Below are 72,089 nucleotides of genomic sequence, written 5' to 3' on the forward strand. Positions count from 1 at the left end.
GTTCAAAGGTGATAAAACAAATGCAGATGGTTTCCCAAAACCTCAGTGGAGCATTTTTTACTGTTACTAAATGGACTGTAAGAAATCTTGGAAAAAATCGGAGAAAATATAGTTTGACACAGACAGGCAATTTCAGAACAGCATCCAGTTGTTTAGGAGAAAAGCTACATAAAATGTGTGTTTATAATGATCTATTGGCAAAACATTATTGACAGAACATCTGAGCTGCCTAAGCGGAATGAGTTTTAAAATACTCAGATTAAATTAGTATTGTGAGCTGAATATTTTGCTTAATTATACTCAACACATGTACAAAGAGGTTAGAGAGGGAACTCTGAATTCATTGTGCCATCACAAAAGTTGACAATAAAACCGTCCCCGGCTACACTGAAAACAGAATTAGACCTTAGCAAATTTATTACAAGCTTTGTTTACAAACTTGTTACAAAATTATACAGCATCTTATGTGTATACAAGATTTACAAGAATGCGTAACTGATGTGTGCAATTGCTCAGCTCTCTGGTAGAGAACTGCAAGTTTTTCTTCGCTCAGGGCCTGATCCAGTTTCCACTGAAGTCGGTGAGAATTTTTCCATTGACTTTAGAGGGAGTCAGATCAGATCCTAAGGGTAACGCTTCTATTCATTCTTATGCTGAGATGGAAAAGAGGCAGACGATCTAATAACCTTATGAACCATTTTTCTTTCTCATGTAATATGTTTCAGATGATCAGCATTATATTTACTCCACCACATTTTCAGTGGCTGCTTGTAAAATACTTGATGCATTGGTAAAGTTAAGAGTCAAAGTCCAGTTCTGGTTACTGCATTTACAGTGGAAAATGACAAAGTGTTTACTTTGAACGTATACAGAACGGATTTCCCTTCATTTTCAGTGAGCAGAAATAAAGGCATTCAGAAAGACTATAATGTTATTTACATTGCTATAAACCCACATTTTCTCCCTAACTTCCATAGAATTTATCTGGATTTACAGTGATGTAAGCAAGTGTGGCATCCACACTTCCAGGAACACTGAAGTCACTAGTTAATGGGATTTGCGGTCAGTAAACAACAGTGTCTAAATAAGCTCAGTTAGCATTCTTACTTCCTCTTCTTGTACGGACACGGACCTATTTGGCATGCTGCAGCATGGAGATCTCTAAAGTTAATGATCCATGACAATAGCTGCTCTCAATTACTTACAGCATCTGAAATTGATCTTTATTTGGGAATGTGGGGTGCAAAATTGTCTTTTTAACTTAAAAAAAATCACTGGAAATGCCCCCTGAAAAATATGCTTCTCCTCCAAATCAGAAAAATGAATGGATAGGAGTTATTTTTTCATTGTTGAAACTTGAGCTTTCCTGCTAGTAAAACTAGCAAAAAATGTGTTGAGAATTTTTTTTTGTTTGCCAGTAAAGGAGAAGGCAGAAAAATTCTCATCAGCTCCGCTGGATACTGAGTTGCTTGTTATATGACATCATCTCTTTCCTTTTAACAATGTCCTTGGTATTGAACCTCTAAAGTTATTAGTGCTTGAGGCAAAGTTAGGATTTAGTTTTCCAAGGTGATGACATTTCCTGTGAAGTAAATACCCTGGCCTCATGTAAAAAATTGAGAGGGTTCTCAAAACCTTTGTATATGGCCTCCCCTGCAGACTCATACCTATACAGTCCAGTTTTGGCTTTCAGAGTTTCTGCTATTCCAGTGCTTGGCCTCCTGAGCAACCTGGTCCAGTTCTCCAGTGGTTTTATGAGGTATAATGCTCTCCATAAGGGATTGGATGAGACCACACAATTTGCTGCCTCTGATGACCTGCTGCAGATTTGAAGTTGCTTCTCCAGTAATAAAAACTATACGAACAATGGTGTCCTCCCACCCTGTTTTTTGATGCTCTGCTCTCATTTTCACTTGCAACGCTGAACACACTGCAACAGTGGAAGCCATAACTTAGAAACTTAAGACCACTATAGCTGCAATGATTTTCAAGCAGGTGGCATTTTCCAGCCCTAGTTGTGGCTTAAGATCTAGCTAAACATAGATGACATATGCGGTCTAATCTAATTCTGTTGATATCCATGACAAAACACTCATTAACTTTAATGGGAGTCAGATCTCATTCAGGGCATGATACAGCTAATATATAGTAGACCATCTCTTTGGGTAGTATAATTATACTGTTCCCAGTACAGCTACTCAACAATACAAGGATTTGTTTGAAGTATACACTAGTACGTTTGTCTGTTCCAAGTAACAACTCACCTGTATGATTGAAGAACTTCATTATAACTATGGACAAAATGGATTGTAATTTCAATATTGCTCAGAAAGCTATATTTTTTTATCCTCCTGTGATAGGTACCAGCATTGTCGAGCAGTTCTACACAGGTTTCTTTCCATGAAAAAATGGGTAAGGGGTTGCTGAGCAAAAGAGCAGCTTTGTGAGGGTGTATGGCTTTGATATCCATTCCAGGATATCATCTCTTTTTTTTTACTACAGTTCTGAAGCCAAGGGCTCTTTTAATGTTAAGACATCGTCAGCTTTGTTTCTAATTTAAAAACTTAGACAGAGAGGAATGATGTAACAGTGCAAGCAGAAGGTAATAGATTACCATGAGGAGGAAGAAGCTGACCACAATAAATAGTGTATTCTGAAGAAATCATCTCTTATGTATTATATTAATGATCCATTTACATTAGTTCTTGGCTTCAGTAAGGTTCTGTTACAAACATTTTAGATTTTTTTCAAATTATTTGTAAGAAGAACTGGCAGCATTAAAAACAGTTACAAAAGAAAAAAAGGTAAATGAAAGTTGCTGGATTATTAGCAGTCATTCTGGAACCCTAACAGAGGGAAAAAAAAGTCATTTCAATGGCAAAACTGGCATAATATACAGAAACTGTATTTTATGGCTACTTGATGCCTGCAACATTGGCAGGCTACAATGCACATTATGGTTCATGTTTGTTTTGATGGTGAGGAGTTGACACTGCATCCAATTAGATGTGAATGTATACAGTGGGGATTATAAATATGTACACAACTCTTGATGTTGATCTGATTTTTAACAAGTTTACTAAATGACTGGTTTGACAATACTGAATTAAGAATACTGATTTACACAGATTTTACAGTAAGGTTATGGTATGCTGCCGACAAGCAGTGTCACAAACATAGTCTAATAAAACTGGAGTTGCCCACAGCAAAGGCACACACCCTTTACTCTTATTTATTGAGAGAGAAAGCTTATATACTGTAGAATTGCTGAAGTTTAATAAATAAGGTCAACTTATAATATATAAAACAATATAAACATTTATATGCTACATGCATATCATAATTTAAAGTAATAATTTATATAGCAAAGAGATGCAGATTTATGTTCTTCCTATTTTTCTTGACAACGCACACACGCAGGAGGTATCTATTCTGATCCATCTCCAGCCTACAAGTTTATTGTTTTCTGAAGTCAGTGCTCTAACGTAAGTTTGGGATGTCTTGCATTGGGAGTTCCAGTGCTTATCATCGATGCCTCGGCAGCCATTTTTTACAGGCTTGGCTTCTTTACACCTTGTTTCATAAAAGTATTGTTTGACCGGAGAATTGCCTGTTTTAATTTCTCCCAGCACAGTTACCTGGTGTCCTCTGATGTCGATAGCAGAGGATTTGTCCGTGACCCATAAGCTCTCACTGTCACAAACGGAATATTCCCCTCGGTGGCTCTTGTGCTCCGCATACCTTTTCCTCCGGGAGGTTCTGTTCACCACTACCGAACTTCCAACATAATCCTCCATGAGATACAATGGCGGGGGCTCCAACGGCGTGTTGTCACTTAAGAGGACCCGGGGAGAATTGTAGCGTCTTTGCTGCCTTAAGAGGTCTGTATCCACTGGGATAACTGGCTGGAAGTCTGATTTCACATTTTCAACTCCATCCATGTCCCGATGAGCCTCTGCTTTCTGCATTGTGTTATGATGGTTTTCCTTAATATCTACCATCTGCTTTGAAAGCTTGTTTTTCAAAATGTCTGCCTGAATTAGTTTAATAATGAGAGAATTTATTGAATCTTCTGGCAAACTCCTTTGATCCATGTTGGTAGATTGGACGCCACGAAGATAAGCAAGAAATATCACATAAAACAAGATGGACATCACCTTGTTCACCTGTAAGATCTGAAAAGAAACAGAAAGTTAACATAAAGCCAATTAAATAAAGATGTTTACTGGATGCTATAAACATGAAAATTCTGTTCTCTGTTTTTAGAATGTTTTATATGTATCTTATGTGCTCTACAGACTCAGTTAGGCTGTGTATTTCTTTTAAGATAATATTTTATAATGAATGAAACTACTTATTGATTTTTTTTTCAGCCGGTTTCATCTAAATTTCATGCACTCTCCAGGATGACCTCACTTTTCTTCTTTCTGTGCATAATGGCAAATATCCCACTTAGGTCCTTGCCCCACAGAGGTAAGTTGCTACTTCTTCGGAAAGTATGACTAATTCATGGCACCAGATAGAGGCCAAGTCACTTTTACAAAGCCTATTTAGTAGAGCAGTTCCGTTTCAGATGCAACAAGATTATGCAGAGTAATGGAAAAGTTCTGTCAAGTTTGCTAGGTGTTGTTAATTTTTGTTTGTTAAGATATCATAGATCCACAAAATTCCCACCCTCTAAATAGCAAGGCCACTTTGAGCAAGCAACTTGAATAATAATATTTTTAATATAAAATGATAAAGACACCATTTAGGTAAGTTACAGCACCTTTTGTTTCCATAAGGACTGGCTTGTGTTTAACTTTTATCCTGAGAGCATCAATATACACTGAGAAATAATACAGTTTCAATAGCTCTATCTGGTGCCATAAGGGAAAGCATTCTTGGAGAAAAAAGATACAGTTTCAAGCAGCAAAGAGGGCTTTCTTATATTTTGAACTTTGGAAAGCAATGATTAGGCCTCTGAAATGCAAGAGTGAAGTTCAGGTGTATCCACAGAGCATTTTGTACTTCTTGTTGTTTGCAGGCACTAGGGTTTTTTTTTGCTTATTTATTTGTTTCTTTTGAATGACGTTCCTCAGTGCTTTACATATGAAGTGGAACAGAACTGACTGTAGTTAGAATACTCAAAGACAGATGGACGACTCACCCCCTCTGAAACTGAAGTCTTGTTCAAGCAGGTCAAAATGAAGTTAAGACCAAGACTCTGAAAAATGTCAACCTAAAAGTTGGCTTCTTCTCTACTGTTCTTTGCCCTGCTCTGCTCTTTATGGATTCTCATAGTGTCCTCCTAATTCTAGCTTCTGGACATCTTCAAGGAGCTCATTTGTCATTTCTGGTTCAACTTATCTGTCACCCTGTTTGTGCAGTTGAGAACTGTGGGGATACTCGAGCACTTGTTTAGGGAGGTGCATTTTCCCTGTTGTTACTTGCCTATTTTGTATGTGTGCTCATAACTAAATGAAACTAGTTTTCGCTGTAAAATATCATATCATGGAGACAAACCATTTATTTAGAAGCATACCAACTGTAATTAAATTGTTGCAGAAGTAGCGGGTTAGAGGGGCAAATATTGAACTCGTACAGTTACAGCACTCATGCAATATGGGAAACCCTGGCGGAAGTACTGCTTCAGTTGATTCAAAATAGCCTTGACCTTGGTTCTCCCACATTGCAGATGAGTCCCCCAGGAGATGCAGGTTTACAGAATCACAAGTACTGGATACTGGAAGAGACCTCTGGAGACTGTCTAGTCCAACCCCTCTGCTCAAAGCAGAATCAGCTAAAGCAGGTTGCTCAGAGCAAGGTCCAGTCTGATATGGAGTAACTCCAGGGATGGAGACTCCACAACCTCTCTGGGCAACCTTTCTCAGTGTTTGGCCAGCTTCTTAGTAAAAAAATAAAAAAATAAAAAAAAATTCTTATGTTTCAGTGACGTTTCCTGTATTTCAATTCATGGTGATTGCCTCAATTTGTGCTCCTCTCTCTGTTATGAGATACCCCTGAGAAGAGTCTGGCTCTCTCTTCTTTACTTTCCCCATCAAATATTTATACACATTGATAAGATTTCCCTCGAACCTTCTCTTATCCAGGTTCAACAATCCCAGCTCTCCATATGGGAGATGCTCCAGTCTCTTAATCAGCTTTGTGGCCCTTCGCTGGACTCACTCCAGTAGCTCCATCTCTCTCTGGTACTGGAGAGCCCAGAACTGGACACAGCCCTCCAGATCTGTCTCACCAGTGTTGAATAAAGGGAAAGGATCACCTCCCTCGATTTGCTGGTGATACTGTGTATTCTGTGGTTTTCCTAAAAGAAATTGCTGAGAAATTAGACCTCTTAAACAGAAAACTTTCCACTTCAAGAGATCATCATTTTCTGTATAAGAAGGAAAACAAAACAAACAAACAAAATAAAACAAAACAAAGGAAAAAAAGTGTTATTGGAGAATCCATTATCAGCTCTAAGCAAAGCTCCTTTGAGCAATAGTGAGTTCCCACTTCATAGTTTGGAACTGCTGCAAAATCAGAGCTACCCTCTGTGGATGTGTGATCTGTCCTTTTATGGACAAGAAATGTGTTTTCTCCATTCTCAGTTTGTCACAGTATGAGTTCACCTAAATCTACACTGTTGCTTGCAGCACAGTTATGCTTTGAAAAAAAATTTAAGGTTTTCGGTTGTCATACAGTTACTGTCATACCTAAATAAATCCTAACTTGTATCTCAGCGCCCAAACAGCACTGTATAAAAAGATCTCTTCCTGCATAATTTAGTCTTCCCTCAGTAAATTATTCACTTTTAAAAATAGCAAAAATATTTTATAACGGATGTCGTTTAGCAGATTTCCTACAGCACTCAGCAAAGCTAACCCACAGTGTGACACAAAAGTCAATAGGGTGGTGAGCAAAGCTCTGACAATGTTCAGTTCAAACGCTGAAAGTGTAATTCATGCCAACACGCAGCTGCATATAATCACTGGACTGCTTAGTTTCAAAGCTAAGTGGCACTAGCAAAATATACCAGCTAGAGCAGGTGATGAGGTGGGAAAATTAGGACTAGAGTTTCTGCAGACTCTCTCTAATGCCATGATGCACACAGAAAGGAGGGCTAGGGACCTTGGAATTGTAGCAGTGAGAATAAATGATTTTTCACATGTGGGGCTGAACCATCAAAAAATGTTAAAAATATTTTGCTGAACCTAAAGTAAAATGCCTTACAGATCTGGGAGAGGGAGGGAGAGGAGGATGTTAAACTACTCTGAAATGTGTCATATAAGTTATTTTAGCCTTGGCAAATTATTTGCTGCAAAAGTCAGAATGTTTTAGAACCAATATTTCAATTTTTCTGAAATATTTTGAGATACGAAATTTGGAATGAAAATGTAAACATTTGATGAAAGAGACTACAGTTTTCAGAGAGTTTGTGCAGGATAGTTCGCTTAGGTGCTTCATGAGCGGCACATTCAGAAACATCTGTCCATGACTTAAAATTGTTAGGCTGCCCATGAAGTCCAGCACCTCAGAAGATGCATAAGGCAGTATTCTAGCCAGAAGAAATGGAGGCTACCAGGAAACTGCAGCTGATTAGTGGTTTTAGCTCTATTCAGAATACAAGACACCTGAAAAATGTATTCCAAAATGGAATTTTGTGCCAACCTAAATTGATGATAATTTGTAAGAGGTGTACCATATTTTTTTTTATCAAAAAAAGTAAATCAATACAAAGAGAGAAAATTGGAAAACGTTAGAATGGTTTGTTTTGACATTTTCAAAGCAAATCATTCTGATGTTTCTGGACATGCTTAAAAAAGTATGTAGTGCTGTTCACAAAACAGAAACTGCTCATTTATTATAGCCCAGCGAATAAAGTATCCATAGAGGAGACTTGCATTCATCCCCTTGCTGCTTTCAGAGACAAGATTTGAAAAGAGGTATCTTATCTATCTGAAGAGGCTATTGGACCTGAGGCTACTGGAGCATGGATTTGTATGGACTTCAGCAGAAGCTGTTCCAGTACACTTAGTATTGCTGCTTCTCCAACTATTTGTTGAACGGCATAAAAATCCTCTGAAAATTTAATCCTTCACATCAAATTTTCCATTCTTTCAGTAAAAATTCTTGAAAATAAGATGATTCATTTCAGGTAGAAAGAAAGATTTTGTTCATACCAAATATTTTCTAATTAGCTGTACACCATGAGATATTTTTGTCATTCTTCAAGGTTCTTCTGTAAGTTTTCCATATGTACATCCCGGTGTCTCTGTGGAATGCTCATAATAAAAAGTTTTCCAATCAAGCAAGTATGACGAAAGGCCCTAGGATGGACACAATGCTATTTACAGTCCTACATGAAGTACAGAGTAGATTACTGTATTTGGGCCTGGGTACATTACATGGGCAAGCATTTCCATGGTGATCAGAGAATAAGAGGTCAGCCCAGCAGCATGCCTCATGGTACAATAACAGCTGAAGTAGAGTTATTACAGCTGAATATAGATGCCCCTAATCAGTAACCGGTTCCATCAGATTTCTGCCTGACATAGCTGATTGTGCTAGAGTACTAATGGTGGTACCTGAGCCCTGTTCCTGTTTTCATGAACTGTCATGTCAGCTGTGACACACAGGCTAGTTGCCATTATGGTAAGTCTTCAGAATGTATTGGTATAAATTAAATAAGGCATTATTTAATTAATAGCAATACAACCACACATTCACTTGACTCAGTATAATCTTCTTACTGTGCAGCATCTACTACATACCTGGCCCAGATATCACGTAGTAGCTGAACAGTTAAGATATCTCCGTGTGGATCCAGCAGTATTTATTCAGCACTTCCTCTAAATTCACACCCAAAGGGATCCCTTGTTGGTCTACCACAAAGAGTAGGCAGCTGCCTAGGGTGGGCATTAGCAGCCTGATTTAGTCTTACTATTGGCAATCCGGGCTGCTTTTTGCCTCTGTCCTCCTGCATCTCCTGACTCCTTTCCTATTCCATGTGATGGGAGTTCTGCAAGGGCTGTTAATACAGTCCAGGAAGTTGTTTTGCCGGGGCTGCTGAGAAGCTTTGGGTCAGTTCTGCTTTTGAGGTTCTTTTTCACTGTGCTGTGCTATGTGGCCTTCTAGATATTTTGGATGTACTGGTGATGCTTTGAGCTGCTGCTAAACTCTTGCTAGAAGTGATTGAAAAAGGGGACACATGGTTCTTAAATCAACCGTTAAATGTGGTTGGAAAACACTCTGCTATATGAAATTTGGAAAAGCACTGGACATCAATGTAGGAAGGCATACTAATCTAATCTTCTCAAGTTGATCCTTTTGCGTAGTGGATGCCACCCTGGCTTTCAAGGATGATTAAAAATATGCAAACAAGGGTAAAGAAGATCTTTAGAGGAAGAAAGAGTAGAACTATGAGTCAAAAAAGCATAATGAATGTTCTAAAGAACTTCTGGGAGGAGACAGCACAGTGGCTAGGAAAACCAACAGTTCCTGGTAGTCTAGAACAGGCTGTTAATTTGCAGTAAACAAGTTTAACTTAGAGATCGCTGATGCTTGTGGCACAGTACATAAAAACAAACACCAAAGAAAAGAAAAGCTGATGCACTGCAAAGTCATTTGTTCCACGGATCTTTCAAATGTAGCTTAGGTTCACTCTATTTAATGCTTTATATTCCTTCCTTTCACAGCAGTGTTGGCAGGGTATTGACATTGTCTAGCCAAGGTGTCTCATGTAAAGCCTAAATTTAGGAGAAGTAAATATTCTTACCTAGTGCTTCCATAAAGAAATGAAATCCTCAATAGACTCTGGCAAGTCACTTTTCACCCTTTTCAGACCCCACACTTCACACAGTATTGGAGAGTTTTGTTGTATTTTGTTTGTGGTGATTTTTTTTTTTTAGAACTGTATGGATTTATTTTGATCACTCTCTGAACACACTACACAGCTAAAGAGCAAAGCGTTATGGAACACTTTCTGTGAAAATAATGAAATCCTAGTACTGTGAGACACTGCTTAAAGTATTTACTTTTAAGTCATTGCTGAGAGGAACTGGAATAGAAGCAAAAGTGATTGGTAAATTTTGTATTCAGCATGGTAATACCCAACATGATTTATGTAAGTCAGCTTGAAGTATTTGACACTTTACGAATGTTTAAAACAGCTTTTGTTCTCCAGACCAAGCAGCGAATGATCATTTGTGATGGGTGACAGCTTATTCAGGTTTTTACCAAAGAAGACAGTGTAATTATTCTCCTTGTTTGCTAAGCAGTGTTTTCACTAATTTACCAAAAGCAACAAATAGCAGAATGTCCTCTTGATTCACTCTTCCCAAAAGCTTTGTTGAGAAGAAATGCAGTTTGTTTCTTCTGCGCTTTGGAATACAGTGAAAGGTACAGAACAAGGAAAATACCGCCATATTCTAAATATTCAGGTGAATATGGTGGAGTGTAGTATGAAATAACGGCACATGAAAATCCACACCGTATTTCAGAATAGTAATTGACTATTTGTACAGTATGTGCCTGTAGAAGGATTTTTTAAGGCAGTTGTTTGTTCCAGAGTGCTGTTTGCCCCCTGAGACATGATGACCCTCCTGAACATTTCCACTTCTCGAGATACAGCAATTTCAACACACATGGATTCAACTTAAAGCTTTCACAAGAGCCAGACCAGCAAAGAAGCCGAAGAATTCAGAGACAAAATCAAGTGGGACTGCGTTATGGCAGCTTTAAGCATTAACCCTCCCATCCTCAGGGTCAACCCAGTTGCAAGTTAAAGTGAAAGAATTTGAAACTCATGCATTCCTCTTGCAGATGGACTGGGGAGTGCAGATACACACCATACCTGAGGAGACCACAGGAGTTTCAAGTCCCTGTAACAGGTCAGAAGCTTTTAATCATGTGTTGTTACTCAAGGCCATTTTCAAAGGAGATTACACATTTGATCACTAGGCCCAATTAGCCTCCAGTGAAAGGTACATACCTAATCTCTTATGGAAACGGAGCTCAGGCTACTGACTCACTGATATTTCCTTTTCCTCTTTCAATGACTGGCTGAGCATCGCACAGTAAGTGCGTCCAAGCATAAGAATCTCATCCGCTGTGAACAAATCGACATCACTGTTTGTGATTACAGTCGTTACCATGACCCTTCTAGTTGTTAAGGAAAACTTTTCTGACCAGTAACATCTTTCTGGGGAACAGTTTTGCGAGAATGCATTGGCTGCTAGGAGTAAACTGTTTTCTGCGCAGTTAAACACACTGTACGGAACTGCAGCAATGTCAGTTCATTTCAGACCCAGCTGATTGTAATGGCATGTGTGTCTACCTTTGATCTTCCCACCAATATATTTTTTCCGACATCAAAATGTGATCGCCTTACACATACCTGCCTGTTTCCAGCAGAAAGGTCAGGAGCAGTTCCTCTGAGCTTACCTCACTAGTTGGAACAGCGGCTGTTTCTCACACCTTGTGCAAAGCTAATTCTGTTAGGTTTTGGCCCTGCACCTTCGTCCCCTGCCACTGACATCGTTGGGAGCTCATGGCACTGGAGAACCCCCAGAGGCATCCGACACTCCCCAGCATCCTCTAGCAATCCCTCTGAGAGACTCGGCTATTAATAATGTCTGGTACAATATCAACCGCACTAGCCACAGCCCCAGTTCTGTAATCAACTGCAGAAGTAGGAAGGCTTTTCTCAGCCACAACTAACTCTTTTTCTATTTTAATTTCTTTCCTCACTGATATTTCTGCAATAGGATATTTGCACCTGTCTGCCTCCTCTGCCCAGAATATTGCCATGGTATAACTGTGCATTAACTAGCTGGCTAATTCATCTGTGGTAAGGGTTTCGAAGGCTGGGATCCTGATTTCTCTGATTTGTGGGAAGAATGGGAAGGATTTAGTCAAGTCATCATCTCTGTTCATTAGTTTCTACATCTGCAAAATTAGGAACTCCATGGAATGGTGTTGGGGTTTTGCTACACCAGATATTTACTCTGGCATCCTTCTTTTTCCCCCCTCAAATCATTGGTTTTGGTTGCAAAACTGGACTTCCTCTCTCCACACAAGTCATGATAGCCATCCAGTACAATGCCTTGCATGCTGCATGGGAGATGTCTGTCTCTCTTGAAAGCAAGGAGGCATCTTAACTAATATATTTCCATAAATATCACCAGTATAAATAATCCTATGTTTTCTTGCAACGTTCTCATGTCACTGCTTTTTGGGTCCTGGGAAAGTACTAATCTTGGTTTATACAAAGCAGAAAGGGTGCTATTCCTCCCATTTTAAAGGGCAGAAACTGAAGTACAAAAAAGTTAGATGACCTTTGCAAGGTCGTATAGGTGTTCTGCCGTAAGTCTGGGAACTGACACAGGGTTTCCATGTTCCACAGTCTGCATCACAAAAGACCAAATGGAATGCTCTGTAGAAGTTTGATCCATCAGTGACAAGCATGAAATGAAAGGAAATGAAGCCAATGCCATCTGAGATGAGTGATCAGCTGCATCTTAGTTGCAGCAAAGAGCTATAACCATAGTTGGGGTAAACAATTTCCACAGAAGCCAGAATATTGCTACATATTATTCACTGTATAGCTCTGAAAGCAGTTAAAAATTAATGAGAAATCTAAAGGTCATATCCAAAGCTAAGTCAATAAACTCCAGTGACTTGACTAGATCCATGCTAATTTTACAAAAACAAGATTTGCCCATAGCTTTGCCTTTTTTTTTCTTCTTTTCTTTTTTCTGGAAGTTGCTTGCAAATAGAAGAACAGAAAGCACCAGAACTAAGCTGCCGGTTGTGGATAATTTAAGCTGATCTGGTGTTTGTCTGTTAGTTAATCTTTTCATTACTGATTGTCAATAGCAGCAGGGCTAAGCAGCAAAGAAACTGAATTTGCAGCTGAATTGGGAGGGGATGCAAACAGCAGTGAGCAAAGAGAAATACAATCTCTGCTGGGGAGATGGCAACATTATAAAATATTGGCAGAAAATTACAAAATGAGAGTTAAACTAGAAGTTACAAGCTGGTGTGCTGGGGGAATAATAATCTTAAGCAATGATATGCGGAGGGAAAGAGAAATTTAAAAAGGAGCAATGCCTGATCAGACCTAGGAATGATCTAAAACTTTGGAAAGATCTAGTATTTAATAAATGTACATACTAAAGTATTTCATTGCAGAGCTGGGAAGGGATTGACCCTCTTTGTAGCATAGCAGAAAGATCAGAAAAGCTGCTTGAAAATTGGAAGATATTGTCATATTAAAGGAAAATTGGGGAAGAGCAGCAAAAATGACTAGAAAGCTTGTATAATTGACCTTTGAGAAAATTGCCTGGAAAGTGCAAGCCTTTGCTGTGAGCTGACAAAAAGGGCATGCTGGCAAACCCAGTGGAAGGATCTGGAAAGTGGGAGCACTGGTGAAAAAGAGCATTCACTTTAGGGTGGGGCAAAGGAGAACAATCAGGAAAAATAGGATTACACTGAGGAAAAGGAAGTTAGGCTGATCATCAAAAACAGTTTACAAGCTCTGCAAGATGTTTGTAACCAGCCCAAAGACACACCAAAGAGGCCTGGTTTCATTTTCGTTACAGCCCTGACTCCATCTAAGTCTTTTTTTTTTTTTTTTTTAAGTGTGAAGATCCATTAACCTTTCAAGTCAACCTGGACCTACTTTGTCTCAACCAGGGCTAATTAATGGTTTTGTATTAAAGTCAGGCAATAGTTAAAGTTCCTCTTACTTTCATCTGAGAGATGCTTTGAGGACTTAAACGCTCTGTAATTAAAGTTTTGAGAAGTCTTCCAGATGAAACACACTGCTTTTACCTCCCCACAACTCTGAGGGGCACAAACCTGTCTTCTGCATATATTAGAGGCATGACCTGTATTTTAGGGGATTCTTCTGGAGAGAAGGGAAATCATTGAAAGTCTTGAAGTGAAGTGCTCCCAATTTATAATGGATTTCTCTTATTGTTCCATATTTAAATGCCAAAATAAAAATTAGTCTTATTCTAGAGACATTATATTTGTTTTAGTTTACAGCTGGCAGCAGTGAATTTTGTGTAATTTGGTGGCTGGAGTTTCTCTCCAGCAACAGTTAACACTCAGATTATCAGGTTTCTGCCTCTCTCCTATTATGCTATGAATTAGCAGTCTCCTAGACATTCTTTGAAGTAGGATTTTTTTTTTTTAAATATATTTACATTCCCACTGGATATTCCATTTTAATTGAATATGAAATTTTGTAGGATAAACTAGAGATTTTTTAAAAGTATTTTTAGATTTTCTAATGTTAAGAAACACAAAAGGATAATTGTTTCAAAGTGTCAATTTCAAAATGAATCTTCTGCTGGACCTTACATTAAAAGCAAAGGGTTTATTTTTGCTTTTAGAAATTGAAACTTTTCTGCCTTTCTTCGTATTTCTCAATTTTTTTTTCTTTTACAAAGTGAAAGAAAACACTGAAATCAAGCAAGCAAACAGAGCAAAACGAGGGTTTCAACTTCAAAAATATTAGAGCCTCTCCACGAAAAAACCTAAATCCCTCAACCTAGTTTATGCGTACAGACAGAACTCGGATTCACAATGAAACAGAAAGACAATAAAAGGAAATGCTAGTTAGAAATGAAATGAACTTTATTTGGTTTGAATAAAAATTTCTGAAGAGTATTTGAGATGCTTCTGTTGATAACAGAGCATTTTCTTTGGTGTTCTGACAGCTCTACTGTGACCCTTGGATACAGATGTTTGCGTGTAGATGAGGAATGCTGTTAGTGCAACACTGCCCAGTCAAAAGCCCAGTAAAATCTTTAAGACACCATTTCTTCAGAATCCCTCCCAAATGCTTGGTATGAGCCTAGCTGCACCTCCACAAGCAATGCATTGCCACCCCTGGTGTGCTTTGTGGGACTGGGACTTTGACAAGCTATTGCACAAGAAGCTTTGCAGGGAAGCTCCATTTCATTTCATCCAAAACTGCACCTGTGTTTGCTTTGCAAACTCCCATGACTCCTGGTTTCTTTAAAGTCATACAGAAATACATCCTTGGCCACTTCGTGAATCAAAGTTCACTCTCTGAATTGCCTCTCCCCGCTCCTCAAGGGTTCACGAACCTCCAAATAGAAAAGTCTTGTTAGATGTGCAGGTGCAAAATTTTAGATGCAAAAGCTGTGAAGCAGGAGTTCTCAGGAAGAGGACTCTAGGCCTGATCTAAATACTTTAAAACCATGACTAAAATCTCATCGAATACAGCCTGAACTAGAAAAAGCTTTTGCATAGTAAGCAGGGAGGAACAACAGTGTTACTAGGAACAGTTACCTTTTGATCTTTATTCTGTCATGCATGTAGCATGCAGCTGAGTTGTTTGCATCAGGACCATAACAAAAAATAAGCATTGCAGTATATAATTAATACCTCCTCCACGGTCATTGCATGGATGCAGGAGCTCGCTCTTAACCAGCTTAAAATAGCACTTTTAAAGTCCTCAAGGAAAACCAGTCTCACATTTCTGATAAACTAGACTGAGGTAAGTGTTTTGTAGGAGTTGTAAGGTTAGAAATTTGTTTGTTTCTTTGCATGAAATGTAAGATTCTAGACTACAAAGAGCTTGTGTGCCTAGAATTTTCCAGTATGTATTCTCCTCAAGACATGGAAGTTTTCAAATTTTAACTCTCAGTTAACACTTTGCTGTGAACTTGGCTATATTTAGTAGTTAAGGCTAAAGAGTGATGCGAGTATTCTGGTCCCAATCTAGCAGAATGTGTATCTTTTAAGTTCGTGAGCTGCTGAGCTGCCCCACTGAAATGTAATGGTTGCTCATGCACTTAGCTCATGGTTGAATGCTCTCCTAAACTGCATTCAAAATGTCTGCTAATTTGCAGAATTGAGCTCTCCCTTCTGAACTCAAAGCACGATCTCTGTGTCCTCCTGTTGTGCTAAGGTAAGTGCTGCACCTTTAGCAGGCCCAAGTCTCATTTGAAAAATGACTTCCTTTATGGAAACCACCCTGCTTTTTCTTATCTTTCAATCCAGATGCCATTTTGTTGTTGATACAAAATGTCTCCTTCCTCCTTCTTGCCATAACTCTTTGAAAGAAGAATTTTAGAACTGGGAGTACTTTAGCACATGCTGCTCCCTGCCAGGCATATGATATCCAGAAATTTGATGGAAAAGTAAAATTTTAAACTGGGCATGGGAAGGAGCCAAATATGATGTACAGCAGCTGGCTTAAACTTTGGCCTTGCCTCTCCTTTTATAGTCAGATATATAGGACTAGGACGAGAAAATTTCTTCTTACTGAAGAAATTCTGGTTATGAAACATATTTTAACGATAGAAAGGCAGGAATGAAGCAACACTCAGGGAATGGGAACTAGGAAGCAGAAAAAGCAATGTTTGAATAGACCTTTGTTGACCTCCTGTCATAGACACACTTTATACATTTCCTGAAGGAATCCTGTTGCCATCTGATCATCGCAAGGTTTAGCTGCATCCTTGCATAACTGACTTGCAGGTTAGATGTAAGCTATGGAGGTACTGGTGGAAGAGATTACTCTTTTGTGAGGGATCAGGTTCACTGCTCTTAGACACAAGAAATCAAATTTGGGCACACAAACCCTAACGCAACATGGATGTTGTGAGTGCATGAGAGCAAAGAGAGGGTAAGGGAAGAAGGATGTTGGCACTCTCATTGCAGGCATGGCAACACCACAGCATAAAACTGTATCATAATTAGGAATGGCTTCGGTAGGCAAGTGCTATTGCCACTGTTTTACAGTGTCGGAAACTAAAGCACAGCCAGGCTAAGTGACTTGTCCAAGATCATGCAAGTGCAAGGTCATGAAAGAAGGCAATGGTAGAATGGACATTCAGACATTTCCTTCATGAAGTCTAGGCTGTGGTTGGTCCTACCAACTGGCCTAGGTTCTTCCTTTTGGCTCTTTTCAACACTCCCCTGCCCATAAGCCCCTTTCTTCCTCCATCGAGGAAGAAAAGCAAAGTCCATCGAGCCAACTGGTCAAAATTAGAAGTGGCATATTTCTTCCTATTGACACGCGGTAGCAAAGGAAGCATCCCTTTCTCTAGTAAAGTCACACGTAATAAGGAAGCAAGCTCAGGGAGAGAAAAGGATCTGGAAAACATTGCTAAAGGTGTCTATGACTGGATCATGTAGAAGATCTCAGATGCCTCAAGGAATTAAGAATGACTTGGGATCAGCCTTGATGTAGGAACATGCCAGTGCAAATCAGTTGTTCAGTAGTTTTCCCCAGGCACCAATAAAACAATCAAGGGAGAGATTTTTAATTCTGTATATAGGAGGACACTGGTCCTAGACTTCAACTTGCACAGTAGAAATCCCTGATTAAAAAGGAGCCAAATGCAGTTGTGCTTCAGGAAGTGGGAGAATTAGGGATGCTTACTTTGGACGACAATGTAACCTTACAGCGTAGCCTGTACAAGGGGAGATGCACAGCTGCATCTCCCCAGGAACAGAGCACAGAATATATTGTGAGTCAGAGTCACAATTCCTCCCTATCGTCCCTCCACCACCACACACACTCCCTTTGCTCTGCTACAAGTCAATTACTTCATCCTTTTTTTTTTTTTTTTTTCCATGGAGCAGTTTACTCTCCCATGCTCCCAGCCAGCTACTTTGGCTAGCAAGAAATGGGAGAGGGGTGAAGCTAGGGCTCTCTGCACTTTTCTTCTCTTAACATCCCCTCTCCACCCACTCCCTCCCAGCAGGGAGTATTGGGTGAGCAGAACTGCAATGAGCACGCTGAACTTGAATAGCTATGGGGGTGAAATTGTTGGGAGGGAAGGAGGAAGACCTCTCCTTCTCTGTTACACTGCTGGCTGTCTAGATACTGGCCCTGGAAATGTGTGGCAGAATTTAACCCAAGAAATGCATTCTGTACAGATTTAGAGTCAAAAGACCAGTGTTAAAATGGTACAGGATATTACCAGTGGTAAAAAACTGGAAGAGCCTGTTCATTGAAACCTGTGAAAGACCAGCATCTTACTAATCTGATCTCAATCCATTCCTGGAAAATATGGAAGGGAGCCCACTGCAAAAGCAAAACAAAGCAATCACATCCTTAGGAACTTTTGGGAGGCAAATGTGGGGAAACTCTTTACTAAAGGTGAGAGGTCAGTCAACATCTTGGGATAACTGGATGCAAAGGGGATAACAGGTTCTCAGGCCTTTTTGACAGCAGGAACACAAAGAGCTTTGCTGAGCTACAAGCAGGAATAGGGCTTTCTCTCAAGTAAGAAAACTTTTTGCTGCAGCTGGCACTGCACATACTCAGCAAATATCTCCTGTGCCCTCCAGGAAAACTGCTAAAGCATACACATACCCCTTTTCTTTCCCATCCTCCCATCTTCACCCATAAACGTCCACCTCTGGACTGAAAGCACACCAAGCCTCAGAAATTTCTTCCTCCACCATCTGATGAAGAACTTTTCCACCATCCTTCTTAAGATCCCTCTATGCAGGTAGAGTTTGTGATTTCAATCTTTCAGTATGGCTTGGATTAAGATATAGGTGAGTGGAAAGCAGAGAAGAATATGGCAGGCTAAGACTGACAGATTAAGATCATGTGTACTACAGGACTCAAGTGCCTGTCTAGAGGTTGGATTTACAAGGAAAATCCTGTGCTACAGTTATTTAGAAAAGATACGAGACATACTTGGGGACTGCCAGAAATTAAGGAAAGATTGTAAAGCACATTTATTCCTATTTTAAATTATTAAATGGTATTATACTTGGAGACAACTGTGTATAAACATCTCTTAAAAATTAAAGCTCACAGACCAAATTCTGCTTTCAGACACACAGAAAGCAAGCAACTGTAGACTGAGTTTTATATAACTGAGGTCATAATCTGGCATAGTGTCTGATCTGGCTCAATTTTCTGTTAGGTTAATGTCAGTGCTGGTAAGCTGTTATGAGTAAACTCAGTAGGGAATGGGTCAGGTGTTAATGCTCACAATCAACATGATTCCAAATAAACTGGAGGAATTTAAGAAACAATGCAGTATATTCTGATTTAAGTTACTTGTTTAGACATAAAATAACTCTGTTGACTTGAGTGGTGCTACCTTGGTGTAAGAGAGAAGAAAATGGGATTCTACGTTTAGGAGACCTTTCCATCTCAGATCTCTTAAAAAAAGTGAAGGAATGAAGCATATGGAAATTTCTGAACAGTGAGCTGGTAAAACTAAACAATTGTCTTGTCCTCTCTCTGTGTTCAATGAACAAGCCTAAACTAACACCTGCAATTGTCCGAATTGTTTCCTTTCCCTTAAATTTGGGGAAAATGTTAAGTGTACACTGTTTTGCTGGTTCGTATGGTTTACAGCTATTTGAAAGGAAGAAAATAACTTTATTGCAAGAAATGAAGCTAGTTTGTATACACTCTAATGAAATAAATACTTTAAAATGCAGGCATCATTCCTCAAGAATATATCGTAATTTCACTGCCTTCTTCCTACCAAGCAATTCTTGGTGGCATAAAAGACAGTTTCATTGCATAAGTACACATGCAGAATTTTTGAAGGCTCGAAACAGACAGGTTACCTGTCTGTTAGAAAATACAGAATTATAATATGTGAGAAGACAACTCTCTCTCCATTTTCTTTTCTTAGGTCTTAACAAAAGAAAAGTTTTCATACTACAATAAGGTCTTAAGTTCAAATTTTGAAATTGAAGTTTTGGATTCAATTTCAAAATATTTCCTACAGTTTCAGTTCCAAAAGCCCTCAGTTGTATTAAGGGATTTAAACCCTTCACATCACTGAGTGCCAAATTTAGATTCTTTCCAGTGCACAGACTGACTTGTGTTAGGCAAATCTGCCCCACTATGAATTCAGCCATTCTGGAGCTGTGATTGAAATCTGATTGTTTCTAGAAACTGAAGAGCTTCAGATGAGAAGTTTTGCTTTGGGCCCATTTTTGCTAGTCTCTTTTTCTACTCACTTTATTTCTTGCGCCTGTCTTTGAATGTTACATTTGAGAGTAGAACTTGATATACAATACATAAATAACTGCCGCACCCTCTTAGCCAATGTGTAATGCAGGAGTCAATATCTGAGATACCTGTCAGACAAACGTCCATGTTTTTTGAGTAAGAACTTGTACAAGGAGCTCTTGTTCAGCAGGATAGGAACAGCAGTGCTATCACAAAGGTCTCATGGCCTCCCTGACAATTAGCCTGCTAGTGCTTTATTCTACACGGATCAAGTCATGAAAACATTTTCAGAATAGGATGTTTTCCCAGATATGCAAAAAGAAGTGAGGTGCCCATTTCATACTAAAAAATTCTAACTCTCATAAAACCTCCAATGAAACTAGAAGAGAGAATAAAAAGAACACAGATTTTAAGATTTGATTCTTAACTATTACATATTGAAAGAAAACACATAGTCATTAACATTTTATTAGCTCTTGTCTTTGGGCTCTAGGAAAGCAAAATTGCAGCCCTAATGAAAACAGAACAAACTAAATCCCACAAACTCCATAGTTAGAAAAGGGGTAAGATGAAGAAGAAGATATAATGCTCATCATAATTTTCCTTCAGACATGAGATAATGGTTGGCTACTTTAAAAAAAAAAAAAGTAATTGTATTCCTTTTGAAGCTCCTCAGGTTGGAAATTTCCTTTTGTAGTTCCCTGTCTTTCTCTCTCTTGAAAACATCCATGCTCCTTGCTTTAGTTACTCTTCAGGGTAACATGTTCCATATGTCAAATAGCCTTTGTATGAAATAGTTTAGACTAAATTCTCCTTTTATCCCCATGTCCTAATTTTAAGGTCTTACTGCTGTGAAGGACCAGTCTGGATCAGTTTGATCAGACCCTCCTATTTTATAAATGACATTTAATTTACCACAACTTTTTCCCCTTTTCCATAATAATAAGCCCAACCAAGTATTTCTTTGTAAGTGTAGCTATTACAAGCTTCCTTAAGTTTTACCGCTAATTGAACAGTGCTCTCTGACTTAGTTCATTATTATACTACTTGCTTTCATTTGAGTGCATTTTTAAAGTAATGCAACACAGAAGCCTATTATCTTCTTTTTTCTCAATTACTTTTCCCTGGAATAGAGGCTAAAGAAGACTTTTTTTTGTTAACAGTGGCTCCCAAAGTATTTTTCTATGCTTTGCATACAACATAACTTTCTTCCTGGACATTCTTCCCTGTGATATTTTTTTTCCCTGGAATAAATTGCATTTAGCATCTTCACAAGCATCATTTTCTTTGTGCCTTCCCATCAGGCTTCTGTATAAGAAATAAAAGTATGTACTTGAAAATTGCCCAGGCTTTTCAGTGTAACCATTAGCTAATTCAACAGTCCTCACAGTGGACTCCTGATACTCTCTGTGCCTCTTCTGTCTCTCACTTACACTGGTTTAGGCTGGGGAAAAACTCCAGCTATGTTAATACGCTGAGTGAGAGAACAGACCTCTCTCCTTCTGATTCTTTTCTCCTAATATTCCTGTTCTTCAATTATTCACAGCTATATTCCTGCCACAATACTTTTCTGTATTTTCACTCTTTTAAACTGTTTACTGCCAATTTAGCCTGTGGTTGCTCTACAGGGGGAAACAAGGCCAAACAAACAGTTTTTAAATGGATCATCTAGAAAAGTTCCAGCAATTCACCTATGAAAATTGGGCTGAATCTATTTCAAAGGCATACTGTTTTACTGCAAAATCAGTCAGAGAGTGCGCTACTTCTTGCCATTAACACAGTCATGTGAGCAGAAGACTTTGTGAATATCTGTGACTCTGTCCTAGCAAAAAAAGCTTTTTTACTCTTTGAGATTACTTTGCCTGTGCAAGATAGCTATATCTGTACAAAGTGCGACCATGTCCCTAGTGGTGTTAGCCCACAAGGAGTACTGGGCTAATGGAGTCTCAACAGTAGGCCCAGGCTAGATCTGTGCCTGCACACCTTTTTTTCTTCTTCTATTTTTTAAAATAAAAATCTCTGTCAAACTAGCTATACCTGTATGGCACTGACACAGATATACTGCTAGTAATTTCTTGTGTTGCTATGCCTTATGCTTGGGAAAGGGCCATGGTAGAAAAATCCTTTTTCTTGCCATGTGCTGTCCTCGTATTAGAGAGCTTTGTGAGCAGAGCCAGTCAGCTGAATTGTGGGTATACATAAGGCTGTCTGTTCCCCTCCACCTTGTAATACATGTGAATCCTTATCTTTATAGTATTTACTTTCATGATGTTCCCATGAAGCAGAGCTGTGTTCCAATTCCTGTTTTGCAGGTGAAAAACTAACACAGAGACCAGCTCAAGTCCCACAGGAGGCTTGTGGTGGGACAGAGAGTTGGACGGTACAGATGTAAGTGGCAGCCGGAGCAGCTTCTGGGTTTAGATCAGCTAATGTATTGCGAATTTAGCTCTAGAACAGCTGAAACCAGCCTGCAGGGAAAACACGTCAATCCCTGAATAGCACAAATAATGAAGTCTGGTTTTCTGCAGCTTAGTATCTTGTGGTTGGATTCTTTGATCTCCTAAAAAGTCAAACTGCAGTTGAAACTTCTACTGCAGATTGGATGGCCTTAACTTTTTATGCTGTATGGATTCTCTGGTACCTAATGATACAAGTTTCTCTCTTTTTGGCTGGACTTCTGTTAGTGGGAGCGCTAATATAGTGTTTCCATCCTTTCTTTCTGGCCATCTGTTTTTATGACCTTTGTAAAAGCCAAACACCTTAAGAGCCTCTCTCAGCTATGGCCAAGTTCAAAACTTACTGGGTTGGACTGACAAACAGACACACAAGACAGCATCACTACATAGGCCTCAGATATTACAAAGCCAAAAATTAGGTGAGAGGGGTTATGTGTTGCTAACACATGCCAGTGCAGGAGAGTAGAAAAAGTCCCTCTGTGCCATCTCTGCAAAACGGCTTCCAGAGAGAGGGCTAGGAGCTGCAAAATATGGGGCCCTTTGCCCATGTTGTTAAGCAAGTATTTTTTGACTTCAGAGAAGTTCCTGAAAAAGTTAGCCCAGATGGTCAAAGGAGGCCAGGATTTGACACAGAAAATGAAGCAAATTAACAGGCAACAACTGAGTTATATGCCTCTACTCTGTCTCTTCAAGTAGTGCATAGTTACATCTCTGCAATGCTGGGATGGTGTTATTTAGTGCCTACAGAAAAAAATGGTGTTCAGATCCTAGTTACCTATTGGACGACTTCTGGTAGTGAGAAAGAGGCAGTCTGACGTCCTCTCTAACGTGATCTCAGGTATTTTACTTCTAGAATGTTTGGGAATACTGTATACATTGCACTTGAATGCAAACTGGTGTTCTGGCACAGATAAAGATCAAGAAGAAAAAGTTTGCATGAGTATCTGAGTTTTGAATGCTGCGTGCCAGGATAGTGATATCCTGGACTTTGATTTAGCACTTTTGTTCCAGCTTGAACTGTTTAATAATCATACTACATAGGAAATCCTGCACAAATGACTATTTGGGTAATTCTGTACCATTAGCTTGCTTTGTTTCTACAAGTCATTTGAGTCAAAGCCTCTCATGAAGGACAGACTGAGAAATCCTCTCTTGAGTCACACTAGAAATGTCTATGGCAAAGCTAATTTCTCTGTTGGGACAGTGGGACACAGGACCCGGTCAGGCACTAGTTTAAGCCCAGAAGAAAACTTACATCTCTGATCTGGCTTCTTTAATGTAATAAAGAATATAATATGCATTTGAAAAACGTCTTAAAAAAACAACCTACCAACACAAAATGCAGACACATATTTTGCTGATGAGGACAGCGTAAGACCCTATATTGAATGGAATTGCAAATGGTGAGGGAAACAGGATTAAACCTATAAAACAGAACAAACAAACACGGCAGATAGTAGCTTCGTCTTAAAGCTATGTCTTGGTTTTGCAAAAGATCAAAAATACTTTAAATCACTGAAGCATGTGTCAGCCATAAAGAGGAAATGAAATGGCTTTTGAAATACTTTTTAAAGTTTAGAGGAGAGGCATCCCAAAAGCTGAGGGAGTGTCAAAGAGTTAGAAGTCAGGAATTTGGCCAGAAAGAGCATGAGTCAATGTCAAAAAGTTTACAAGCTGACCATCTGAAAATATTTTGGGTTCAGCAGATCAAAACAGCTTGCTTGACTTGAACTTTAAAAAAAAAAAATTAAAAAAAGTTCAGAAACACAAATTGTCAAATTGTTTGAAATTAAGAGTTGATAAAACTGAGGATTGAATTTAATTGACTGGACTTATATGATTCAAAATGTTCCTTCCAAAACTTTCCAACCAAATTTTCAGGAAATTGGAAGGAGTGGGATGCATGGTGTGATGGTTACTAGAAACTGAGAATCTCACCTGATTGGTAGATACTAGCAAGTAAAGGGGCATAAGAATAATATTATTGTGGTAGAATGATCAGAACTAGCAACATTTTCCAAAAGAAGTGAGGGATGAGTATTTAATAGCCTCAGAAGGCCTTTTTGTCTAACAATACAGCCACATTTTGCCTGGGTGGCCAGATCTTCTGTAGTATAGCTTCACTGACTTTAGTGGCATTGACGTGGTTGGCATCTTTATAGGAATCTGGCCCTTAATTATCAGGAAAATCAGAGAAATGCCAGCTGTCCTAATGTAAATATCACAATAGATAAGTAGGTAAAAACTGGTTCAGTGGACAAAACAACGTAGCTCCAGGAACTTCAATTGGGCCAACATGCTGTTAGGAAGAAATCTTATTATATTAACAGTAAGCCAATAAGAAAATGCTCCAGTGCTCTGTGAAACAAGTACTATCGTCCAGGTAAGGAATAACCTTGACCAACAGCACATATGATGCAGGAACTGGTCTATGGGTTGATATCAGCTTACTTGACTTTTTCACCAGATCTGATTGACAGCTTTACTTCTTCATGAGAAATGTAAAAAATTCCCTTCTTTCCTCATTCCTACCCATCTTTGCTCTTCTCCAAGCGGTCTTCACTCTTTATAGCTTGAATAGTACATATATAAATATATAAAATATAGCTTACTGTTGTGTTTGCTGCTATTGACTGCCTAAGGACACGTTTGTGAATTAAATACCCAACTTGCTAAAATATACCTTCTTCTCTCATCAGCCTTTCCCCTACCCTGCGTTATTTTCTTAAGTCAGGCGTTAAACCTTTTCCCTCAGATTCTGAGCTCTGTGGGATGATGACTGACATCTTACTTTACGCCTGTACATGAGCTCTGTCAAATCTTGTGCACTCAGCATGAGACTACTACCCTTCCCGGGCAGAGTCAGCCAAACCTCCTGTCTTTGCAGAAGACCCTTGTGGCCTCTCTCCTGTTCTGTGAACCTGCATGTTGGATTAACTGAGGTCACCGAGCAGGAGGAACATCCTTGTCTGCATCGCAGCTGAGTATTTCACCTCACAGGGTTTCATGTGAAAGCAGCCCCACCAGAAGATTTTATTTTCAGCTGCAGCCTATTGCTATGGCCCCTCTCCTGACTGGACGTGTGCCCATCAGACAATCCCAGAGCATCTTGGTTGCCTGCCAGCCCCAAATGCCAGAAGCATGTCCCCGCTTCCTCTCCTCTTACATGATGAAGTCTGTGGGGTCTCATTCACGAAGACTTAGAAAAGTTGAGTCTCACACGGCCTTAGGACAGCGAGGCCAGGTCCTGAGGAAGGCCTCCAGATGCAACTGCAATAATAATCAAAAATCTAACGTAACTGACTGAATAATGTACAATAAATTTATTTTTAAAATGCAACTTTTCATAAAGTCTGATAAAAAATGTTGCAAATAAGCATCTACAGTCTTATCAGAACTGGGCTCCACAATCATGCCGACTGTGTCTGTGGCTTTGCAAATGCTCAGGACTTGAAGCATTGCTGAACCCACCTGATGGATAACGGTTCACAGAAATTTTGTAGGATTTCTTCTCAGTGTTCAACTAGTCAGAAAGGAGTATCTGGTGATTAAGGTCACTAACCTGTGTTCATTTCCTACTTCCCCTGAGAATTGCCTTTATAAGTTTGGGAAAGTTATTAAGGGCTTGTTTATGCTGCTAAAAATATTATTATTATTGGATTTTTTTTTACGGTAGAGAAATTGATGTTCATTTAGCTGCTGCAAAGTAATACCACAGTGCAGACAAAGCAGGTTAGTTTTAGTCTGAGATATATTTGCTGAAGTCGACTTTTAGTGGTACAACTGAAGGGTTTTTTTTGTTCCGTTGTCTCTGTAGTTTTGACTTTGGGTAACTAGCACAGATTGATTCTGAGGTAAAATAAGAATATAGATTCCTAAAGCTCTTTTTTTAACCTGTGAAATGGGAATAGCAGTACTACTTAGCATTCTCTCAAGGAGACTGTGATTAAGTACATGTAAAGATTAACAGACTATATTTGCAGCTCTTATACCCAGGTTTCCCTAGATTTATTTGTATATGGGCAAAAGCATATTTAGATACTTGTTTCAATTACCCATTTCAATCATTTGTGTCAAAAAAAACTTAAAAATAAAAGCAAAGCAAGCTAGGTTATTGCTAGCCACTGTTTTCCTAGGCCCAACCTATCTTTAATTTTTACATTAATATTGCTATAAATTATATTGCTGTATGCAGAGCTGATAGACTCCTGATTGATGTAGACAGTGGTCAGGTGGTCTGTGGGTAGTCTGAACAGCGGCTGTGAGAGGTGTGAACCCACTCACCCACCCCAGTGAGCTGCTAACAGAAAAACCCCTAACAATCAGTGTTTTGCTCATCGCATAGTAGATCATATTTGGGCTTGTTTATGTAAACCATGATACTGATTTGCTAAAGAAGTTTATCCAGACATTTTACTTTCTGATCACAGTTCCTTATTTGATTTTGCATAAGGTAGAGCAGAACCAGTTTTAGCTACATCAAAATGTGACCTTATTTCTAAACAAGTATTTACAAGATCATTCAGAAAAACAATGTGTAGTAACTCCTTTTTGTTACTGAACAACATTTGCGGTGACCACAATAACGGTGAGATTTTCTTGTGAATATCCTCCTTAGGAAACCCCACAGTGATGACTTAATTAAAATCTGAGTTCAAGAAAGAATGCAAATGTGTTATAAACTTTTCAGTGAATCATTGTATGTGGAAACAGAAGGAACTGGCATCATAGGTAGAATTTTCAAGCTTATCTAAAGATATACCCTTCTTCAATTGCCAGAAATGTTTGGTGACTTTATAGATCTCAGAAACCAAAGAGCTCTCTAAGACTCTGGCAAGTGACAGCAATTTCAGAGTCCCTTTCCTATGGCAGCCTTTGCAAAAAGGTATAAAAAATGTATAGAAGCACTGGAATATGTTTCAGCAAATCCTTTTCTCTGGTTTTCACACTAATTTCATTAGATAAAACACAAAAGTGGCTTGTAGCCGCTAGAGTTAAAGTATGTTTATGGAGAAAAATGAAATAACCATAAAAAATGGACACATAGCAATGAATCACAAGTATGAATAGTGTTAAGTGGCCATAGTTTTACTGGTCCCACAGGTAGGCTGTCCTTGTTCTCCTGTTACATGGAATACATGATATTTTTATTGTAGATTGTGATGTTGCCTTTTTCTTAATCATCTTTATGTCTTTTCCAAGGATGATTGGTTTATAACGTGATGGCCAAAAGCATGAACCGTAACATGCATAAAATTTATGCAAAAAGAATTTCAACTCATATGCATCCATCTACTTTGTTAATACGTTTTTAGCTATTTTCAGGCTTCTCAATAAGAAGCCTGTACTGTATCTGTACATACAGTATCTAGCACATTTCAAGACCAGTTCAGCTCCAAAATAAGTCAGGGGGAGTCTTTCTGTCTGCTTTCAATGAGATAGAATTGGACTGATAAAGCTGTGAGAAACACTGTGGAAAGCTTTGGGAATAACTTAAAATTACTTAATGAGTCAGGATGAAAATACACGATCCCTCTGGTATTCCATAATCCTTCATATATTCAGTGATACTGTATGTCAAGATACTATAGACCAGAGTTTATCCTCTAAATCCACTATACCCACAGCTATGCCAAACAGTGGGAACTGTCATCTCTTTACATCATTCTTCTAAGTACCGTGTCAAAGAGATGTTAGTTCTGGGAATCAGAGTGAGGTCACCCATGGATCCTCCACCCTTCTGGGCCAGATGTTCCCACACATGACTACATCCAAGAGGGCAAGGATCACCCATTTGTGAATAAGTTAATTACCCATTTGTGAAGTTCTGCAAATGATCTTCTACATACCACATTCATCCAAATCCTTAGGCTCAACACTGATTGCTGGTACTTTCAAATATGCTACCTCACATCATTTCTACTTTGAAAGCATGGGAAGGCTGAGAATGTTTTTGAATCTAAAATCTTGATTGCCTATAGATATATGAATATACTCTTGACTTCTTTCTCCTTCCTTTTTAAAGCACCACATTTTTTTCCCAGAGTTAACATCCTCAGACTGTACCTTTTTTTTTTTTTCAGTATTCTCGCATTAAAATGGCAAACTCACTCCTTCTGGAGCTTGACTGTCTGCTGCTATGTCTGACTGGTGGCTGACCCACTTCACACCCTTCAAGCATGCAGCAGGGACTTCTGGAAAAACAAATCACAGTCTCATCTGCTTAACAACTGTCAGTTGTGATTAAAGCCTCATAGCAATGCAAGAGGGAGCGTGGTACAAAAAGAGAAGTGCTGCTATTTGAACTTCCTGGAAACTAGGGAGTTCAACAGGCACAACTGAAAGTTTTCCTTAAAAAAAATATATGTCACTCCAAACAGTTATCTTTCAAAGCAGTGCCAAGTCAGAAAAGTTAACCAACCATTCCTTGTAAAGCTCAAAGAAAATAAGAACTAAACAAAAATGAAGTTAATTAAAGATGCATACTGAAGGAACACAGTCCAAAAAAAAAAAAGGGGATTCTGCTATAAGTATGCTGATTACCTATGTATAATACTTCAGACTTAACAATAAACGACATTCATCTAAATGCAAGCAGTCATACCAACTAGTAACATTTTCATTAAAAACAGACTAAGCCTTGTCTTCATGTCAAGGTCATTATGTTGCAGAAGTATAATTAAATAAATTTCAGCAACTCTATACCTCTTCATTTTTTGGACTGGGACTATTTAGCAAACTAGCATCATTGCAACTGTTTATTGTTTTGAAAAATACAAAGTCAAACTACCAAAAAAGAAAATTTCTCTTAGAAACAATTCTTCAGTAACAATTTTTACTCGCAAATTCAGTTTTCCAGGATTTCTTGTGTGCGTATGGGTTGTAGGCTTTTTATGTTGTTTCATTGAGTATGAAAAAAGAGATCATTTTCTTCTTGTAAGAGAGGGAGTCTGACTGTTTCCAAATTTCACATACAGCTTAATCTTCATACTATGTATATATTAGAAGTTTAGAAAGGTTAGAATTGAGATGAAACAGATTTAGTTGCCTTAATTCCTACACTTTTACAGGGAGTATAAATGTTACCAGTGTTTTCTATAGATTTGTATTATCAACAATCATTATGAATCTTTTGTTTTATTTTTTTATGAAAAGTGATTGTGACAAGGATGGTGAATTGTTCCAGTGATCTTGTTCTCACATACCAGCTCTGGGATTGGAGAGAGTTTTCACCTTCTAAAATGATTTGCCATTGTGTCCATCTTACAGCTGAAGGCTGCATTGCCTGGGAAGACAAGAACCAAAGGGACTGTGGAACTTTCCCTCCATGTTGGCAAATCTTCAGTTTTCTTACCCTTTTTTTTTCCCCCTAATGCTGCCTTCCGTTGACTCCAGTTGGCACACTTGGAAATTACAGGCATCGAGTTTCGCCTCACAAATCATAATAGCCATAAGGACTTTATGTAATGAAGTGACTCCTACCTTAACAGAACGAGACTGCTTTTACTATATTATTATGACAGTCAACAATTAAGAAAGCATTTGCCAGCCATAACCACAGATGTCTTCTTTGAAGTGTGGGAGAAACAGTACTAATCTCAAATACCATAGCGTGGGAACACTTGGCATACAACACCCGCATAAGAAAATTGAGCATTTGGCCATGATCCTAGAAGATACTGTGATTGAAGTGACATAAATACATAATTAGGAGAATCCATACATTAACAGAGTCTGCACCTATTTTAATGCAAAAGTGATGGGGAAAGCACAGCATTTTTCCATGTTCTTTATCTCATCTGTGATGTAGGTATCTGTGAGAAAACACCTCTGACTCCGATTTTAAGAAGGCTTCTGGGAGGCCCTTCTTTATATTTGAACTCTACTTGTACAGTAAGCAGAGCCCCACAGCAATGCCTTTAAGCGACAAACCATCTTTAAATCATAGTCTGGTAGTAGTGTTCATATTTGGCTAGTGTACCTCTTGCTCAGTTCCAGTACAGTAAGTTCAATAGGCTTGGAGCTGAACTGCATCACAGTCATTAATCAAAAACCCTATAAAATTGAGTTCCAGGAATTTATAAATATATAATGCAAATATGAGCTGTGGGATTTTTTCTGTAAACACTCCATCCCAGCAATGTTTTGTATCTCCCCAAGCACTGTAACTTCACCAGCTAGTGTTGCTTGTTGTTCCTCCTGATTTCTATTACCCTTGCCTTAACACTGGTATCTTGCTTTGTAGCTCTGCTTCTCTTTTCACAATGATTGTGAAGGGGAGAAAGGAACGAGAACTCTCACCACTACAAAACCTGCCTAGGTTCTTCCATGGCACAGGCACATAATGACCCTACAGGTCTATGATTAACTACTGGGGTTATTCATGGAATAAAGTGAACAGCATTGGATGCCCTTCTAACCAAATGTCAGCAGCCTATCCACAAGCTTCTCTACTGGCACTAGAAGTTTAACATAACTCCCAAATCCACTGAAGACCTTAGGAACCTTGCCATCATCTTCCCTTTGAGTGTGGGTATGGGGTTTTCACTTTAAGACTGTGCAGAAAAGTTGATTTTTTTTTTCTTTATTTTGCTTTTGCTGAAGGAAACTTCTCTATGTTTATGCTCTCCTTTTACATGAAAACTCCCTTTCCTCCCCCTAGCCCCCATTCTGCATAAAATACCCCAGTTTTACCTGTCATAGAGTGAAGTCTGACACTGGAAGGTGTTCCTGTTGCTTTCATTTCCTGAGACCACTTGATCTGACCTTCTGAAAATGCTCCTAAGTGACTATTTTGGAGAGAGCTGAGAATGGAGATCATCTCCTTTGCCTTCCAGGACTGACCTGCAAGAGACCTTCTCAGTGAACTCATTTGCTTCTGTATACACTACAGTGCTTTGTTTTGTCTTGCCTTGGATCAGACTCCATTGAGATGACATAAGCACATGTTGGTCTCTGACTTGAAAATTCTTGTGAAGTGGACACACTTGATTTTTGTTATAGGTGTTTATTTTACTTTATTTTTGTCATGAAAACACATCTTAGTAATTCATAAGCCATTTAAGATACTCATTGTAACTTAAGCAAATGGAAGTAATGTTTAATTTTTCATTTTTTAGTGGTGATGCAGAACATATAACTGCATATCCAGTTTACAATGCTTCCCGCACTAGCATTTGGACTCCATTTTCAACTTATAAATCAAGTGCTAAGTATAGTGCTTGTTTGTGTCCTTTAAATATTACCTTCTCGTTTGTTCTTATCAACATCCAGTAACAATAAATATGCATGTCATGCAAGACAGTAAATATGCAGACGTTCCAAGGAAAAGTTCAGTGCAATATCTCTGCGGATTAATGGGTAAATGTTTGAAACTAGTGTAAAAGCTAGAATAGTGATAACTTTTAGCATCGTCTAGAGGAATGAACACAGCAGATAAATGTGCTGCTATGGAGAGGGCCAGAGTAAAATTTATATGCCACTCAACCTCCACTGAGAGGACTCCCACCACTTGTGTTCTCTCCTAGTCCTGTGAATTCCGAGGTGTATTTCAATTCATCTGGGAGGCAGGAAATTGTATTTTCATCTTTATTCTACTGCCAGCTGTAAACTAGACCCATACTTCTTGGAGGCTGCAGCAGCAAGCACATTGAGTTCAGGAATCTCCTGTTGCTGCGCTCTTCAGTAATTTTAACTCTATGTCTCTATTTTCCACAGTTGTACCCTATGGATAAGGATTCTTGACTACATAGTGCAACTGTGAGAATTAATGGGTGAGGCTTTGCACAGTTCTGCGAACACTAATGGTAAAGAAGCATTAAGAAATGGAGAAGAAGCTCAAATGTGCACCTGAAGATGATGCTGAACATCACAACTGAGAATAAAAGAGATCATAATATACAGGAGAGATATTAGTGATCTGCCCAGTAAACTTGTGTTATCTTTCTACCCAAATCCTACTACTAATGTAGGTTTGCTACAGGCTAGGGCTTGTATTTATGCATGTGTTTCTAAGTGGCTGCTTCATGAGGAAAAAGATAAGGCATGAGCCAAGAAAACCTGATAGCCTGTGTAGATGTTTCCAGAAACTCCATCAACACAGCAGTCAGTGCAGTAAAGATCATTTGCCTTGTAATTGTCACAGGAAGCTAAGGACTTGCTTCAGGTGCCCACACACTGGTGTCTGCTGCCATTTGAGATGCCCAAGGGGTTTCTGCATAGCCTCCAATAAGGCATGCTGCTCCCGAAGGGCACAGGTCCTTGATAGGCTGGGTCATATATACTAGCTTTGTGTGGCTATATCTCAGGCATCTCAAATAACTCTAGACATTCAGGCAACTGAATTTGTCCCTGACTGTCTATGAAAAGGAATCCCAGTGAGATTGCAACTAGCAGCCTGAATCCAATCTTCTTGCTTTATAGTTTAGTGACATTTGTATATGACACTTACATGCTATTTTACATGAGAGTTACAGTTCATGTGTTATAGATCTTGCCATCTAGGTTTCCCACAGTGACGATGAGCTCAGATTACTAAGAACAGATTTTTGACCCTCTTCCATGACACTGCAGTAGGGTTAGACTGGCTTGGTTCAAGGACCAGGATTACAGCAAGCACAGGATCTCTTTCTAACAGTTAGGGATGCTGCAGCACTGGAGCAGACTGCTTGGGAAATGTGTAAAGTTTTTATCACTGGAGGTCATTGAGAACAGAGTGGATAAACAGATGCTTATTTACAAGGAAGAGTTTGGGAGCAAGGGAATGGTGTTCTTTCCATGTCCATTTATGAGTCTGTATGATTTCCTTGATGGGATCTTTTTCCTTTTGGGACCACTAGGACTACTACAGAAGGAGAGAGAAGTGCATCTCATGTATGAGTATGTGTTTGCAAATTTATGTTAATAGATGACTTGCACAGAGATGCTGTAATATGTTATTTCACAGTATAAAAAAAATGTCTACTTCTGGATTCACTATCTGCGTAAACTCACTAGGAAGTAAAAAACAGGGAGAAGAAGAAAGTGAGAGAATATGCTCTGCACTTAATAAAAGTGAAATCTAGAATGCAAAGCTTAATTTTGAGGTTATAAACTGCATTTATATTAAAAAAATGGATAAAAATAACCAGTCAGTTTGAATGTGAAATAAAGAAATAGATCATTGAATAAATCCTAAAATTACTACCAAAAAAAAAAAAAAAACAGTTTTCATTTTCTGGATTTCCTAAACTATTGAAAATGAAAATGGCATCTTAGGCTGGCTTAGGTTACAAAGTTTGCACCGATCTGCCATATTAATGATGTAATAAATGTGTCTGTATGCATCTGCTTATCAAGAGAGAAGGCTATCAAGATTGTAAAGGGATGCCATCAAAGGTCCCTGTGCTGCCCTTGCAGGCTTCAGATTTAAGGTAAGTAGGAGCCTAGGAAGAATATACTCATGGGGTGCAGTACTAAGGGGACACTGGATTTCAATGTATTCTAACAAAACTAGTTGCAGATAGCTCAGCATTTGCACATTCAGTTGTCCCGGTGTAAGAAAAGCCCAAGATATTGTACTGTTTCTGAACCCACATTGTGTATGGGCAGAAATCCAGGTGTGCCAAACTGACACAGAATTTAGCCCTGAATTTGTCCTACTGAAATAAATATTGAGATTTAGTAAACAATATATAATGCTGGTTTCAGAGCTTCCATAAAAAATTGTGTGTACCACCACGTATAATTACAATTATCAAAAATATCCTCTGTTCACATAATTCCTCAGCAGAACTGCTGAATTCTCTGCAGCCTCTATACGTAGAGCATTGTGGAAATGCAACTGTTTGTGCATTGGAAAATAGCCATTAGTAAGTACATTGTGAAGGAGTGGGTGTAGAGGGAGATATTAGCCAAGAAAATCCTAACTTAGGCTTATAAAAAGCATGTAAAATCTTTTATGCCTGCATGAGATAGATGTGACCATGGCTGCATTGTAAGACCAGCAAAAATTGAGTAAGAATCCCAAACATATTTCAAAATTATCAACAAACTGAAGTCATCTTGCAAGAAAAGTAAAACTGGGATGAAAATTAACCACATTTTTAACAGTCGTGTGACAATTCAAGTAGTAACTATCACATCATTACGGAAAGCTAGTTAGCCCTAGTCTAGCACATAGCAGGTGTTGAAAATGGAAATGCAATTTCCCAGCTAGGCAAACATCCAATATTTATGAGCCAAGTCTGTGGGAACAACTGAAACTGCCGATAGGGAAAGAATAATTTAGTGGCATATTGAGTAAGTTTTCCACTTTAAGAAAAACTGCTATTCACCTTCTATCTCTTTATATTCCTACTAGTGTCTGAATGTATTGTGCACTGCTGAAGCAATCATACAAGATGCTAGCACAAAGACACAAGTATCCTCATGATTAGAATTGATCACAGCTACTTAGTTATCTGGCAAGCCAAGTGATGCACAGATGAGAAAAAGATGAAAACTGCACAGATACTTGAGGGGGAAAACAGCCTGCTACCTTTCAGCAGCATCTCTAATACTTCTTAGGCAGTATTTCGGGTGTAGATAAAGTATAGATGAGAGCTCAATTTATATTCTGATTTGACAATGTCTCAATCTTGCCAGATATTTTTTGAAATTTCTACCACCTTGGGTCAAAATCTTTCATGAGCAACAGCTGCTGCTCTGAGATTTCTGGAACAAGGAAATACACTCCTTGCACTTTTGGATCTAAATCAAGACCAGAAATGCAGGACTAGATTTGGCTCTAGGGAACCAAATCTTGAACATACCTCCTCCCTCAGCCAAAATTGAAGACATTTGGATCTACTCTGTGACCGTAAGGGGAAGAATTGATAGCTGCCAGACAGAGAGGATCTGTGCCTGTCAACGCTCCTAACTCAAAAGGCAACTCCAAATTTGCTTGAGAATTTCCTGTCTCCTTCTGATAAGGCTCCCGTCTCTTTCTGGCAGATGACCTACACAGAACTGCCAAACTATGGATACCAAGCCACATTTCATGGCTTTTTTGCACAAATGTGGATAGTGCTGGAACCGCTGCATATGGCCCAGATCTAACTTGATCAATGCAGAACATTAAAATGAGGAGAACTAAACAAGTCCTAAAAAGGAATGTATTCAATGAATTTTTCTTCTTCTTCTTCCTGGCTGAAACCCACCCTGTCAGAAGACTAGTAAGACAGCTGGGCTCCAGCTAAGTCCTCAGAATAATAGAGTTTAAGTGGGATTAATGTGGCGGAGCTCATCACCGGCTTTCTGTAAGGGATGAGTTTCAGCCTTCAAAAACTGGTTATAAATGGATTACGACACCCCTGCCCTCACTGCAGTGTATTTGTTGTTCAGACAGGCATGCCAAGCAGCCTCCAATAAGTGACTGTTTTTTGAGCTGGAACTCATTCCTGGACAATTTGTTGTAAGCACTGGGTCAGAGTCACAGTAAGACACTCTGGAGCTGGTTTTGGCACCCCTCCACCTTCCTTTCCCTCTCCTTTGGACTTCTTCCAGCTGCCGCCAGCAAAGACTCCTGCTTGCCACATACCAGAGACCTGCTGGTCCTTCTCTTGGAGAAGAGCAACAGCTCTAGCGTGCTTCCCATTTGGTGCCTCTGTGAAGAGAGAGCCCTGTTCACCCTACCCTTGCTTTGGCTATGTTCCCGCTGTTCAAATAGCAGGCTGCATTGATAGATGCATTGCTCATACATGGAGAGGGCTTGCCCCATCCCCTCCTAGCAAACACTCTACTCCAAAGAAGTCCCCATGCAGATATTCATTTTTACAAATTTGCAGTAACTATTCTGGGCTCAAAGTCCAAAATTCCTTTAAAATTTACTTTCCCATGAAAGCTTATTCCAGGATTGTTCTTGAAGGAAAGTTTATGGAAAGTAAAAATAAAATTAGAAAAAAAAATTAAACACTGCCAAAACAATTTTGATAAGCAAAGTATTTTCTGTATTTGGTCAAGGAAAAATGTTTCTACTCCCTCAGACTGTATTTGTAAAAATTATTTTTTTTTAAAGTAGATACATCATCTCAAACTACAGAAGGCAACATAAGTGGATTCTTTTCATATCTAAAAAGCAAAACTGGGAAGTATCAAATGATCAGCAAAAATTAATGCGTGGAGCTTTGGAGACAGAGGCCAGAGAGAGCTTTGCAATTGACAGATGAAATCAGTCCAACTGAAAACACTAGGAAATTTACCCCAAGATTTGAAAAAATTTAATGGAAAGAAATTAATCTGTCCCAAAGAGTAATAGAAATAAGAATGAATGAATGAATGAGTAATAGAAGTTTGAGCTACATAAAACTAATTGCTTATTTTCAGAAATAACTATAACATAAAAAAAAAAAATAAAGGACAAAGGAAGGGTATTAAAACATTGACCCTTGGTTTTAGCACTGCATTAGGAATAAGACCTCATGAAATCTTCCTTAAAGCATGCACTCAAACTGGTTCAGGCCTGAGCGCTTTTGTATGGATATGACCTTGGCTGACTGCAGCCAGATAAATTCCCACCCCAAATTCCACTCTAAAATATTTGTAATGTAAGAGTTTAGGATGAAAATATATACCTATGAGGTAATACTAATAGAACTTGGGGATTTAAAAGCACATGAAAAACTGATTCAATTCTTTTTAAAGAATTTGGAGTTTATTCTATGGCCAGCCCTATCTGCTCCAGCAGCTGGCATTTCCAACCCAAGGCTTGATGACACTCATCCAGTTCTATGGGATAACAAGCTGGGCCCTTGTTTGGCAAATAAATTCCTATGACATGATCTTACAGTATAACACAATATAATCTGCTCCTGTCTTTTCAGGTAATGTCTCCTTCTTTGGAATGCACGCACTTGGAAATAAAAATGTTTCTGCCTATCCAGAGGAAAAGGTTTCATTTTGCATATACACTTCCTTCTACAACTGTGTGATAAGAGCAACTTATCACTTAACAATTTATGGTTGTGTGTGAGAGCTAGTTCCTACATGCTGTGAGAAAAGAGCCTAAAAGTTTTGGTCCCACTTCTCTCCAGAAGCAGGATCATGATCCCTCAGGGACAGCTAGTCCCTCTGAAAGCACTGGAGTGATCAGTTAAGTCATCCACTGTAGCACAAGGAGATTTCTTCTCCAGCATTAGGACCAAGGAGGATGCCCAGCACCACTGTAAACCTTTGAATACACTGGGTCTACATAGGAATGTGACCCAGGGTGCCAGCACTGAAGCCTCTGGTCTAGGCTGTGATCAAGTGCTCCTGGTATAATGAAAATCTGAAACTGGAGAGCTGATTGGCCCTGTTTGTGAACTACAGGGTAAAGCCATTTTTTGAATTATTTAGAACAAGAAAACGTTACAAAACAAAAAAGAGTGGAAAGATCACTGCTTTTCTAAATATTCCCAGCTCAAAGATAGTCCTGACTGACTACCAGTTGCTTCTAAATATCTGTTAAAAATTTTGTGTGGTCACAAAATACACATAAAAATATTTTGTGGGAAAGGTAAAATGTTCCCCAAATGCTCCAGAAATAGTCATTGTTCTACCCAGCAATTCCCCTCATGCACACCAATTGTGCCTTTTTAGCCTGGTTAACTATGGAACCAAAATTGTATTATCATGTTACCTTCTGAGCCCTCTCAATAATCTCTGAATTGGCAGACCCATGTTAACCAAACCTGCTCGAAGTGCGAGATTCTCAAAAATACTAACTTCCTGAGGTTTAATGATAATTTGTGGAAGAAGACACTCAGGGGAGGTCCCATACCAAGCAAAACATTTCAAGCTCTGTAGCTTTTAGCCTCCCCGTTAGCATATTCAGAGTTTCAAAATAGCTAAAACACATGCTAATGCTTGCCTTGCTTATAGTCAGAGGGCATGGAAAAGATGTAGGATACTATGTGGGTGTTTAAGGGATAGGGAGGTGAGAGCAGGAGAATGAAGAGAGGGTGAAGCTCAAGGAAGGAGGAATACAGTTTAGGCCTGAGCTCGTGAGAAGTGTTTTTCCCTATAATTACTTAGGATTATTTTGCAAAGAGTGTTTCTTTGCCAGCCTTGTCTTTTAGCAGGGAGACACAGACTAAATTTTGCTGCTTAGTTTCTTAATGTGCAAACTCTACTTCTTGTTGATATGCTGTAGTTGAACACCGAATTTGAAACCTAGCAGGCCTCTTTCCCTGCTAGCTGAGGAGGTGTGTGCATACATAAACTCTTTCACCTCCTCCCATTTTTAGATGAAATACAAAATTAGGAACAGAAACAGAAACGTGGAAATGGCTGAGAAGCTAACAAAGATGAATGTACCCATAGGAACTGCATGCACTAGAAAGCATAATTGTAATTACCCTTACAGGAGCAGGAGGTTCTCTCTTTAAAATTCAATTTTGCCAGGAAATAAAGGAGGTTATAAATAGGTAAAAGAAATAATTAGGAACACACATTCAGTGAAAGAGGAGTTTCTTATGTTCACTCTTAGAACTGTATCTTTAGGATTTCTCATAGGAATTGTTGTGTCACTCCAGTGTGCTGTCAATATGAAACATTCATCTCATAACAAAGTTCATAGTCTTTCCCCTCAAAAAAACAAACAAAACCAACCAACAAACCACCTCTTACAGGTAACACTTTCAATTTTAATTGGAAGTATTTTTAAGTGTTGAAACCGGCAGACATTTGCTTTGGTTTTCTTCTTTCTCTTTATACTGAAATGGCCTTAGTGATTCCAGAGACAGTTAAATCTATCAGAAAGAAGCGAAATCCAGCACTAAAGAAGCCCGGGGGGGGGGGGGGGGGGAGGGAGGGAGGTGAGGAGGAAGGGAGGAAGGGAAGTGATTCCAGCAGTGCCAACAATGAGGGAAACACTAATGTAGACCAGCCATTGGTATTTTTACTACTACATTGTCCACATATGTTCTGAATATGGTAAGACAACACACTGGTGATACTGCTGAAGCCAATGGGATTTACAAAGCTCTTCCATGCATGAACAATGTTTGGGAGAGGGGAATTTTCCCTCCCCTCTGTTTTCTTCCTGCTATCACCAAAGAAAACAGCACAGGTGATTTTTAAAGGAGGTGAGTAAATGGTTCTGGGTTTGATAAGCCTTTGCCTCATCCACAAATACAGCCAAATACAACAGAGATTTTATTTGCACCGATACAGTTGTATTGCACGTCAGTGATGTGGTTTGGTTTTGCCTGTTCCTCTCAAATCAAAATGTGTATTAATACAGTTTGAGAAGGATGCACTAACTCTAAAAGAGTAAGGTTTGATAGCCAGGTGCAGTCAGCAAGACCAGAAATAGGTCTGGCTGGAAATTTCCCATTTTGCTCATGTAGAACATGCTTTCTGTACAATTGATGTTCTCCTTCAGATATTTATGATTTGTCAAGAGTAAACATTTCACTCCATGTGATTTATATCAAATGAAATATTTCCTTAATTTTATCCTAACAAACATAGCGTATGTCCGTTTCCTTAAACTCAGTAACAAATTACACAGTCATTTTCTGTGTACAACCTTCTGTTCTGGGAATTTGATTCACAGACATGATTCCTTCTTGTGGGCTGAGCCCCCTCAAGGATAACATCTCCAACAGAGAGTTTATTAATGCCCCTCAAACCAAATTGGTGGGGTAGCAGCATGACATGGTGTGCAATGGAGATGTAGTCTGGAAATCTGACGCAGCCATTCTTTTTCTGTGCATCCCACATTGGCCTCTAAATAGTTTAGGAAATTCTGATTTGAACCAACAAAAGCCAATGTCAATTTCTGTGAGCAATCTGGCAGGGATGCAGAGATCCCTTTTTCCTTAACTCTCTTTTCATTCTGAGATCTCTCTCACCACCAGTAAGGCACCAAGGCATTGTACCAGGAGAAAAAGGAGAAAAAGAAGAGTATACGTAGAATTTCAAGAACAGAAAAAGATGATGAATGAGAAGACAAAGGCACCAAAAGTCCTCAATTAGCCTAACTTTTCCTGAAATGAAACCTAACAGATTCAAGCAAGAATTTTATCTTTTCACAAAGATAATCAATGCTATTGAAAAAAAAAACTTTTTTTATAAAACATATTTGAGACTTTCGAGTCAAATAAGTAATTTTAGGGGAGCTTGTGGACCCTGTCAGGTCAAACAGCGATAGGGCATAGAGACGTCAAATTGAGAAAAAAGGCTATTACAACATCTTAATGTATACTTCGAAAAAAAATACAAAAAATTGCCATGCTGCACAGCAGGAACAAACCAAATTGCATGTTTTGGAGGAAAAGTAGGAAAAGGCCACAGCTGTCTGTGTTAACAAACCACAAACCCATAGGAACATTCAGAGACAAGAGAAAACTGAGGACTACAAGCAAAATTTGACAAAAGGCAATCAGAGCCAACTTGTAAAAGAAGCACAAAGGATTGCATAATAGATGGGAAAAAGTACTGGCTGATGCACTTCTAGCTTTTAGAAAGAATTGTTTTGCAACCAGGAAGCCAAATCACTCTGCAAAAGAAAGTGATAGAAGGACTGAGGATATTTACCAAGAAACTAAGGAACTGACTGGAACTGTTAAACAGCATTCTATATCTAGTAGCTGGATCATTTCCTTGAATCCAAACAAAATCTTTGTAACTTACAAGTTGTGCTTTTGTGCACAAGTTAAAGTGAAACTTGTAATGACGGGAAATCATTTGAAGAGATTTCCAGGAGTGTTACATGACTGATGGCATTTCATTCCAAGGTTGTCCCTAAAATTTAAGGAAAGAGATACTGGACTGAATTTTTTAAAGAGAAGTAGGTACGGACAAGTGAAAAATATGAGATAGAGCTGCAATATCTTTACCTCAAAGGAGCATAGAGGTAGGAAGATCAAATTACAAATAAAATAAGTTTAAAAAAATTGAATTCACAACACGAGAGTCTATGATGGTGACTTCCCAGAACTTAGAACTGTGGTCCAAGGTTGACACAGGCTGTTTATTTGTGTGTTCTGGGGGGATAAAATATGTTGGCTCAGTATTACCAGTCTCATTAATGTCCAGGGGAAATGATACTTGCTGAAATGTCGTTTAGTAGAAGGTTCACCTTCAGAACAAGGTATCTGCTTATGCAATCAGAAGATTAAAAACAAAAGTATTGTGAATTTTTATAATCGTCATGTAAAGAAGAAACAGAAAATCTACCTAGATAAAGGTCATGAGATCCATAGTGTTGTTCTGTGTACAGTCAGCGCGCGCACACACACACACACACACACACACACACACACACACACATTGTATGAAAAAACAGCTTATTTGTAAATGGAATGGCAAAATATGGGCACAGAAAATAGTAGTTTCTTTCTACGCATTTTCTTGCTTCTACCTAGTCATGTCTGAACAAAGATATACCTGTGGAGACATAAAAGTTACTTCAGCATTTGCCATAAAAGGGGAAGGAAAAAGAGAAAGAATCTCAGTTTTCAAAATATGAAATAGTAGAGCCAGTTGATCAGATACCATACAGGGACAGAGCAAAGCTATGAACAGATTTTTGGCTTCGGATTTCCCACTTAAAAGAAGACTTATAGGTGCCAGACTTTCATTAAAATTTGGTATGACAACAAGGTCCAAATTACCCATTAAAAATCTAATTAGCATTATATTAAAAAATTATGACGCAGTTAATGTACTCTAACTAGAAACCACAGTGCAGTGATAAATGTATTGTAGGAAAGACCAAGGCAGAGAGAGAACTTCCCATGATATAAGTGATTAAACTTCAAATTAATTATTTTGACTTTCTGTGTAGGACTGCTTAGTTTTCAAGGTAGTGAGCTGAATAATTAAATGATAACGACATGCTGAGAAAAGGTTTTTCCAGAATCATTTATTTTTAGCTTCATTCAGCCCTTGTTCAGACCAGGTTTTGATTTTGGTGTTTGGCAAAGATGGGCTAGTAGCTGAACACACTTGACATCTAGCTCTTTTCATACTAATCTTCCAGTCTTTCCAGATGGCAGAATTTGCTTCTATTCCCATCTGTTCCTTTTCAATAAGAAAAAAGGAGAAAAAAAATGAAATTGCTAAAACTTTTGATGACTTTTAGAAGGATCTTTGAGCTTCTTTTCAAGTGCTGTGTTCTGGACCACATCCCTGTGGAAAGCTAGTAATGGCACCTATGATTATTTGCCTTAGATCAAAGGTAAAATGCCTGGTTTCATTTTCCAGGTTTGCCTGAGATAATTCATCTGGACGAAATCCATGGATGAAAACTTTGAAAGAGTCAGAGTCATTACATCAGCACATGCTTGCAAAAGGAGTAAACAAAAAAGAAAAAAGAAAAAAAGAATGGTATCAGACTTGTGATTAGATAACACTTAATGCCACCTAGCAGTAGACAGATCAGAGCAGAATTTCAGGTGAAATTTCACTGGTCCAGATTTTCTTCCTGCATTTGGAAAAGATTTTACACAGGAATAACCCCACTCATCTGCCTGGATTATTTACAATTGTTTGTGCGTAGAGTTCTCAGGTCTTGATTCTGGCATAAACTTTCGGGGACCCAGGAGGAACTCCCTCGTGGTCCATTAGGCTTCTCCTACGTAAGTGAGTTCAGTATTAGACCTTTGTATGCTAGTTATCTCTGGAATTTGCAACTGACTATTAAAGTAAATTCAGCGGAGGGATGATGGAAAGTGATGGATGGGAAAAGGTAAAGAAAAACCCCAAATTCACCAATAGAAACCTTCCAGGTAACCAAAAAGTCATTTTAGATTCTGCTGGGAAGTCTAGAAGAGGGCCTGCGTAACCAAAAAAAAAAAAAAAAAAAAGTAACTAATCTGGAGAAAATGCACAGAGCAATTAGAATAACTATGTATGTCTTTAGGGATCCATTTACGAATAAAAAAATAAAATAATCAAACTTACAGAACTGTCTGAAGGAAGGCTCTGGTACAGAGGCATGGGGAGGAGCTTGAGGATCACAGAGAGTCTACACAGAGTTGTGTAGGCATGCCAGCTTGTATGAAGTTACTTCAGGGATATCTGTTCCAGGCTGCTGCCGGGCTATAGGCATACCCCAGCTGTCTTTGGGAAATGTTGCTAAGATTTTCTCTTGAAAAACAGCTGTTCTCCAAGAACAGTTTACCCATTAATATATTTCTGTTAATTCTAAGAATTAGATTTTCATCAGTGATGCTCCTCTTTACTTTCACTTCTCCCTCAAGGCATATCATCACAAAAAAATTCCTCTAGAAGTTAATTAATGAAAAAAATGAAATTGAAAACAAAGCTCTACTCTAGAGATATCTTTTGCCAGGCTTCCCTAAAGCCACCCAGGACTGCTGTTGCTAAGAAGTTTTATATGGAAAAACACTTAAGTACTATAGAAATGAGCGGCACTGCAGGTGGGTGTGAGATGTTGTAAAGATTTTTAGTGGAGAGATGGAAGCCCAGTTACTTGATGAATTGTAAATTATATATGATAGAGCTTTGAGTAATATGCTACCTGGCCAGCTGGAATCTTAGGAACACAGGCCGTCCTGGGAGATACTAGATTTCATTAGGAAATGGATTTTGTTGGCTTTAATTTCCCAATTATGAGTAATCCCCACTTGACCTCCCAACCCCAGCAATTTTCACAGCCCCCTGTGAGGGGACAGCCTCATGCTCTTGGTTGTTCCAGCTCAATAGGCTTTGTTGGTTTTGTCCCTGATGCTGCAAGTACCAATCTTCCAGATTGTGGATGACTCTTGTCTCTAGCAGTTCAATAGATAGGTCAACAAAGACCAAGATTTTGAGGAAGTGGGAAATCTGCCAGTTTTTTTAACTTGCTTTGGTGCCCAAGAGGACTTAGTTGAAATTGGACAGTATCAGGAGAATGGTTTTGGCCCATGCACTCTGGTGGTTCTGGCAAACAGTGTGGGGAGGAGCACAGGGCACAGACAGTTCCTAATAGGCAAATAGAATATTGCTGCCTGTTCTGGGAGGGACAAGAGTTTGAGATGGTCTCATTTGGCTAAGACACACTGCGCCTGACTACTTTATATGCAAGCACCATGCAGGTCATTCAAAGAACTGTGGGATGCGTTTGGCAGATGCTGCTACTCAGCACTCATGTCTGAGCAGAAAGAGTGACTGTTTTTTAGCACACAGACTTGTAAAGTATAAGTATTCACATTTTTATTCACAAAGCTGTAAATATTTATAAAAATCTAGTTTGTGAGACTTTCAGGTTCTCTTAGTATTAGATTAATTATGCTTCTACTACTATCCATACTAAAACTCCAGTTAACTTCAAATAAAGAAGTCAGCTCTGTTTTTGAAAATTCTGTTTGCTGGAGCTTGGGGCCATCAGGATGCAAAACATGATAGTCCTCATCTGTATTAACATCAAAGAGTTTTTAACTACAGCTGCTTTCAACTTTGCATCTTTCTCAAAGTGCTGCTAGGTAGTCCCTGTGCAAAAGAGATGTGTTAGTGACACTGAAGTTCTCACTTGCCCAAGAGCTTTATTTTGCATTCATCCCTCATCAGATGAAAATTCCCTTTCCTCATTTTTTTGAAAAAGAGGTTTCTTTTGTCCAAATTCTTGAGGGTTTAGAAGTCAACTGAAGTTAATTAAAGGAGTAACCTGAATAACAACTATTCAATTGATGTGAAATTGAACTCCTGTAATTTTCGAATAGTCTCTCATAGCACAATATTATTCCTTCAAGTGGGCTCTAACGGTTAAAAATTACTCTTTTCAGGAATACACCTAACTTCTTTTCAAGACAACCTCTCTAAGTGCAACAAAATGGTAATCAGATTCTCCAATCACATCCCTATCTGAATGGTCAAAATCTCAGTAAGATGTGGTTAAATGTAGATGTAGACGAGTCCTCACACAGACTAACTTGACGTTTGCCACTTAACAGGTTTTTGTGCTGCTTTCTGAAGGCACTGATGTTTCTTATTGGTTGTCTAAAGAACAAAAGGCTTTTAAACTTCCACACTCTGAATCACACCTTAGACACAACGCACACACACACACACACACAAGCCACTTAAATTCAATTAAATGAATTACCTATCTAAAAAATGGGCAAAATTAATGTATAAACTACTTGCAGTTACTAGCCACTTCTGTAAGTGTAGGTCAGCTTGTTTCCCTGTGTTACAGAAGAAATTGGAGCTTAAGAGAGGTGATGGTGCAGGGCAAGTGGATGGCGTGAATGGCAGGGGCTCTCAGTCATGTTCTGGAAGGCCTAAGTGGAACCACTTCTGAGGGAAACTGGCACGTGAGTGACTATGGTTTGCATAAGTGGCTGAGCTGAGATGGAGGAGGAGTTAGTCAGCACTGCAAAATATGACAAGATGCCCGAACCCCAGACAGGAAAGCAGGCAGAAGTTTGAAGAAAAATTCCAAGAGGGGTAATGAGTTGGCCAATGCAACAACGAGACATTATGGTGCCAGTGTCATAAGACCTAAAGGGAGGGCAAGCAGAATGCTGTGAAGGCCAGAAAGAGGAGGATGGAGTAATGGGATGGATACAGCATTCTCATGGCATGCTCACATGTGGACTGCTCCTCTCCCATTTGCACGCACGCATATGCATGCACTCCCACACAAGTCCCACACAAGTGCCTCCCCCACACATCTCCCATCTACTCTGCAAAACAACATGGCCTCAAAATTGGATGTAAGCTGAAAAAAACAGGGCATTGGAGACTATCAAGGCTGGGGTGGTGTCTGGTGAGCTACCACCTTTTTCAGCCGTGAGCAATCTAAAAGTGTTATGAGGTAAACCTGCCTGGAATTAGATCAGTAGAGAAGGAATGTGCTGCAAATGGATAAAAAGAATAGAAAAAAATGTTGCTATATAAAGGGACAGAGAGTGGTTAGAAAAAGAGACAGAAAATAAGAGACTCAGACTGGAAAAGAACAAGATAGTAAGTCTGGGAAAAATCAACTCAAAGCACCAATATTAAATGGCAGGGAGGAAGCTTGAAAGGAGTAATAATGGAAATCAGCTAAGCAGGATTTAAACAATAATTTATTGTGGTGGATTTATTAGATAATATGATATTGAGGTTCTTTTATTGTAAAGGATGAGAGAAAGAGAAGAGAGAAATAGATAATGCAAAAACCCCCAGTATAATTACAGATAGCAAGTACAAATGCAATATGTAATCAGACAAAGAGATGGAAGAGGTCCTCTGCTTTTCGATCACATTTAGTCTTGGGCACTGCAGTACCACAACAATATGGATGAAATTGAGGAAAATCAGAAAACTGAAACAGGCATGATTAAAAAAGTTGGCTTAAAGAAAAAAAAAGCAAACGTACTCTGTAAGACAAAGAGAGAAACGTAAGGCAAAGAGTTAAACGAAGAGAGATGGCTCGTGTCAAGTATTTGAGTGGCCCAGGTCCTGCATATATGAAGTAAATAACAATAAGGAAGAAGAGCTGCTCAGAGTCTAGGGGGATCTAAGTGGGAGAACATGCAAGTATCAATAAACAGCAGGGAAAAACTATCCTTATATGGAGACTTATTAAATTACAGAATCATCTGCATCATCCATTTGGAAAGTTAGTCACTTAAAATATATCTATGCAAACTATTTGAGAAATGAGTGAAAAAAATAGTTTTGCACTTACTACAGGAGCTCAAAACAAAGAACTGAAAAGATCTTTTCTAACTTTTGCGTGCACAAATCCATGAAAGACCCCAGCACATGAAATGACATGTACCTCGTCAGCTATGCTTTTGTTATCTGATCCAGAGCAGGGTAAAGTTTGTCTTTTCCTAAAATGGTGTCATTCAATGTTATTTTTGCTGCTACCTTAAAGTTTTATTTTATGCATGCCATTTACATGTTAGGATGGGATATGGAAGTGTGGGGGACAATAGAAAGAGGACACACATGTGGACAGTCATGAATGTTTCCAGGTTCTTCCAAAGCATTTCTTGGATATTTCTGCTGTAGCCTTCACATCCAAGCATTTTTTTTTTTTGACTCAGGTGACTACATAGTATCTATTTTATTCCCCTGAGGCATCAGTTCTATCAGTTTTATCACCATATTTCTGATACCAAGCTCATTGCAGATCTCAGCATCTAGTGGTACTACAAGTACACCTCAAAGGTAGTATACTAGCAAAATTGACTAAATGTCTCTGGTGGATTTATGAGGTCTATATTTCGTGGCTGAAAACCATAACATCTGATCTTGGTTTGGAGCAGAAACAAAAAACCTTCCAAATTCATCAAATCTCAACACTACAAAGGTTGCGTTTCTCTTCCGGATGTGCTTGTTCACCTCATGGCTGAGGCAGAAGCCACAGAAGCGGATGCTATCTTAGAGCTTGTCCAATCGCAGAGTAATTCAGAAGCAGCTGTTGGGTTTTAATTTCATACTCACAACCTGAATACACTCCTAAGTGCAGACAAGCCTTTAAGAATTCATGCACAGCACAGTGTACTTTCCTTCTGTAACCCTCTAGTTAAATGCCAGTTAACTGAAGATATTGATTTAGGCTTCCTGCACATCTGAGTGAGTTATTGTAAGGCATAGCCTAGAAATAAATATTTCTGAATTAACTAAATCAACTTTTTCTCACATGCAAACTCAGCTAATGTAAGATAAAACATGTAAAAGCTATAGTAGAGGCAAACCCAAAACAGAGGAATTTATTGCTGGAGGGTGCAAATATCCATCTGAGCAATAAATGATATTTATTGCTGTTTTCTACAGGCAACACACATAGCTGAAGCACAGAAAACGTTTGAGGAGTGTCACAAATCTTACCCAGTAGGGTGCAGTCTTTCAAGAACCTATTCATCCCACGGTACACATCAGTACAGGTTTGTAACAGATAACATAAATGGTACCTGTTCTATGGAAGCTGTATATTTACATGGCTAGGCACGCGGTAACTCCCTCTAAAATAAAGGTGCAAAGACAATCTGTCATGCACTCTGGTTGTCCAGCACTGCGTGATGGAAATGTGGAATTAACTGCCATCTCCTCTATGTGCATTGAAATGCAACCAACAGGTTATTTTCCTAAGCTCCAGACAGCTACCAATCAACTTAGTTTCAACAAGCAGAGACACCTACCCTGCCCAACACATTAATGTCCTCATTTACAAGCATCTTCGTCACACATTTCCACACTTTCAAAAACATATGAGAAGCCAGACTGCAAAAGGCCCCTTTTGTGCGTGTGTAGGGGAGGTGCGTGAGGAAGAGGAGAGGTAAGGAGAAAGATAACAGAGAGAACGCTCTTCCCCTCTTTTCAAATTCCTGCTGACCAAAAAGGGCAGGGGGCTCCTGGCCAGCACCAAACTACCTGTACTATGTGAAGGAGACTTCTAACTGGATGGTTGGTATGTTTTTTTAATTCCCAAGGAGGTACAATCTTGAAAGCCTCTTCCCCTAGAGACTCACTCTGTACATTCCCTCTAACACTTACTTCACAACCTTGAAGCTCCTCCGTATCCACCCTTGCCACTCCTCTCCTCACACGTAATTCCCATCTGTCCCCTCAGAAACCAGCTTATCCCCACATCCCCCACCAACAGATGTACACGTCTCCCACACAGAAACAGCTGCCATCCACCTTTTTCATCCCTACCCACACGCTTCTTGATTCCACTGTCCATCCCAAATTATCATAGGGAGGAATGCACATACCCCGGGACCAGCAAGCATCCCCAGAGACACCCAGATGCTCCAGCCTTTGCAGACAGATTTCACTAGCTGTGTCAGGACTACAAAGGACTTTGTGCTGACACAAATACTCCACGTTCTTGATATTTGAACATGGCTCAGTCACTCATTCTTTGATCCCCCTTCCTGCGACCATCCAGCACTAATTGTAACCATCAATTCATTTCTCTTTTTCTAGCCAGCTGGGAGGTTGATGTCACTGTTTGCTTTTTGTTTTCTACACAGTTAAATACCGAGGAAGCAGCACAGCAGTTGAAGGCGAAGGCATTGGCCTGGGCTGAGCTGGGGGCAGTGGGTTGAGTCCATGGCTGCAGCTGAATCCTAGAGGCTGGACCTGCTTGCTGCAGTCATGCATCTCCCCCTCATGGACAAGAGCTTCACTGTCCCAGTGGCCTGCAACCTGCCATGGAAGGAAGCCAATAGCAGAGGCAAAGGGGCTTTCTGCTAGCTACAACCAACTCCAAGCATCGCATGGAAAAATTAGCCAGCTCAGCATCTTGAATATGATCATCTGCAGTTGTAAATTGGCGCATGAAGCAGGACAACAGGTTCCTAACATAGCCCATGGCTGGGCAAGCACAGCCTGTCTATTAGCTAAGTAATTTACAGGCCACCACATTTTTTGGCAGAAATTGATCCTCTTGTGGATCAAGAAAGGGTCCCATTAACTTCTATGCGACTGATGCTACATAAGGTCTGGGCCCACAGGCTTGCAGTGTTCAAGCTGAGAGGTTCTGTGTGATCAGACTGTATCAGCCCAGTGCAAGTCGGACAGAATTAGTCACAATCTTTTGATCAGCTGTGGATGGAACTGAGCATTTCTCTACCCAGCGTAGGACAGTGCTTAAAAAGACACTAAGGCTCTAGGCCAATTGGATGATTTGAGAACAGATGTTGTCAATATATGAGAGTATTTTGAAGGGAAAGACATCCTTAGACTCTCACACCCAAGATGTATCCTGTTTTCCTGCCTTCAGCCAGCTGCATATTATTCCAGTATCACTTCAAGCCATGGAGAAAGCTGGTACTTTAGTGTTTCCTTTGCCTGACATCATTGCTTCCTATGTGTTCTTTAACCCACCTGTTGGTCAGTCAGTAGCCAATTAACTACCCAAAAGCCCTGCTAACTGTACGAATAAGGTGTACTCATGTGCCTGCAAATGAAGGTGGTGGGAGTATTTTAGCTAGATGTAATGGGATTTGCTTGGGAATATTTTGTAGTTCTTCAGAAAAAAATCTGCAAAATCTTTAAAATACACACTGTTGTACACGTCACACAGAAGACAAACACATCTAGCACATGTTCCATCCCTTCTCTGACCACACACCAAACCATTTTCCCAGTTAATTATCGTTAATCATCTTTCCCTACCTACTCCTTCTCAACACAAACATTGCTTCTTAATAGTCATGAAATTCACCTCTCTTTTTTCCAGCACAGAGAGTTGTGCCACAAATGCAGTGGCTGTATAATTATCCAGTTGGCCTCCAATAACCAGCTTATACATCAGTACAGCCTCCTGCATGCGTTTTTGTAACCTCTGCATAGACATATGTCCCTTACAACAACCACTGTACATGCACACCTCATTGACTTCAGCTTCTTCCAGCAGCCTGGCTATCATTCTCAGCACATGCCCCCCTCTACAACTCTGCCAATCATGTAAGCACAATGGCCACCAGACACATCTGTCCCTAACCCAGTCCACTCGTAGACAACAGCATCTCATACATCCATGTACCTATCTTCACTAACTGTATGCATTTATCTGTGCCTCCTATGTGCTCCTCCTGTGCGCTTAACTCACAACCTACCCTCATGCTTCCATGCACACTTGCACATGCATGGCCTCCTGCAGTTGTAGCCAGCCTCCCTTAAACCAACAGGCAGATCACCACAGATGAGATCACCACTTATTCACTTTTTGCACTCTTCATCTATCTTCCCTCCCCAAAAGCTACTTTCATTCTCACAAGCCCCACACCCAGGTCTGTAATCCTTCCCTGCACTTCCTTCATCTACTTTGAGCCTGCAATGTGCACAACGCTCTCTTATTAGTCACAACTTTTCATATCTTTCACCTTCCCTTCCACAGCCTTTACAAGCACAACTGGCATATACCTTCCTTGCTCACACATCATCATGTGTCAACCCATGTTGACATGAGTTCCTCCCCCCTCATAACGTAACTATCACTCCCATTCACTTCACTTCATGCCCTACAGCTCCTATCACCATGCACCTCCCCGCAACCTGCACACTTTACTTTTGACCCTAGTACAACCACGTGTCTTAAAAAGCCCTCCAGGTAGTTATCCTTCCCATAGTTTTCCTCCCACTATGTTATATCTTTAGTCATTACTCAGCTAGCACATTTGTACCATTCCCTCTTACTGCTTAGTCAGTACCTACCACAAACTCCTTGGCTTACATTTCAATTCTCTTGTTCGAAGAAATACCTCTTTTTATTCATCTCTGTGTTGTGACACCCACACCCACACCCACACCTGACACTATTCCTTACTTCCCATTGTTTTCCTCAGCTGCTGCCCCTGTACCATATTGCCTGTTCTTCCCTTTTATTATACCAGTTACCCAGAAAGAGGCAGCCATTCCTGCCCTTCTGGACTATTTTCTCTGTTTGCCTACAAAGCCAGGCACAACTCTAAATTTCCTTCACCCTGCTCTCTTGCCCCATAACTCCTGTAGAACACATTTTGCCCAGGCATCTTTACACAAAATCCAGCCTTAATTTTGTCCTTTAGACAGGGATCCTTTAGATCCCTTGTTTTTCCCCATGCTTGTATTTCTCAAGATCTATCACATCTTTATATACCTGCCACAGTTCACCCTGCCCACATAATGCTCATGATCTTGCATTTCCTTACAGCACCTTCACACAGCTTTTTCCTCAATTCTGCCTCTCCCTCACAACCAGGTACCAAATGTCTTCAAGACTCTAGCAGGCTTCCATCCTCCTCTGAAATTTCTCCTAGCTCTTACCTCCTCATATACCTTTATGGCTCTCTATACGCTTTCCCCATCCCCACACATTCAGTTCACATCCAGCTCATTTTTTCCTCCCTATTTCTTTCCTCGGCATGTGTTCCACTACCACACAAACCTTCCCTTTCATACGCTAACACCTTCCTTGCAAATACCTCACCTTATCTAGTTCTTGACAGTCAGAGGGTCTCCTTTAGACCCCACGCAAGCATCATGTATCCGATTATTTTCCACACCTCTCTCCAAATATACAATAGCTCACATTTTTCATCCTCCTCCAAACATCCTTTGTGTCTTGTGCTTTCACCCATCTCCCTCCACTCCCACTGCATACCCTAACTCCCCCTTGCAGACCCTAGCAACCTTGTATGTCCCTTTCTCTATCCTCATCAGCCTCCAGTCTGCACCTTTTCCCCATACCTCCTATGTGTTACTTCCCCTTCTGAGCTTCTAAACTTCTTTCCACCCACAAAGATCCTCTTTTCCCAGTTGCTCTGCAGCAGTGCCCCTTTTATGCTGACCACCTTTGCATTGCTCACCTGCCCTTAGTACCCAGACACATACTATTTGATACAAAGCAGTTTTCTTTTCAACATGTAGCACCTTCCCTCCAAACTCCTTATATCTAACTTTGTACGTATCATTTAATTCATCCTTCCCTGAGGAAAAAACCAAAAATCCAAAATCTACATGTATCCCATACCTCAACATACTGCACCCTCCTACACAAAGCACTCTCATCCTGGCCCCACTGGTACATCCTCTTCTCCCCATATTTTGGTTAACCCATCTGTAATTGTACCTAGCTTCCCTCCCCCTACTGTGCTCACACACACAGCGCCATGGTATTGATGCATGTATCTGCGACCAGTCTTTTTAGTACAAGCAGTTGGAACCATGCCGAACTCACTTTCATTCTATGCTGCTTTTGTCTGTCTTGCCATAAAGCAAAAAAAAAAGCATTTTTTTTATTATTAGATTTTCCCTTTTCTGATGTCTTATTTGTAGGTGTTTCTTCCACCACTCCTCTACTCACACGCTTACACAGGTCAGGTATTTCTGTTTCTGAGAACGTCTTTCCTATTTGTCTGGGTATTTTCCTGAAGGCACAACGTAAAGGCAAACTTTACATACCATTTGCACTCCTCATACAACAAATCACACAAACCAAGCAGCAAGGAGCCCAGCGCTTTCTCAGTTGTATTGTAGTTCATAACAACCAACTGGACCACAGAGCACACATCCCTGTCTATTTTAAAAGGGGGGGAAAAACACCTCCCCCCTACACACTCCTCTCTAAATAACTGGTTTTGCAATATAGGAATCAGAATGCGTGCATAGCAGCCCTATTCAATCCAAAATATCCATCTCTCCAGATACTGTATATTTATAGTTCAAGAGACAGGATCAACACAGAGCTTTCCCGTTTATTTTAATGAAGGATTAAGAACTGATCAGAAAACTATCTAAACCATTCAAGGACTTTTTCCCCTCTTGGCTAATAGCAGTTTGGTGTCTCCATAAGGACTCGCCAGTAACTGACGCTTTAAGCTGCATTTCAGCTGTTTAGATGAGAAACAGCTTTCTATTTTCCTCTAGATGTGTGTCTATATTGATTAGTCGTGTGCTGCATTCCTAGAAGGCACTTAGCAAACACTGGAAATTGCAGCATAAGAACAGTTTTCCTGCCTGCCTAGCACAATATGAATGTATCTTTTTCACCTAGATGCAGATGTGCAGAGGATCCTTTGATCTCCGGTTTAGTGTTTCTGTTTGAGGAAAACGGGGATTGATTCAAAGATCATGAATAGGGTTTCCAACATCTAGCCAAAAAAAACCCAAAAAACAAAAAAAAAAAACCAAAAAAAGTACCAGTACTGTTAGTTACCTGAGACATGCAAGGTCTAGAAACAGAGAATTTGGACTTTGCTTGTCATGGGCTCTAACTTTCCCTTAAGGTCAGCATGCTACTTTAGCTGAGGTTGGTTCTCACAATCCCTGCTCAAGATTTGCAACCCCTTTTTTTGTATCTGAAGATGCTGGTTTCCCTCTTAAAATACAACTAAGAGTCTCTTTGCTTTTGCCTCTTAAACCAGATTCCTTTCGCACCTCATATTTCTCCTTTGCTGTTTCCCTTCCAGAGACCTGAACAACAGCCTGTAGAGCAGGAGGAGAGAGGAACCTCAGGACTAAAGAAAGCTATGGGGCAGCAGGGGTGGGGGAAGGAGGAGGCACAGCGGGAAAGTTAGCAACATTTGGGACAGATCTACTGCTTACAACACCCCCCCATCCCCATTATACTTCTTTAAAGAACCCCTCTCCCCCCCTCCCCTCCCCGCCCTCTTAGGACCCTATTAGAAAACGTCAAATTTCCCTTACCGTGGTAGGAGTAACCATGGCATCCGTGTGAATGTTTCCAGAAAAGTCGACATGAAGAGAAAGGTGGATGTAAATATGTTCATTCAAAGTCCCAAAGTTGGTCGGGTTGGGCTGTGCAGAGTTGCTCTATGGGAGAGGAGCCTTAAACTCTGAGTCCCGTGAACATAATCTGCTCGATTATAACAAACCAGCTCAGCCAGATGGCTCTGTGCTCTGCAGATTAACCCCTTTATTGCCACACTCTGCTTTTCCTACCTACTATTTACAATAACCTTGCCTGGTTGGGGAATTTCAGAGAATGAGGCATTTTCCTGAAAATGACAAAACTGTCATAAAGGTCGTTTCCCCCCCGTGTTTGCTAAAGAAAACCATCATGTGCCTATTTTCTTTTTTTAATGCTATTGATAATTTTTTCCTTCTTCCTGGCAAAATCTTTTCATATCATTAAGAACACTATTAGCACCAGGGAACATTTGAGACAATTCTTTTGTTAAATCATAGCCACCTCCTCTGGACTGTGATTCCCAGAAGACAGTATTTTATTGGAGGAATGTCTCTGCATTTGCACTCTAATGGTCCAGCCACCCTCCCTCCCTCCCTTTCTCTCTCTCTTTTCTCTCTTTTCCCCATGCTCTCTCTGTCTCCCACACACACGTTCACACACACACACCCCCACACCCCCCCACACCCTTTGGTCAAATTGCCAGCATGTGTTGATATTCTTACCCATATTCAGAAGTCATTATAGGACATGTAAAACAGGTGAAATAAAGAAACCGGACTAGAACGTTATAAAGCTCTGCTCCCTCCCCCGGCTCCTCTTTTTTTTTTTTTCTGTTTTGTTTTTGTTTTGATTTTCAGTTAGTATTTCCGTTAACCAAGTCACTCCCTGCCATAACACAAAAATAAGTGTTGGGAGCAACAGTCGCTGTTAAGAACAGACCTTTGGATAGATTTGTGGTCAGATATTCCTCATGTTTTGATCCGCAGATTAGTCCATTAAGAAAAGGATGGCGAGTGCCAAAAACATGGAAAGTTCATCAGCAACCAGCAGCGACCGGTTTCCAAACTTTTTATTTAGAGTGATCACTCACAGAGATGGCTGATAAATTTAGCTGCATGCCTCTGAGTCTCCCTCTAAATTTACATGCTTAAGTCATCTTTCTTTTCTATTTGATTCAAGCATAATTGAGCAAGTCATAACCACAAGAAAGTGGTCAAATAAGATACCCTATAATACTTCAAATCTTAAAAGACACAAACTTGTTTCCTTAAAGAATACTTCCTTTACCAGCTCATGCAGCTTTCTCTTTTGCTGTTCAACTAAAGGCTTTTTCCTCTTCCCCCCCCGTGACATGATGACTAGCCCTCCCATGATGTCAAAGCATTGTACTATCTTCTTTAAGACCTTTAAATCAGCCTAGATAGTTGTCATAGATTTATTAAAATATTTTCCAGTGTAGGTTGAAACATGGTTGTTGTTGTTTGTTATGGTTGTCCTCTACCTGATTTTTTTCAACCATAAAATGAGCCCATTATAGGGAAATTTGAATTCCACACATTGTAGCTGCCTTGTAAATCTGCCTGAGTTGCTTATTGCTTCTAAATGTCTAGACATAGAAGAAAAAGAGTAATCTTCAAACATTGCCTCCTAAGATTATTCTTCTAAAACTTGCTGCTGTGCCATTTCACCAAAAGCTTTAAACCTTGAAAAACTCTAGAGCCTTTTTGTCGTCATAGTTTGACTGAACGCAGAACTTCCATTGTTTTTAGAGCTTTTTCAGCAAAAAGGAGGGAATCAGAATTCAATCCTGTCCTCCCCCACCAGCGCTACAGTCAGATCCGAGAAATGCCTAAAATATGACTCAGCTTTTAATCTACTGAAGTAGACAAACAGTGCCAGTAATAGAAAATTTTCATGTGGCTGGCAAATGCTATGCTCCTCTAGAGGTAGGCAAAGGGTTAAATATCTGAAGGCAGCCCAAACTTTGCAGTTGCAGCTAGTCCAGCAAAAAGAAGGCAAATACATAGGCTACAAGTAAATGCTAGACACAGAGGGACTGGCTGCCTCTGATAGGAGGTAAAGCTACCAGAGCCATGCCTTGCGCACGAGTCGGGGGGTTTTGCCCTGTACTTGTGTCTGGGTCTGTGGGCAATCAGTGTGCCTTGTAATTTGAGATGTGACACCTTAATCTTGCCAAATATGTATGCGCTGTAAAAAGCATTGTAGACAGGGCATTTTCACAGCTATAGAAAAGGGAGACATGTTTGATACTTGCAGTTTTCCAAACTCTCTCCCGAAGACATTTCTGTTGTTCGCAAACTGCTTTTTTCTATATATTTGAACATCTTCATCTGTTATTCTGAATGCTTTTGTAAGTATAATCCTTAGAACAAGTGGTTTTTTTTTTTTACACTTCAAACATGTTTCTCACTTTTTGCTGGTAAACCGTAAAGCTCCCAAATGATCGCCTAATTTCAGGTATAGTCATTGGATCTTAAGTTCTGACATACCAGTAAAAATGGTTTTACTTTGAACAAGTCTCTGTTCAGTCTTGAAGAATGTGCAATACTACTCTGAGTGTGTTGTAGAAAGTCATCATTAATTTCTGAGGATTTTAATTGGAATAACTGCTAGGCACTGATCTGATTAATTAGGTCCTTGATCAGACTTTAAAATATGTATCATTTTATACATATTAAACACATGTATCTTTCTGTATATATTAACAGATACCACTCTAATTGCCTTTGATGTTAATAAAATAGAATATTTATATGTAAGATATGCATGTTAGCATGTAAATGGCTGAAGATTGTTACTGGATTAAAGGTATACCTCAGGTCATTACAAAAGCAGGCAGTTAGTTTTGCCTGCTAACCGTTAGCTTTTGCAACAGCACCACTCTGTGGTCGAAGTGTTGAGTAGCTACTGTAGGTGTACCACATGCATTTCAGCAAGTTTGCAATTTTCCCATGGTGGTTTTAATACATATCGGCAAGTACATTTACTGGTAATGGAAGTACGTTCCTAACGTGTTCCACCATTTATCAGAAGGTAGTTTGTTGTAAAGATGAAAAAGAAGAACTGGGAGCAAAAGATTTCTGACCGTTTTCCCATGATATGTTAGCTCTGAACATTTTGTCCAATGAAGAATTTCAATTTAGGAGGCTGTTCCCCTTTCAGATGTCAAAATCACTTTCATGCTAGTTTCAAGAAGTTAATAGAGGGTGTGACAACATTGCCAGAGAAGATTTTCTGTGGTGTATGTTGTAAATGTTTTGTTAAAAGTAAAAATGAATGCAATCAGAGGTTTTCTTTAATTGAGGGAAATGGTCACAGGGGAAAAAAAAAAGACTATTTAAAAATAATTTGTTTAATTATTATAAAAAAATACCAAAGACAGCATTTTAGAGCTGACAGAACTGATGAAACCTTATTGACATTAGACTTCCATGCACAATTGTATCAGTGCTGAACTCAAGCTATCAGGTGCACTCATGTTGGGATTTTCCGCACATCCCTTACACTCTTGCACCCAGTCTAGAGAAATAACAAATATTAAAGAGAGATTCCATGCAGGATGCACAGACTAGGTCAAATTTAGCTCTGTCACATTTCTTGAAAGCTTGTCCTCTGCAATTCTTCTTCTTTTGTTAAAAAATAATCTGATAAGTGCTTAAAATAATCAGAACAGCTCATAACAATTGACAAGATAGGGCCATCAAGATAATAGAGTGAAAAACCTGTACCCAGAGCTGTAGACATGCCAAAAGGCAGGATGGAAAAAATGCAGGACAAGAATCATTAATTAGGGTCACACCCTGAAAGTCATTGCTATTCGGAGCTATTCCTGAAAGCAATATGCTTTGCAGAGTTAGCTCCTATGCAGTTCACCTGTAAACTTATTTTATTGACATTAGTAGGCCTGGTTTCATGATGAGAATTACCAGAATGAGATTAAATAAGGTCCTAAATATGCTATTAATTACCAAAAAAAGGCTATTTTTTACCTATTGTTTGAGTAGAGCCACTATCACTCTCTTGAGTAAAACATTTCACACATACACAACATAGCAGTATTCAGGCAAAGATTTTTAAGTGTTTTACAAATGCTATTAATTTCTAGGTTTCATTGTTCAATGAAATGTAGGGATCTGTACTCCTACTTATTAAGTAGTATACAAGAGGTGACTAGCCAATATGCAGCTATGTTTTGGCAGTAGGGTTATGGATCATTACAAATCTTCTCCAATATACTGACGTGTTACATCACTTATCAATTTAGCACATATTTTGGACTTCTATAATATTTGTAATTTTTCTGATGGTATCTAGTTCTTCCAGAGACCATCTTTATTGGAGGAATTATGAAGACATATTACAGCAGAACATGGTTAGCTGATGATAGGCACAATTTCTGGAAACAAAAAATAACTGCTTGGTAACATTAAATTTTCTTTCAGCCTCTACTTACCTGTTATGCTTACTAAATCAGTGGAACAGAACTCACATAACTATCTACAAAAAATCAATCTCTTTCTTACAGAAGTGCTAAGAAAAAGAATTGTCAAATTAAAGCTACAACAAGAAGTTAGACAGGAGTAGCTAATTATGCTGAAACTGGGAAGAAGTACCTTGAGTTTTTAACAATCCCAGATGGGTGAGAAGATATTGGGAATCACACTGTCATTCTGTTGCAAGGAAGATAAATTCCACGCGGGGGCCGATATAGAGGTGCATAGCCTGCAAGACATAGGAAATAGTCTGGTGAGACCTCAGCTAGGATATGGGAGCCGGTTCTAACCAAGATCAAGAAAGATCAGGACCAGTCAGAGAAGACCTGGAGAATGCTAAAGGCAATGATCCGATGTTTAAGAGACTTTAAAACATAACCTATGAGGAAAGACTGAAACAATTACAGTTGTTTACCAAGGAAAAGAGAACTTGGGAGGTGGTAGGACTGAATACTTAAAGCTCTTAAAAGGCATGGGAGAGAAGAACTCACAGCCTGAGTGAAGGGGACAAGAACTAAGAGATCTGTGTTACAACAAGAATGATTCAAGTTCGACATGAAGAAAAACTGGAGAGCCCAAGCTTCAGAATAGCTTGCCTAGGCTACTGTGATGTCTGCCTCACTGAAGGTCATCACAAGCAGGTTAAACAAAACCTGTCAGGTCTGAAAGACCTGTAATTGATCCTGCCCTGAGGCAAGGGGAAGGCCTAGGTGGTCTCTCCCAGCCCATCTTTTCCATGACCCTGTGACTAGCATCTCCTTTGAAAAAGAATGCTTTCTGGAACATCATGTCCTTTGCGCTCTAGCCTAGCTTTTGAAGTAAAACTTCCAGTGAAATCTGAGAAGTTTCTTCTAGATAATCATGCCTTGGTTTGCATCACTAAGGGACTTTATCATTAGGGGAATCCACTGCTACATACAGCAGAGCTACTTGCTGAAACGAAAGTGCACACTAAAATTTCCACAGAAGGCAGTCAATCCTTAGTAATTTCTTTTTTTTCCTGAACTGATCCCTTTATGTGTGTGAGATCTGATGGAAGTGCAGTATCTGAAGCAGGTTCAGAAAGAATGAAGAAAAGGTCAAGTACATTTTTTCAAAATTTTTTAAAATTAAAAATGCTACCACTAAGCCAAGCAGTCTCAAAGTGGAGACCCTCAGAGCATTGCTAGTTTGCCAGCGTGGCATAATCTGTATTTGCTAAATTCGAGCAGGTAACCCATCACTGAAATGAAAGGCATAGTTCGATGGCATATATGTGACAATGATCCAGCCACAGGGAAATGTGTCCTTGACTTATGTGCTTATATTCCTAACATTAATGCCAAATATACGTGTTCTTCTCATTTGTCAATTACCTTTACTGGAAGAAGTAGAAAATAGAAAAAAAAAGAAAGGAAGGAAAGATAATAAAACACTCCAGGAGAAGGAAGTACTCCCCAGCCTTGCACATTTTAATGTGCACACTTGCAAGCAGTAGTAAAAGTTAGTGTAAAAATAGAGCTACATTTGGGCAATGACATTTTTCTTAACTGATTTAAGCACAGATCTCATTTTTGTTCTGAGGTTATGTTTACTAGAACAGAAGTCATTGTGATTCTAAGTGTAGCTGATGTGGAGTGTTGATGTGGAGCAGAAGTCAGCTTCTGGAGTCAGTGGGACATTTCCCAGCACTTGTTTGTATACTCAATAGGTAATAATTGTGTGTTCTGAACCTTCAAGACATTTTTATTTGGCTTACAGCAATTTTGATTCAAACTTTTTGTCTGATGGATGCTGATGCCCATTTGGCCTAACTTCTACTTTTTAATTCTCTAAAAATATACTGTGAAATCTCATTTGCTGGAGGAGGGGCAGGGCAGCAAGCATGGCATGGATTGACTTTCAGGCAATCTTAAGGTGAAAGTCCCATTTGAGCTAATGCAGACGTACAATGCAGACGTAAAAGGTTTTAAGTGATTCTAGGCCAAATTACCTTCTCAGTCAAACTAGGCCTGTCATTTAAAAAATAGATTATTTCCCGAATGTAGGAAATGCACTTGTCTAGCCACCTAAATACTGCTTCAGAATCTATAAGCAGAACATTTAGTGCCTCAGTCTATATGCTTAAGTTTAAGTTGAATGTGATTATCTGTACTAGTAAGCTGTTAGCAAGTCCCTGGCATGAACTTGGCTTGTGTCAAATAATGCTCTGCTCGGCAATTCCCAGGCAGGATTTGGCAGTTGGAGGGGTCCAGGGTCCATTCCAAAAGGCAGTTTGCGCACAGTTGCCCCCTTGCAGACAGTTGATTAACACAGACATGGGCTTCTCCATGCCAGTTGGACTCGGTGTCCAGGAATGCTTAGTTTAGTATTAGATATAGGCAGTGATTTCAGTGGGACTCAAACATAAATTCATTGCTATACACTACTGCAAAAGCCCTGATTCAGCAAGTGGCATGTGCTTAGTTGACAAGACGCAAGTCCAGAGCCTGCTCTCAAGGTCAGATTAGCTCTCTGTACGCATAGCAGGCTTGCAAGTGCAGCTTCTAGCGTGGCTAGATTGCCTCTGCAACATGGGGCACTCAAGCCTGGAAGCTTTGTGCAGTGCCATGCCCAGACAAGGTGCAATCTGGTGCCCTGCACACAGTGTGTGAGGTACCCATGAGGGTGTTGGATCAAGGATGTGCTGCCCTTATAGTCAGGTGGATGAGTGGATGATGTGTGAGCACAGGCAGCAGGTTTTCTTCATGCTCAGAGGCTTTCTTGAGCTGGACTCTAAGAAAGAGAATCGTTTTCTCACTGACAAGCGTTTCTCTTTCTTTTAACCAAGGAAACAGACGAACCATTTTGCCTCCAAATCCATCCTTCCCCATTTCTATTTGAAAGGAGAGGAAGGATGTGAAATTTCAGCCTGTAAGGAAACATGGCAGAGAAGTCTAGGACTTCAGAATAGCAATTTCTTCTTTCTGAAGGCTTTATAGCATGGCACTGCAAGGCTTTTGACTCCAGTTCTCATCATAGAAAGGAGGGAGGAAAAGAATGAGGCTGACTGGAAAAATCCAATGTGTTCTTTCTGAGTGAATAATAGTACTTACTATTGAAGATGATTATGCTATGGGCTGTCTAAGACATCCAGTCTATGCCCCTTTTAAGTTTATAAACTAACTGTAACTCTGAATAGCACTTCTCTTCGCTCTCTAAGGCAGATCATGCCAAATATTGTTCTACTACATCGTCATGGCAAATCTCTCTTCCCAAATATCATCGATGTTTACCCCACGCCTATGATGGTATAAAAGGTCTCTACTCACATGTTTCGTTGTCTGTCATGTGTCTCATTCTAGCTGTGCAGTTGAGCCATTTCTTTATTGAGCACCACAAGGACCAGAATAGTAGTTGAGGTTAATACCCTGCAAGGAAGGAAAATGGAGAAACCGCGTCTCAAGCAGAGTACAAAAGAGAGTGTTTATTACAGCAGGATGGGCATGGTCACACAATTGTCCATGAATGGCAAAGCCTAATGCATGAGTCATACAAGTTTTCTTTCACACAAGTAACAACACGAAACTTTATGGGGTTTTACAACTGTTAAGAGACTACTGCACGTATGTTCTGTCTAAAACTCTTGCTGTGTTTGATTTTCATTTTTGCTTTAGTGTTCATTCAATATTTTTTCTCCTTGCTGAGAAGTTCCTTCTGAAGGCAATTCCCTAATATGGTTGGCTTTTCTTGATAGCCAATGGTGTTTTATAAAGACAGGCTCCATCCCTGAGGGCTTTGCTTTTGCAGTAAAGCAAGACATGCTTATGTTTTACAGTGGCTTGCAATATATGCAATTATTGCAAACTAAAGATATTGAGGACAGTTTTCATGACACTATATATGGTGTAAGTACACATCTCCCTGAATTTTCATCCCCTCTGCCTAAACCATACAAAGAGAGTAATACTAATTCTCATCCTGAGTCCAGATAAAACATTTTTGCATGGCTAGCTCTTCTGAAATTAGAGAATGCTCATGCAACAAGGTCAGTTCAATGTTCTAGTCAGAATGCCACTGATACAGACACATCTTTTGAGCTCCCTTCAACCCCAAACAAAGCAAAATCCTAGGAATCTCAGATTTCTTTTGGAAAGTGAAATCTCCTGGGCAAGGTCTCGGATGTTAAGCATCCCAAGTTTAAATATGTCCATACCAAACTCTACATGCTCAGTGTTACTAATGTTAAGTTCTCACGTGCTTTGTGTGAATTAAAGCACTTAGTTCATCATGTCTTGATACCTTCCCTCAACTCTTCCCAGTCTTTCCCTTCCCATATGAGGCCTCTATTTACCTAAATGTCTCTGGAAATAAATGGATGATGCACCGTATCTAAAAGGGCAACAGATCTGGACTCTGACAGAGCAAGTGAGTAAATTTTAGAAAGTCCTCCTAAAAATGCCCAGCTAGAACCAAAGTGTTTCCTCGCATGCAACGTGGTTCTAAGCGCTCCCCCCACACACTGGCTTTTGTGCTGTGATGTGATACTTACAGAAAGTTGTGATTGTTTCATTTGAGGGAGAAAAAAAAAAAACATGCAACATGCCATTACTCTGCAGTGAGAGAAATGCCACATGTCACTTCTGTTGCAATCCCTTCTCAAGTTCTTTAAGGGCAATTTCCATGCTTCAGGGTGTTTTTCCCAGGGATGGCATTCTGAATCAGCTTAATAAAATGAGGAGCATTCAAAACTTTTATGGAATTATCATTGGGTTACTTATTAAAGTACAGTAGACATATATAACTGCATTTCACTGGTAAAACATCCTGTACTATAATGGAGCTTGGTTAGCAATGATAGAAAAAGATTAATGCTTGTGTCACAAACTCATGTGTGGCTGAATGGGATACACAGGCTGATGTGGGGGACAGGAAAAAAGGGACGGTCATGCTTTCCCTTAAAAGAAACAGCTATAACCGCTCAAAGGCTCTGAATTTATTAAGCTATGATACTGCACACTAGCAGAAAGGTCCTTACTGTCCAGGTGCTGGGTGGGGTTTTGTGGTTTGTGTGTTTTCAGCATATCTGTGTGGAACAACCCATGTTTATGAATTATGCTCCAGATGGGAGAGGTTCAGGAGAGGGCTTGCACATAATTAGTGCCTTGGGCTGAAATCTCATGGATGTTACTCAGTTCACGGCTCTTTTTCATCTCCCAGCAGAAATGAGCTGGATATGCAAATGTACAGAGACTCCCGTCTAAAATGCTAGCCTCCCATTGTAACTACTGCTCAGTGTGCCGGCTGCTATCACTATCTCCTACTTATAGACAGTTTCACCTTCTTGTGTTGCGTGTGTGTGAGACTGTGTACATTAACAAATACTCTGTGGTCCCAATCAAGCCCTTAGTGCATCACCCATCCTTTCATAAGACTGTTTCTGTGTTTTGTGTGAAAAAGCAAAGTGCAGTGATTGATAGTGTGTAGGAAGGGGGAAAAAGGTGAGGAGTGAAGAGGGTAGTGAAGAAGAAAACACTTCTTAAAAGCACAAGAATAAATGCAGTTAGAGGAATTAAGAGAAATACAGATATTGCTCTGTTTGTGCACACTGAGGATACAAAATGAACAGATGAGGTGATGGTACATGAATTCACTTCTCCTTCTACAGTGGCCTGATGCACGATCCTTTTTGGAAATACCCCATACTGCCTCCTACTCAAGTCGTTTTTTAAAAGCTAGAATTGAACAGTCGTCCTCGATACTCAGAAATACATCCAGAGTCTAGCCTTGCCCAGAAATCATAGTCCTTTGCCACTAATCCCAGGTTATTAGGACACAGTTGATCCTGAGAATTTCCAAGATTTCAAATGAAATCTCCATTTTGTCACTGTATTTTAGTGAAGTTTTAAAATAATTTTACATATGTGGAAAAAAAATCTGTTTTATTAACCTCTGAGAAAAAAATGTTATTTTACATCTGACTAAAAAATATCTGGAACCTCTACTTAAGTCTTCTTGAGTTTTGAAACATTTATACTTGAAAAGATTAGTTCTCAAAATGCACTTAAAAGACCCAGTTATCAGTAAAATTAGTCTGAATCAGATATTGAAAAGATATTCAGTGAGCATTTTGAGCTGAAGAACTGGAAAACCTAAATGAGAGTGGCATGTTACTGCAATATTAACTTATTTGCTTATTGCAAAAATTATATTTTGGTGAACATTTTCCACCTAGTTTTTATGGAAATGTTAAAATCCTTTGTCGACTCTGTTCTGGTGTAAAGCAGTACAAACAGTGCAGGAAATCTTATCCTAAATATTGTTATTTACCTCAAACGGAGTGGAATTAGGATCTACTAATTTGTACGTTGGTTCTTTTGATTACACCTCCGTGTAACTGAGTGAAATAATAATGGCAAGTCTCCTCTTGAGGACTAAATATCTCAGATTTATACAAAATGCCCAGGACTTTCAAAGCATGGGTTATGTGGTTAACATCTTGCGTAATGGACAGACATGACTGAGACAACCCAACCGGAAGATCTCTGGCAATCACAGGACAGCACTGGAAAGTAAGCACAAATATTTCGTCTTTGTTTTTTTGCCACAAAAAGTCCAAATCATCATTTTTTTCTGCAGCTCCCCTGTTAATGTTATCTTAGTGCCGTACACAAGGAAGACAAAACTAACTATTGGTGTTAGGGGTCAGCATAATGAGTAGCAGTGGGAAGGCTCACTTCAGCTCCCAGGTATGCAGCTAAACATTGTAATCCCATGCTGCTGGGGGTGGCTGATCTGCTGAGAAATGTCCTGCCTGGGCTGTCAGAGAAAAGACACGACAAGGAAATAGGCCTTTTCCTTCCATTAGATATGATTATGGAAATCTTTCAGCACTGTGACCATTAATGGACCATTGTGTGTACTGATATTTTAACTGTTTTGACTGCTTTGCGACTGGCAGAGAGGTAACACAGTCCCTTTATCAGGCTTTAGTCAGTACAAAAACTCTATGCTCCAAAGTTAGTGTCAGTGTTTAATTCCCACTGAGAATAAAATTGCTTTACATCCAGCAGAACGTACAATGGATAAACCTGGAGGTTTTACCTGGAGGTAATTTTTTGCTCATGCACCACAGTTTAAATGGGATTCATGCATTTGACTAGTTATCTGAGTTTCCATGGAAAACATTAGAAAATCTTTGTTTACTCACTGAAGGGAAAAAAGGAAAATCCTCTTCTTGTGTTCATATTGACTACATTGAAATATTTTTCAAGCAGAATTGATTATTCTGCAGGCAGCTTCATGCTAGGGAGACTCCTCCTTTCTTCTGCAAAATTCCTGTGAACTATGGTTTAAATATCTCATAATTTTAGTCTTTTGTGTAGGCCAAATTCATTATATGATGGATTGAATTTAACCTCGAGGTATAAAAAATTTTGAGCAAAGAGCATTACGGGAGATAGGGTTTAAGCCTAGATTATGAAAGAATGGTGACAATAAGACTGTAAAATACAACCTCTTAAAATATAAAGAAATCCTGAGTAGAAGGAGATTTGCTCTGAACCAAGCTGAAAAGAAATGTTTATTCTGACAATTGAAACCAAATATTTGCTTGTGAATATTTCAATCTTTTATTTTCATTAGGAAGTTAAATGATAAATATAACTGAAAAAGTGATATTTTGGCTTTATTCCTCAATATAGGACTTTTTTCCCCACAATATTAAATACCTCTAGCACAGGAATTTCAGTTTTGAACAGTCTTTAAAGCATTACAAATGCTCTTTATAAGCTTCTAGTTTCTAATTATGCACATGATAGATGGTGAAGAGTGTTTTGTTACCTTTGCAAAAACATGAAGCAAATTACAGAATCACTGAGTCATAGAATAGTTGGGGTTGGAAGGGAGCTCTAGAGATCATCTGGTCCAACCCCCCAGCTCAAGCAGGATCAGATAGAACAGGTTCCCCAGGGCCATGTACAGTCAGGTTTTGATTTTCTCCAAGGATGGAGACTCCACAACCTCTCTGGACAACTTCTTCCAGGGTTCAACCACTCTCACAGTAAAGAAGTGTTTTCTTGTGTTCAGATGGAGCTTCCCATGTTTCAGTTTGTGCCCACTGCCTCTCGTCCTGTTACTGGGCACCAGTGAGAAGAGTCTGGCCTCATCCTCTTAGCACCTTCCTTTCAGATATTTATACACATCGATAAGATCCCCCCTCAGTCATCTCTTTTCCAGGCTGAACAGTCCCAGCTCTCTCAGCCTTTCCTCCTCATATGAGAGATGCTCCAGGCCTTTAATCATCTTAATAGGTCTTCGCTGGACTTGCTCTAGTAAACCAACACATGTCCTTGTCCTAAGAAAGTCCAGAACTGGACACAACACTCACTGGTATGGCCTTTGTTGATCAGGGCGGATCACCTCCCTCAACCTGCTGGCAACACTCTTCCTAATGCAGCCCGGGAGACCGTTGGCCTTCTTGGCCACAAGGGCACATTGCTAACTCATGGTCCACTTGTTGCCCACCAGGACTCCCAAGTGCTTCTCCTCAGAGCTGCTTTCCAGCAGGTCAGCCCCCAGCCTGTCCTAGGGCATGGGTTTATTCCTCCCCGGGTGCAGGACCCTGCACTTGCCTTTGTTGTGAAGTTCCTCTCTGTCCAACTCTCCAGCCTGTCCAGATCCCTCTGAATATTACTATCTGAATAATACTATCTTTATAAGATCATATATTGCCTTATTATCATCTTTAATCAATCAATACCAAAAAAATGCCCATACCAAAAAACCCTTCAATCAATAAATTGCATTAATCCCATCTTTATAAATTCATATACTCTTTTGAAATGTACATAGAGTAGTAATTCTTGTGCATTTTTTCAGATTATTTTTATTCCTTTTTAGGATCACTTCCAAAATTTAAGGAGAATTTACACTTAGTGTTTTGCATTAGTTTAATTATACTCACAAGTTAATTTTCCTATTTACCTTTTTTATATCTCTTATAATCTTAAAACTTAATTTATTTTCTTTTTTATCTTAGCCCATAAGCCTTTGCATCCTATTCCATTCCTTTAAGCCATTTCTTTTACCTTTCTAGAGTTTTATTTTCCTATCTAATTAAAACACAACCACAAAACCTCAAGTGAGTGTGCAGAGATATGAGCAAATTTTTTTAAAATGTTTTTAGAAAGGTGCTAAGCTGTGTTAGATCAGCAGCAGGTGTAAGCAGCTGTTCCTTTGGCTTCAGTGAAGCTAAAAGAATTTATAACAATAATATTTACACCTTTTTAGTTTGTATTCTCCACATAAAATACTGTCTAACCTTTTCCCTCCCTACTTGTGTTGGGAAATTATTACAAAGAAACACTTCATTACTTTGTGGGAAGAATACGGAATTAAAGAAGCTCTGCTGAATTACGGAGAGGCATATTGATTTATTGCAGGCAAGGATCCAACCTTTATCATCTTTGCTTTTCCAGCATGCTGGCCTCTGAACTCCTTTCCACTGTTATTGTAACAACTTATGTCTTCCTTTACCGGTGAGCAATATAGGATATAATTATCTGATGATTTTCAAAGGTTCATTTCCATTCCCATCACATCTTCCTTTGTTGAAGAACTAGGCGTTGTATAGCGAACTACAAACATTTGTGAATATTAGAATATTCATCTACCTCCGTAGAACTTGAAGGTCTCTCTCTCACACACACACACACACACACACACACACACACACACACAAATCTATATATAGTTATTAAAGCAAACTCTGCTTAATTCTATCTATAGTATTTCTATTCCTTTCCTTCACCCCTAAATGTGCACAGTGACTGTACTTTATTGCATCTGAAGTTTTTTTTAATTGGTATAGGTAAGGAAATGTAAGTATTCCAATTTTAAAAGTGAATAGTTGTAGTATGTCATTCAGTCGTAGAATTAAATGAGGAGATGGGAGGAACTGGAAAATGCAGTGGGAAAGAGCAAAGGAAGGAGATAACACCAAATGGATAGGTTTCCTCTTCCAGTGAGGACTGTGCCAAAGTTCTGAAAACATTCCCATCAGTTTCCTGTGGCATCTCAGAATTGCACTGAATACCAGAGACAAGTGTAATCTGGCTAGGGAGTGAATCAAAAGGAATAAAACACCTATACTGACTGGAAGCTGGCAGAAGTCCTGTTCATTGACTGCTGCATAAAGTCATTGACTGCTTTCATTTACAGGTTTGATTCTGAAAGCAAATTGCACTGTTGATGTTGGCACACAGGATGGAAGTGAGACAGGCGAGTAGTATCTGTAATCACCACTCCAACTTTGCAGCCTCGTATCAGAGTTTCATTAACGAATCACAGGCCCATTCCTCTAAGGAGATCTCTTTGTTCAGCTACCTTTCTGGCTACATAAAGGTCTCTAACAGGCGTAAACCAAGACCAAGGCCAATTGAACCATTGGACTTGTGGTATTGAAAAGGTAGCATGCATAAAATCACAGTCAAGCCCTTTAATTTTAATGGCAGCACTCAACATCCTACAGGATCAGCTCCCATGGTAGTCAATGCCACACCAAGAATTAAATCCAGGGTAATTCCAAAAAAGTCTTTTGAATTTTCACCTGTGTAACAGACAAGAAAGTGTGATTCTTTCTGGAGATGTTGCAGAGTTTCTAGGACAGCCTAAGATACAGGATATTGTAGGAATAGTGACCATGTGGAAAACGCACTCAGAATTTCTCCGTGGATGCTCCATATCGCTGATGGGTTATAAGCAATTTGTTCCACTCATTTAGAAAAGATTGCACCTGCCCCTCCTTCAGTAGGGGCCCTAATCTTGAGGTTTGACATAATCTTTGTCTTTGAGGGTTAGGTCCCCTCAAACCTCCCCATTTTGTTGGGAGGAGGAAGCAGAAGCAGAGTTAATCGTTACAGGAGGCTTGTTTTTTCTTTCAAAACAAAGACTGTTAATTAAAATTACATGCCTTTTTTTTCAGTTTTATTACTTGACAAAAATCATGTCTGAAGAATGTTTGGCAAATGACACTCCAGGGTTGTTCATTGTCACCTTGCTGTGCACACGTAAGTTGCCAAATTTTGAACTGTGTTGTTCTGTAGTTTTTCCTGGATACAAAATCAGTCAGGATTTTTTGTGTAAATATGACATGTGTGTCTAAATATGATTTAGAATTGTTCACGTTTTACATATCATCTGAAATCAGTTTGTCCAGGCCTGTCAGAGCAAAACAGGCAGAATTAGCTTCTGCCCTCATATTCTTAAAAAAACTTGCATAATGAAATTGATAATAAAATAACTGATCAACCCTATAAGACTATTTTTCCCAACACAGAATTTCTAAGTAGAACTTTCCTGACCAAGATTCAAGGTTTGGAGACTGGGAACTAAGCAAGAACTGTGTCTTTGCTTAGCTTGTCCATAGCCTGTATGTTAGAACAGTTTCTGGGAGTGGGGGAGAGGCCTAGATTTCAGGTCAAGGTTTCCCATGTTGCAGGGGAGCACCCTAAATTGAAGTTAGTGGGTATTATGGCTCATTCTAATTACGAAAAATCTAGACTTTTTCTTCCCTCCTGCCTAGAGAGATTTTTTTTTTTTTTTTTACACTGAGATGGTGTAGTGATGGAAAAACCATTTTCTACCCAAATCTATATAAATTTATTTTAAAAAGAAATAATGAAAGAAAAATCTAGATTAAAAAAGAATTGAGGTTTTCCTCTCTTCCATAATTACTGATCTTGCAGCACTATCAAAGACAAGCATTAGAAATCTCCCTCTTTTCCCACCATGAATTCAATTAAAATACATATTTTAAAAAAGACTATTTCTTTTTCTCATTGGCTTCTAATTTTTCAATCTTAAAAATTTATGTTTTCGGATTTCTATTTCAAAAAGCATGGGTAGATAAAAAGTTACTTGAAACTATTTGTGAATGCTGAGGTTCTCCTGTTCATCTTTGTACTTTAACAAATGCCCAGAATGCTGAGGGAATAAAATGAAGTCAAGGAAATCAGCAGACCCATACAAGGATCAGCTTAGGTACTAGGAGTCTATAGAAGAATCGGTGGTGACAGTGATTTGATTTTGCTTCTTTTCTTTCTGTCCTTCCATCTTTAGGCCTTTGTAATCTGGAGGGGCAACTACCATCCCCCTTTTTACAGAGGGAATTGAATGCTATGTGCTTGCAGGGATATATTTTTTTCCCTTTATTCCAAAGCATAAAATGAATGATTCATTTCCCAAATGAATATCTGAGGGACATGGAGGTCAAGACATAAACTAATATCTTGTTATATTTAAAAACCGTACAAACCAGATTATGTTTACTGATATCCAAATCAGGAATCATCAGTCATTGGGAATATGGCCTAATAAAAAATTCGAAATAATTTGAAAATATATCTAATATTATTCTTCTAAGGGTTTGCATTTCAGTCAGTTAGACCTTAATATGGGCTGTCCTTTCATTGCCATGAAACTACAAGTGCATGATGGTTAGCTGGATGTCTAAATACGTGATGTATCAACAGAAGTAATAACTTAGAGCTGGCTTTTATGGATGGACAAAATTTGTCTCAGAAAGTTTTTCAGAAATTAGTTGTACTCAGACAAAACTGCTGCTTTTCATTAGGACACCTTAAATGTGGTCCTATGCTTACTTATGAAAACCTTTGCAGCAATAGTTCTCTGGGCATCTACAAATCATAAGCTACACTGATGAATAATTACAAGATCATGCTTTCAATCTGCATGCACTTAATATCATCCAGGTTTTGAAAAAAATGTGGCATTAAAATTCCCCATGCATGATCGCCTTATTGTTGTTCATGAAAGTCAGCCATGAGAATTTTTCATTTCATAGTAAAGTGTAAAAGAGGGGGGGTTTCCACGGCATTTTTCCCATAAGGCTGAGAAATGGGATACAAGAATGAAGGGTAAGACTGAGATTCCTCTGCTGCAGAAGGAGTGGAGTGCCAGCGTCAGGATGATATGCTTAATGCGAGGCATTCTTGTCAATGGAAAGACTTTGGCACACATTCCAGAAGGACTCAAACTGACATTGTGACTTGGAAATAGCACAGTCCATTGCACTTTAAGAGGGTACT

At 39.4% G+C, this 72,089-nt stretch overlaps 1 protein-coding gene across 5 annotated transcripts; it reads right to left on the bottom strand.

Annotated features, from left to right (window-relative positions):
• Positions 1-394: 394 nt before the first annotated feature.
• NTF3 (neurotrophin 3) lies at positions 395-54,993 on the bottom strand. Of its 5 annotated transcripts, XM_068953790.1 has the most exons (5): positions 54,505-54,630; positions 31,114-31,263; positions 29,625-29,704; positions 25,586-25,689; positions 408-4,175 (listed from the first exon to the last, which is right to left on the bottom strand). In XM_068953790.1, the coding sequence occupies exons 4-5, from the start codon at positions 25,607-25,609 to the stop codon at positions 3,381-3,383; spliced, it is 819 nt and encodes a 272-aa protein (XP_068809891.1). In that variant the 5' UTR covers positions 25,610-25,689; positions 29,625-29,704; positions 31,114-31,263; positions 54,505-54,630; the 3' UTR covers positions 408-3,380. The 5 variants fall into 5 exon arrangements, with proteins under 5 accessions (XP_009673718.1, XP_068809891.1, XP_009673716.1 ...); XM_009675421.2 differs by lacking the exons at positions 29,625-29,704; positions 31,114-31,263 and having other exon boundaries at positions 54,505-54,688; XM_009675423.2 differs by lacking the exons at positions 25,586-25,689; positions 29,625-29,704; positions 31,114-31,263 and having other exon boundaries at positions 395-4,175; positions 54,505-54,993.
• Between the last annotated feature and the right edge of the window lie 17,096 nt (positions 54,994-72,089).

The sequence above is a fragment of the Struthio camelus genome, chromosome 1 (assembly GCF_040807025.1).
Source record: "Struthio camelus isolate bStrCam1 chromosome 1, bStrCam1.hap1, whole genome shotgun sequence".
Lineage (NCBI taxonomy): Eukaryota > Metazoa > Chordata > Aves > Struthioniformes > Struthionidae > Struthio > Struthio camelus.

Bases quoted from the DNA above. Each gene is read 5' to 3' on its own strand.
- NTF3 (XM_009675421.2), bottom strand. From the start codon at position 25,609: ATGAGACCCCACAGACTTCATCAT. The intron at 4,176-25,585 runs GTAAGAGGAGAG...GTTTCTTTTCAG, and splicing joins GACCCCACAGACTTCATCAT to ATCTTACAGGTGAACAAGGT.